General features: G+C 37.4%; 3 pseudogenes across 2 annotated transcripts; all 3 read right to left on the reverse strand.

Moving 5' to 3' along the window:
- Positions 1-2,718: 2,718 nt before the first annotated feature.
- LOC143529132 (kinesin-like protein KIN-UA) lies at positions 2,719-11,222 on the reverse strand (annotated as a pseudogene). The gene is made up of 19 exons (XR_013134600.1): positions 11,180-11,222; positions 10,732-10,832; positions 10,519-10,641; positions 10,240-10,425; positions 9,949-10,170; positions 9,732-9,888; positions 9,500-9,649; positions 7,894-7,982; positions 7,511-7,714; positions 7,034-7,153; positions 6,789-6,914; positions 6,580-6,711; positions 5,896-5,965; positions 5,714-5,806; positions 5,498-5,626; positions 5,297-5,422; positions 3,979-4,122; positions 3,737-3,865; positions 2,719-3,055 (listed from the first exon to the last, which is right to left on the reverse strand). The product of XR_013134600.1 is annotated as a kinesin-like protein KIN-UA (transcript).
- Positions 11,223-27,141: 15,919 nt separating this feature from the next.
- LOC143529127 (uncharacterized) lies at positions 27,142-30,013 on the reverse strand (annotated as a pseudogene). The gene is made up of 6 exons (XR_013134598.1): positions 30,007-30,013; positions 29,811-29,902; positions 28,886-29,380; positions 28,662-28,776; positions 27,793-28,397; positions 27,142-27,660 (listed from the first exon to the last, which is right to left on the reverse strand). The product of XR_013134598.1 is annotated as an uncharacterized LOC143529127 (transcript).
- Positions 30,014-39,445: 9,432 nt separating this feature from the next.
- On the reverse strand, positions 39,446-45,820 carry LOC143529133 (putative disease resistance RPP13-like protein 1; annotated as a pseudogene).
- Positions 45,821-72,089: the final 26,269 nt, after the last annotated feature.

Consider the following 72,089-nt stretch of genomic DNA (forward strand, 5'->3'; position numbering starts at 1 on the left):
TCTTGTACTACACTTGTGTGAATTAAGTTCTTTGCAACAAATGCATTATATGATTCAGTGAACATTGACAGCAATGCATGTGTATCACTGCTTTGACTATGTCCACCACTAGTGTGAGGAACATTCCCACTTGCCATAGAGGCAGAATCAGTGTCATCAATCAGCTGCACATTGAATCTTTGCTGGTTTCCTTGATTGCTTGTGCTACCACCAACAAATGATTTTTGAGTATCAGAATTAAGTTCAACAGGTTCTTCAATGATAGGAATCTGCTGTTGATTCTTGGTAGTCAAATTACCCATAGGTGCAATCAATGCATTTGAAACATTGAAGCAGGGTCTTTCCTCCTTAATCATTTCATTCTCTATCATCTCTATTTCAGCAGCTTGAAGAAAGCACACTACATCATCCACTTTTAGCTCATTGAAGTTGTGCTTTGTAAGGATGAACTTGCAAGCAGTGTACCATTCCTTTGGCATAGAGTTGAGCAGCTTTGTATTCAGATCAAATTCTGTCATAACATAGTCAGTGGTCCTGAGATCATTCACTATTCCCAAAAACCTTTCAAGGATAGACTTCAACCTTTCTCCATCTTTGTACTTAAATCTTTCTAGCTGCTGCTTCAGTCTCTGCTTCTTGATGTTTTTGAGCTCAACATTTCCTTCAAACATTTCAAGTATTGCATCATACATTGCCTTGGCATTAGGATGATGTGCAACCTTGGTGAGTATTTCCCAAGACAGACCTAGCTTCAACATAGCTAAAGCCTTGTCATCAACATTTCTCATTCTTTCTCTTACAGCAGCAGTTGCAGCTGCATTTGCCACTTCTGCAACTTCTCCTTGTGGACCATTCTTGATGGAGTTCCACATATCAACATCATTATAGCAAACGGCTGCTTCAAACAAGACCTTCCATTTTGTGAAATTTTCCTGTCCATACAATCTAGGAATCTTGCTAGTAGACACCTCTTGTTCCTCATAACCAGACATTTTTGTGAAAAACAAAAGTAATTTCTTTATAAAAACAGAGTTTCAAAAAAATATTCAGATCTGAAAATCGATTATACAGATCTGAGGTGTCTGATTTGATAAGAACAAGATTTAGATACAAAGATTAAAACTTTAAATAGAACAAGGAAGAGAAAACACCAAAAGATTGTAGATCTGGAAGAAAAATGAAGACCAGAGCTGCTGACGTCACTTTTCAATGTAACAGTGGTCTGCTTACGTCATTCTTCTTCAAATCTTCAATCAGCAACAATCTTTCCAAAATAGCAGAAATCAGCTCTGATACCACTTGTCTGGTCCCTTGATTTCAGCTGGATCTTACTTAATCATGTCATAACTCACACAAATAGATGTGTCGACAAGGGAGTTAATGACGGGTTGCTAAATTTAGAAAGATGACCGTTTGTTAAAGGCGGAATCAATAACAAACATACGGTTGCTTAATCAATATGCAAGGTAACCAACACAAACAAGATTCACTCAAAAGATTTCCATTCATATAATATTCATCATACACATTGGATAATCGATTTAGGGTTTCTTGAAGGAAGGTTTATCCGTACGTATCCTAGGACAGCCGTCACACACAATATTCTTTTCTTAATTAATGTGTCTGTCTGCCTTTTCTTATCCGTCTTTCGTCTTAGGCAGCGTGCCCTAAAACATTCTATTTATAGGCCTGCTACCCTAGGACAACTGTCATTCCTTCTAGAAACCCCAAACGTAAATACATATTCAAATTACATAATCAGATAATATTAAGTGTAAAACAAGTCTTCCGGGTAGGCTTTGCATTAATCTTTATTCTCCGAGTACGCTGTGTACTCTGCCATCCTTCATGACTTGGTAACATAGAAGTGTGCTCGGATCAGTTTCCGGGTAGACTTTACTTGAAGAGTATTTTAATAAGTAAAATACTCACCGAGTAGACTTCAATCTTCTTGACTTTGCCAGACTTTGCCCGACAAACTCTTACGAGCAACCTTGTTCTTCAGTGGTCCATTTCAACTCCTTGTTGTAACATAACTTATTAGCAAAGTGTACTCGGGAGTACTATTCCTTTGTTTGAGTTGAACCCGCTCGATATTACTTAAAGATATTCATTTCAATCATCAAGCATGTTCGGACCACTATTATTAATGAATACCTTGCTCGGTCTTCCAATCACTTGGCTTCATGGACTTGGTTAGCCAAAAGCTTGCTCGGAAGTGAACTTTACTTGGCTATGAAGAACAGACTTGCTTGATAAAGTGAACCTTGCCCGGATTTACATAAACTAGTGAACCTTGCCCGGTAATACACTAATTTGCAAACCCTGCTCGGATATCCACTAAAGAAGACTTCTTGAAGATAACCTTGCCCGATTGACAAAATATCGTACTCGGCTAAGTAAAAGCTTGCTCGAAGGTCTAAGGTGTGCCCGGATCCATACTTAGCGAATTCTGAGGAGGTTGAGAAGATTCCAATCTTCCATGTTCTTCATTTTGGTCAAATCTTACTCAACACTTTACCTTCTTGATAAACAACGTTTGATCGATAACTCCTCTTTTATAGCCGTTCTTTAGCAAGTGTTCTACTAGGTGGTTTTAAGATACTTATACTGAAAACAATTTCATTTTCAATAAAAATTATATCGAAATCTTAACAAACAGCTTAACGTAATAGCACGACATGTCTATATCTAGCCATTTTTACTTGCAAAATAAGATATAACAAAACGTTTACCAACTAATCACAAACGAAAAATGTGTGTTTATAAAACAAGTGTTTATTAATTACCATCCTATAAACAACACCAAACATGAAGCAACCCACAATAAGCCGGAATGCCCACACGAATGTTACAAAAAAACGATCGCATTGTTTAAATAAAGCTACATCAATTTAGATCTCTACTCTCAAGCACCGCAGTTCAGACGAAAATGTTTGACTAGAAGTCAAAGTACGACGAGCAAGGGCACGTATGTCTTCTCGGGAACAATCACGTGATATACGAACTAGCTCCCACAGTGCACCTCCACTCACCATATCTTTAGCATTCACTTCTGAAAACATAACCACAATACACTTTAGAACCGGTACATCCAAATATGATCCTAATGTTAAAAGGAAATTTGGTTTTAAATAATCCTAACTATTCACTATTGGCAAATAACAGTCCCAACTAACGACATGGTTGATGACGGTCCCATCTTTTAACATATTTATTCTCAGCGGTCCGCGACTAATAGAATCCTAACGCCGGTAGTTGCAGGTCGCCAGAAAACTCACATTTTTCACCAGAAAACTCAACCTAAATACCACCACCACCACCAAGTGAGTCACCACCAGCCGGCTCCGACGGTGGTTCAAGACTTCTAGGGTTCTGGCGACCTGAATACCTAGAGCTTTTACTAGAAAAATGTTCCTAAAGGTCTGATCTAAGGTTACTAAGGTTTGGGAAGAAAAGGTTTTGAGGATTCCGGCAAAAAATGTGATTTTTCTGGCCAAAAACGTTTTTCCGGCAACCTGCAACTAACGGTGTTAGGATTCTGTTAGTCGTAGACCGTTGGGAACAAATATGTTGAAAGATGGGACCGTCATCAGCTATGTCGTTAGTTGGGACTGTTAGTTTCCAATAGTTAATAGTTGGAATTATTTAAAACCAATTTACCAATGTAAGAAAGTGTAATTATTAAATGGTTTGTATATAGATACTTAAGATTTGAACAAAACGAAATACTAACCGTGTTGTGCTAAATGACAAAGTGCAAGCTCAATGTGGCGTCTAATTATTGATGCATCGTTGTTGGCATTTTGCACAATCCATGGAAGTGCTCCGTCTTCTATCAACAATGATCGATTGTTTTTGTTCCCTAAAAAAATAAATAAATAAATAAGTCTTGTTGTATAAATCACCAAGTTTCAAAGCTAGAAACAAAAGGAGCAAATTAAGATTCTTTTTTTTGTTTATACTCAAGATACTTGCCTTTGCTAAAAGTTCGGGACTCGCATTTTGCAAAATTTGCAACTCCTCGTGCAACTTGAGAAAGAACGTCTGGGTGTCGTGACCTAACCATCCCGAGCAAAGCCTTGATGCCGCCTTCAGATCGCAACCGACTTTGTAGTTTATCTGAAAATGGCAATCCAACACATCAACAATATCCTCCTTACCAACTTGTATGTTTTCATTAAATTCTATTTTTGTAGAATTGATAAGAAGTTTTAACTTTCAAAAAAAAATAATACATATTGTAACATGTGTCTTAATAAAAAACTTTTGGAAATGACGTGCAATGAACAATTCCTGAACCGTTCGGGGGGAAGTTCATTTATGTTTGTTTATTAAACAAACATGAACAAACATTTTGTTCATTCAATAAAACAAACGAACATTCACTCACATCGAGTTCATTCACTTATGTTCTTTAGTATACAGATTGATATTCACGTTTACTTTCAATCGATGTTTGCAAATTTATATATATCAACGTTCAGTTATATTTATTCGTTTATAATATTAACAAAAACAAACATGATCATGTTAACTTTCTTAACGAACATGAACATGAAAACCCTGTTGTGTAACTGGCAGTGTCCGATCATTTGTTAACCGAACGAGCATGAACATGCCTCATCATGTCCATTGATTCGATTCATTTACAGGCCTAATCATAACAAAGGCTTGTATCTTTTCTATGAAATGAAGCAGTTTATTTGTATAAACTGAAATTACAAAAATATTCCTCGCTGTAACTGAAGTACTTGTTGGTTGTGAGCTAAGCTTTTAATGCGGAAAAATATCGAATATCGGTGAAGGACCGATATTTGAGATATCGGTTATCGCGGTGGGATATCGGTAATTTTAATATCATGTAAAATTCATATAAATAGCCAGCCATTTAACACTAATAATTCAGTATACTCTGCTACCATTAACAAATTAACCTTTTTGCAACTTGCAAAACACTAACAATCGTAGCAAGTAGGAACCGATTAAGACTTAAAACACCAACATTGAACACTAAAAATTGATATCTAAGACTTAGAACACTGATATCAAGAATATCGGTGATTTATCGGTCAATTCACCGATATTATCGGTACCGATATTCTGGCGATATTTTACTAAGGGGGGCGGGTGATATATCGGTAATATATTGGTGATATCGACTGCATAGGTTGCGAGTCAAAATAATGAAAGTTCCTGATTAATATGGATCTGCTTAATTGGAAAATGAAGTGAAAAATAGGTTGGGATAATAAAGTATTTATATAAATACTGAATATAAATTATTTAGCATTACCATTTCCACATAGGTTGGCAATAGCTCCAGCTACCATTCGTAAAGTCTGCGGATCCTCAGCATCGGCTGCAGTCATTGCCAGCAAACTAATCCCATCTTGAGCCATAATTAATTCTTGATTAGCTTCTGCATCAACCAACCATAAATGTCACAAAAATAATCAGAATAAGTTGATCCTGTACATAAACAAAGCACACAGACCGTTCATTGCAAGATTCGCAATAGCACCGGCTGCTATTCTGCAAATCGTTTCATCAAAGCTTCTGCTTCTAAGGAGTGCCAGCAAGGATGACAGACCACCAGCTTCAACTATTCTTTCCTGATTAGTATCTGCATATTACATTTCAGAAATAATTAATCAAACCTACTTGAAATGGAAGATATTTGTTTGATAACAAGGTTTCAAGAAACAATGACCTTCAGCTGCCAAGTTGGCCACCACTTTAACTGCATGCAAACGTACGTTCGGATCTTCCGATTCTAGCAAAGACAAGATCTTTTGCAACCCAACTATTCAATTTGAGATAAAGGAAAAAAAAATTAATAACAATATAGCATAAGCCACTTTATAAATCATTAAAAGTCCAAATTTTGCATACCGTGTTCGTGAAGATTGGCTATTGATGCTCTCTCTCCATTACCTTGATTATCAAGTTGTGAGTTTCTTGGCTGAAACAACAAAAACATCTCAAATATTTACCTCTTTCTGTAATACAACTTTCTTTAAAAGGCCAAAAAATTTATAAAGAACAAAACATCACTGGGGGTCCATGCATTTTACATGGACCCAGTGAGAAACCAGAGGTCCAATTCCCCATATACAGATTACAAACCGAATCAAAACAAAGAACACATCACACGGTTTAAATTAACGAACTTGGTTTAAATATACGTGAATCAGGAGCACATGATGCGCGACGCAGCGTGCTGCAATCCATGATGTGACGATTACGCACTCTAAATGGCATATGCTACTTGTACCTTATGCACAAAACTACTAGTACACACAGAGTTAGTTAAAGACTTATTTTGGTTATACATAACCTTCTTTGGTGGTACTATAGCTTTTTTAAAGTTATGTTTTGATCTCTCTTACTTCTTTAAGATAACAGGTTAAAACATCATCTATAAATAAGTTTTTAGTATTTTTAATATATACGCCTCGCATAAGTGATGTGTGCACATCACGCATCGGCTTTTTGGATCAAAACGCATTGGAGCGTATTACACATTTTAAAACCAAGTTAACACAGATTTAATGCGCATAAAGATCAATTTTCTACCTGACCAGAACTGAAAGTCAGTTGTGACAATCTGCTTTGCAATAGCAAAACTTCTTCCTCGAATTTCTGTTTCTGACGAACCTCGTCATCTAGTAAATTTTGGAGCTTTATGACATCAGCATTTACTCCTGCCTAATCCATTAAGAGAAATATGTGATGTAATATGTATTCCGGTGAACAGAAATTTAAAATAAAACAAAAATTCAGACCTCGGTAGGATGCAGTTGTGAATTCTTAAGATTTTGCATCTCTTCTTCAACTTGTTTTCTCAAAGCTATTTCCTTCTGAAGCTTTATTTTTAATTCTTTAACATCATCATTGGTATGATCATTACCCTAATGATTAAAGGTACGGGAAAATATATAAAGTTGTAGAATAGTGAAATCATCAGATATGCATTGCTTTGAGATTTGAGATTTAATAACTAAAATATTCAGGATTGATAATTTGATACCTCTCCATGATTGCCATTTGTAAACCCATTGGTTCCATGTTTTGAATGGTTGTTCATCCACTTTTCTTCTAACTTTTTTATTGATTCCATGTAGTCCATCTGGCATTTCATTTTCTCCGTCTACGACAAAACATTATGGATTAGCATAAATGCCTGGAAACAAATGCTTATGTGGAAATAAAATGTTTACAGGTTTGATAAGGTAGCTTTTTTATAAACAATATATATAATTATTAAATGTCGAGTCAGATGCCAAGTGAGATATACATGTACACATCAGCATTTTTTTAAAATATCAGCAAAAATATAATATAACATATCACGCATTGCTACAACCAATAATAAAATGTAACTTGGTTTCACTTTTGAAAAATGTATAAACTTTGTTTCTATTTCATGCAGTTTGCGAAAATGACAACCATATTGAATGTATTGAAGTGAAAAAGTTAAATTACAAACACAAATCTGCAAACTAACCTCTAAAGCTTCTTTATAATTAACTTCAGCCTCGGATATACGTTGTTGTGCTTCTATCGCGGTCCTTTCAATTTCATCCTCAAATGCTTTCTGCTGTTTTTCATTTTCTGCAATCAGTTAGTCAATTTGTGTCTCAAGCCTTTTACACAAACTTTTGTAATCAAATTCCTCCTTGATTTTCAACATGTTCTCCACCTTCATAGCCTGTAATAGATTAAATGTAACAAAAATAACTATTTAAACCTCGTGCTTTATGATTTTACTACAAGGATTTTGGTCAATGTTTCAGCAACCGGTCAACTTTTGGCAGAATATAGTGACCATAAAACAGAGAACATTGTTTGTTAGTTTTTTTAGTTGAATGCTTTCAAAATGTTGCTCACCCTTTGTCCAAATAATATAGTACTTGCGGTTTCTGCACGATGCCGTGGAGACGGGCCAACAGTTACAATTAATGATGTTCTTGCAGTACCTGCAAATACATATGCTTGAATATAAGTTAAACATCTTCCATATATATTAAAAAAAACATCTAATGTCACATGTCCTTCTCTAACTCCTTTCAAGCATATGTGGCAACTTTCTAATCCCTCAAATTGCCATGTGACATTTAACTCCAAATTAAACCTTTGGGTTCTTCATATTTAATTAACTTTAACATCTACATATAAACCCTCCTTCAAAAACTTATTATGTGTGCTTCTAAAATCTAATATGATATTGAAAATGTTGATAAAATGAAGATTGATCAGACATTGAACAATAGAAAATTTGACATAATTAAACAATCACGTTTACTTCGTTTGCCTCTTTATATAAATTGAAATTTATTTGTTAAAAGGTTCTCATGAGAATTTTTGGTAGATTTAATAATTCTATCTGCAGATGACATCATTTTGTTAAATTAACAAGTTAAATGAAGAATTACAAATTTATGTATGACAAGAATCTCTACATATTGTAAGTATATTTTATTATCTGCCTTTGTAACGTACATTTTGCATAACATAAAGAACTAAATCTCTTTTTACGTGTGCACTCGTATATGTTAAGCATTGGTTTAGTACTGCAAAAACTTGTTTCCTAATTGATTATTTAAAAAATATGATTGCAACAACTGTTTTCTAATTAATATAATAAAACATTATGCAATTATCATTTATTAAGTCTCCATTAATTAAGAAAATGGAAACTGCTTAATTCAAACCGCTTTTAACTCTAAATTTGATTTACAAAATTGAAGTCATTGAAGCCACCTTTAACTTCAAATGAAAAATTAAACCTTCTTTTAGAGTTACAAAACATATTATAAATATTACTCTTCTTCTTCTTCATTACCTCATAAACCTAGGTGTGCTCTACTACATCATTGCTCTATCGCGTAAGAATCTTACTATATGTTTATGTACTAACCTATGTTTATGAATTGTCACAGTTTTGATGTTTATAGATGTTAAAAGATGAGAATGGTAGAATGGCTGGTTAGAAGCTCAACAAAAGAGCTCTGCTTTAATGGGCATTGATGTAAAGATGTCTTATGCAGCAGTGGTATGTACCATGTAAATTTGTTTACATTTTGTGTGTATGTGGTAAATCCCATATGAACATGCTTAGCTTAGCTACACTTTTTGGCTTTCTAATTCATCCAGTGACTGACAAATGGAAGCGAATAATCATCCAAAGCTACTTTAAGAGAAGGTTAGCATCCATCTTCCTACAAATTGATGATATGGGATAGCGGCATTTTTTTGGGTCGTAAATTTGCAGCTTAAATTGAAGTATGACCAATAATATGTTCTCTGTAATTATGTAATTTATGTACAACATATCTATGTGTAATTTTATCATATGAATTGAAAATGTTTGTAACTATTTATGATATTATACTTATTTTTGTTGTTTTTGTTTTATTACCGCCTCGTGTAGTGCACGGGATCTAACCTAGTGTAAAAAAAATTAAAAAAACTGATAATATTCTTAAGAACTGACCTCCAAATGAATCTTTAAGCAGCCTCGTCAACTTAGAATCTCTAACGGGTACATGAGGGCTATTCTCTGCAAGAGCGTTTATGCACTTTCCTAATGCACTTAGTGAAAGATTTATAGATTTGGCTTCCTCTAACGTGTGTCCCTCGCTTCCTGAAAGTAAAAGTTGTAACTATATAACATTGAAGGCCTACTACTTAATAAAAAAATATCATTGCAAATTATAACCACGCACCTGACTTGTGAACACGCTCAGAGCCTGCAAGATCTACAACAACTAATTTGCCTTTTCGAATAATAGGTGGCTTTGAGCTTTTGCTCATGTGAAGAGAATGGTAACTTTCACTTGTGATCTCGGATTCCATATCTGTAACAGATCTCTTGACGTGCACCTAAAACAAACGTTTTGTCAAGTTTTATGCAACTGGTAGAAACATGAAACTATTAACTACCATTAAAATAGCATGACTACGAGAAGACTCGGTGTTCAGTTTTGTGTTAGCAGCAACTCTATGAGCTTCTCCCAACCGCAATAACTCCATAAAATCATGGTGGGTTCGTATCTCTACAAGAGTTGCAGCTGGTACGGACACGTCACCAGTTTTTGGATCTTCAACAATTGAAATGTTATCGTTTATCGGATTTAAGAGATCTTGGACTGTCTCCATGTAAAGCTGCATATGATTCAGAAAATAATTTTATCTAGCTTCATTGTTTTATGATATGTGTAAGGCTATAGATACCTGCAAGTACGAGATCATGACAGAATCAGAATCCCGAGATATGTTAGCAAGTATATCCTCCATTGAACGGACCATGATTCCACGTGCTGATGTGTCTTCATCGCCCAATCGTCCTAGAGTAAAAGTCTTCCCCGTGCCAGTTTGACCATAGGCCATCACTGTCCCGTTGTAACCATCTAGAACACTCTGAAAATTGCATAAACATGTTAGTTGCATACAAAAGCTGCATGATAGAAAATAATAGAAGTAGAGAAAACTTCAAAGTATCATACTACCAACCTCCACTACAGGTTTTGCAACAACTTCGTAAACACGCTTCTGTGAAGCAGATTCAGTTAGCACTTCATCGAATTCATAAGTGTCCGAATCCCAATTGTTCTTTTGAAGTTTCAAGCGTTTGAACTGAGATAGAGTTAATAAAAAAAACAAAAACTGTGACCATGAATAAAAAAACTAAAATCTAATTGAAAAACTGTAATTCAAATTTCACACCTCTGGTTGCAACTCCACACAATCAGCAAAATCAGCATCTGCCACCATCTCCTCAGCATTTAGAGGTCTCAATCTGACAGCGACTCGAACGCGACCAGACACTGTCAAGATATTAGTTTTGAACTGTGTGATTTAGATTTCCAAGTTGGTTGTAATATAATAAAAGATTTGCAGATGTTTAATTGCTGGTAGTGGAGAAAACAAAATCAAGACTTAAAAAATGTTGTAGGTTAGAGGTGCAGGTGTAGTGAAGGCATCGGATGATTTTGAAATTATAAAAAAGAGTAGAGTGCACATATTCAAGTCCAACAACATTATGGATGCATTTTGGGATAATCATATACAACAGTACGTTAACTGTTAGAACCTACCTTACCATTTAACATGCTGAAACCCTAGCTAATAACATGTGCAAATAAGAGACTATCTATAAAAGAAATAAAGAGACCTGAATGAGTAAGAGCAGCACTCCGACGAACATTAGAATTAGAGGCTCTGAGATTCACTCGATCTTTGTTGGCTGGACCTCTACTACTTCGATACGAAGCCATCAGGTTTAATTAGCTTCGAATTGCCGGTAAATAAAATTATTACATGTGAGATTTTGTACTCAGTTTATATGTATCTTGCTTTTCAGTTCAAACAAACAAACAAACAAACAAACAAAAGGTATGGCCCCAGATGTATGTAATGTAATGTAATGTAATGTAATGTAATGTAATGTAAGTAAGGTGGGAGAAACAAAGAGATGATATTATTATTATTACTTTTTATTTTTATACACAAATTGTCTGTGTTTCATGTTTCTACTCTCCTACTTTTATTATATAACATTTCTCACGGACATTGCTTTACTTTGAAAATATTTTTTTTTTAAATACAAATGGGAGAATTACATAGATCCTTTTACTTCACGCGCCAAAATCCTTTCTCTTTATTTTCTTTTTTCACCCTTCATTTCTTATTACAATTTGTCAAATACAAATATATACATTTCGTTCAAAACCAAACCCATTTCAATCATTCTAAAACCAAAACTAAAAACACATAGATTCTAAATAAATTAGTATTTTTCTTCGTTTGACGATACAGATTTTTTTCTTCACGTAATAAAATTTATGATTGAAAATGTTTTAATTATTGTTAAGTTTTAGTTTATTTCATAATTTTATTTCCAATGTTTAAGGTTTGGTTTATTTATTAATGTTTAGTATTATATATATATATTATATAAATTGTATTAAGAAACGTGGTACATTCTTAGTTTCTGATCAGTATGCTTTAGTTTTGTTTGATACAAGCGTCAATAGAAGTTTTGTATCTGCTAACTTTTTACCTTTGGGAATATGCCGGTTAGTGAACTAATAGATCCTTATACTATAGAACTCGCTAACGGTAAGTCTATAATTGTTAACTAAATAGTTCGAATTGCCCCCTCATCCTAAACGACCAACCATTCCTTATCGATTTAATCCTAGTAGAATTAGGAAGTATGAACTGGCTATCTAAGTATAAGGCAGAAATCGTTTGTAAGGACAAAATATTAAAATTCCTCTTTCGGACAATGAAATGATCACAGTACAAGGAGAAAAATTTAGTACTATATTGCCTCTCGTATCTCATCTTAAAGTATTAAAATATTTTCGCCAAGGTTGTATAGCGTATTTGGCAAGTGTAACAATTAGGAACCTCGATGAAAAACGTATATAAGACATCTCAGTGGTACGAGAATATTCATATGTTTTTCCGAATGAATTGTTTGGATTACCACCGACCTGACAAGTTGAATTTCGTATTGACCTAATTCCAGGAGCAGCTCCTATCGCTAAGGCACCTTATCGACTTGCACCTTCTGAAGTGCAAGAATTATCCAATCAATTGCAACAATTAATGGATAGGGGTTGTATGCGTCCTAGCTATTCACCGTTGGGAGCACCGGTGTTGTTTGTGAAAAAGAAGGATGGAAGTTTTTGAATGTGTATTGATTATCGAGAATTAAACAAACTGACTATCAAGAATAGGTCTCCCCTTCCTCAAATTGATGATTTGTTTGACCAACTTCAGGAAGTGAAATAATTTTCCAAAATTAATCTTAGATCTGGTTATCACCAAGTGAAAATTCAGGAGGAAGATATTTCAAAAACAGCCTTTAGAACTCGGTACGATCATTATAAATTCTTAGTAATGCCTTTCGGGTTAACCAACTCACCGGCAGTATTTATGAATCTTATGAACCGAGTCTGCAAATCCTACCTTGATAAGTTCGTAACAGTTTTCATTGACGACATTTTAATATATTCAAAAAGTAAGGAGTAACATGAGAAGCACCTACGAGTAATTTTTGAGTTGTTAAGTCGGGAGAAACTGTATACAAAGTTGTCCAAGTTTGAATTTTGGCTACATGAAGTTCAATTTTCAAAACACGTCGTAAACCAAAAAGGAATTCAGGTAGATCCCAATTGTGACATCTGCCCCGATCCGACCCGACCCAGGTACCCGTTTCTCTGACCCGATCTCTTTCTTTTATGATTTAATATTTATACTTATATTTTACTTTTAATAATAATATATATTTTCCTTCCCGCCTCTTTCTCTCTTTTTCTTTCCGCCGTCCCGTCCCTCTTCTTCTCTCTTTCCGCCTTCTTTTCCCTCTTGTCGCCGTCCCGCCCTTAAGCCTTGAACCTCTGTCCTTTGTTCCTTCCCGCCTAAGGTTGTCTGCGCAGCTCCACGCGCCAGACTCTTTACAAGGAAGCCTGCGTGAAGACCACCTGTTACTGCGATACGCGAGACGAACTGTCCCCGCAGCGCGCTAAGGATTTTAGTTCTTCCCGCGGCGCGCTATGGATACTGTTCTTCCCGCGACGCGCTAAGGAATATAGTTCTTCTCGCGACGCGCTTAGAATTGAAGTTCTTCCCGCGGCGCGCTTAGAAATATAATTCTTCCCGCGACGCGTTAAGGTTGGTTCTGTCTGCCTTCGCGCTCGCGCACTTTTGCCTTCGCGCTCGATGCCTTCTCACGTTTAACCCTTTGAGTTTTCTTATGTTTAATCTAGCCGTTTGCTTTTGTGTTGTCTTATCTTTTGTGCTGTTGACCTAATCTGCTTTATGTCTGAAAAGTTACTTTCGGCGCAGCATGCGCACCAACCCCATTGGTTGGCAGAAAAAGTGACTGACATTATCTTTGGAGATCTGCTTTTTCCATGCTTGACCAGTACCTTTATCTGAACCGCTCATGCCTTTTACTGTTCCCTGTCAGCTTTATCTTGCCCCCTGCAGCTGCCATATCTTTTGATATCTTTTGCTTTTGGAATCTTTTACTTTTTGAGATCTTTTCCCCTTTTTCTAGGGATTGTGTTCCCTAGGGTTTCCTTATAAATAATAATGTTATTTTCTTAACACATCACACACAAACACTTAATTTAACCTCCTCCTTGCTCTCTCTGCCGCCTTCCTCTCTGCCTCCGTCTTCCTTTCTATTCTGCCCTGCTTTCCGGTAATATATAATAATTTACTTATTAATTATGCTAACTTATAATCAAGACTTAAATCAATTCATTAAAACAATAATCTTATTTATAGGTTAACTTGTGCTTGTTTAAAGTTGGTTCTTGCTTTATCTTTCACCGCACCGTTTATCAAGTGAGTAATCTCGTACCTAATCCCTTTTTGCTTTTAATGTTTTGGGATGTTCATGTGTTCATACAAACTTAGAGTCTTAAACTTGTTTATGAACTTTAGTCGCGCAGTATCCCATGTGTTGAGGACGTAGACTTGGCTGTTTATTTGTATGTGTGGATCATTAACCGTCTTGTCGGTCTATTCCGCAGTTCTCATGGTACCATTAGATGAACACGGGAGAACTATCGTTTATGATTTTCTCTTTTGTTTACACATGCACAGTTTGTCTTGTTTGTGAGCTCAATTGTGAGCACTGGCAGTCTATGAATCTTAGAGTTGGTCCCGATCAGATTACACCCTTGTTGAAAACCAGACATACACATGTTGCGCGCAGATTTATTGTTATCTATGTATTGTATTAAACTTGATTTCTCACCAACACGCAAGTGTTTGACATTTATTTTAACACATGTTCAGGTTTGCAGTAGCTGTTTTGGAGTTCGAGGACACGTAGGAAGTTCTTTATTTTGGACCTAGATTAAAATGTATCAAGACAAGTTATTGCTGTTCGAATATTTTGATTTATAATATATTGATTTATGATGCTTTATGTTATCTTGTGTTTACTCTGCGCGTGCGCGAATGAATGTATTTATTAAATATTGACACCCAATAGTGTCACGAGTAATAAAACAATATGTGGCGCCCCGATGTATAATCCGCCTTTGGTCGGGGTGTTACAGATTGGTATCAGAGCCACTCTTGTGCCGTTCGGGATGATGGGGCATGCCTCATCGAGGACGATGAGTCCAAAGGGGGGTTGTTTGTAACACCCTTGGCAAACACAACATCGTCTCACTCTTAGGCTATCCCACATCGGCCGTGGACAAGAGAGATCCTTGGTTTATAAGTAATGTCCTGCCTCTTAACATCACCAACGCGTTTTGGGCAACCAAAAACAAATCCGTGAGCTCTTTGTGGGCAGAGCGGACAATATTGGTGGTGCGAGGGGCCGGGGTGTTACAGTTGGTATCAGAGCTCGTTGACTTTAGGATAGGTGGTTAGACGTAACGGCCTAGAATACCTAAGAGTCCCTTCTCGCGCATGAGAGAAATCTCATGTTTGCACGCTTATTGTTAATTACTCGTTATTTATGAATATGCTCGCGCAGACGCAGTATATGATTTTATGTTTTATTCCGCGATATTTCGATTTTTGTTGAATTTCGATTTTTATTTTACTTACATATTCGTTTGTTGGATTTGAAAATCCGAAAAGTCATGGTGATACATGAATAGTTGATTTTCAATTTCCATTTACGATTATGTTCTGAGATTGGAGACTTGAAAAGTCATGGTGATACATGAATTGTCAACCTCCAATACTCATTTTCTTGTATATTTTATATTGAAGATTGAAAAGTCATGGTGATACATGAATCGTCAATCTCCAATACTCGTTTGCTCGTATATTTTAAATTGGGAATTCGGAAAGTCATGGTGATACATGAATTGTCGATTCTTGATTCGAATTTGTTACCTTTATTAAGTCTGCATCTAGGGTCATTTATTTTACTTTAACTTTTGACAGTAACTAACTCCGCGAAACCAAGCTTTTCGAGGTTATACTTTGCGCTATAACCAAGATATTAACTAAAATTAAAATTTTTATAGAATGCCTCCGCTATCTCGCCGATTTCAGAGAAGAGAAGCCTCGCGCATGCGTAGACAGCAACGTTCCCAGGAAATGGCCGCCGCAATAGCCCAAGCTTTGAGCCAAAACAATACCAACACCTCTGGTTACAACATTAAGTCCTTTAACGCGGGTAACCCTCCAAAGTTCACAGGTCTTGAAGGAGCCACCGTGATGCTCCAGTGGCTTGAGAAAATAGAAAACACTTTCCTCCACACCCAATGCCCCTCAGACAGACGAACCCTATATGCTTCCAGTGTCCTGGAATCTAGAGTGCTTACATGGTGGAATGGAGTAGCTCATGCGCGTGGCGCAGAAGCTGCTTCCAGCATACTCTGGGAGGAATTTAAGGATCTCTTGACGCGAGAATTCTGCCCTCCCAACGAAGTAAAGCGCCTGGAGGAAGAATTTTGGAACCTGAAGCAATACAGTGGAGAAGCGCGCGAGTACGCGACGCGCTTCCACGAGCTAAGCTTACTGGTCCCTCACCTTGTTACCCCTTCACGCCGAGCAATCGAGAAATTCCTTGGGGGTCTCCCCATGGAAATTCAAGATTTTGTATGGGCCAGAAACCCAGTAACCCTCCCTGACGCTATTGAGTTGGCCGCTGTGCTCAGCGACAACCATGTCAGAGCAGGAACCTTGTTCCTGCGGGGAACAGAAAAGACCAAACTCACCAAGACTGCCCCTGAACCAACAGAAACCAAACCTGAACCCTCAAACCGTAACAACCTCAAGCGCAGGCGCAAGGCCTATGCGCTTACCAACCCGCCCATTGTCCAGCAACCCATCTACCAACCCCCATTTTACGCGCCTAACCCTCTGTCAGCTTACCCAACACCTCCTGTAGTCCACAACTATGCCTTAACCAATCCAGCACTCCCTGCCCCGCCAACTAAGAAACCTTACACAGGAAACCACCCCTTTTGCCCAACCTGTAGACTCCACCACCCACCTCAAGTCCCATGTCGACTTTGTACCCGATGTGGCCGCGCTGGTCACCTTGCAGAAAACTGTAGAGTCCTTCCCGCCAATCCAATTGCGCCAACACCACCAGTCTACCCGCAGAACCCACAACCAACCTACCAAAACCCACGACCCAGATCGTGCTTTAACTGCGGTGATCCCAGTCATTTCCGGAACGCGTGCCCAAGACTACAAGTTCAGATTACGCAAGCGAATCCGGTGAACCAGATTTCAAACCAAGTAACGCGCGGACGAGCTTTTAACATAACCGCGCACCAAGCGCAAGCGAATAATGACGTAGTTAATGGTACATTTTTGCTTAACGGATTTTATGCTTCTGTACTTTTTGATACTGGCGCCGATCGAAGTTTTATCTCTCGCGCCTTCGAGCAGAAGCTTGCGCGACCGCGCAACGATTTAAAAGAGAATTTTTCAGTTGAATTGGCTAATGGCGAAACTGTTTTAATTAACTCGGTGATTAAAGATTGCACGCTTAACCTTAACGAAAACGATTTTCTAATCGACCTCATCCCCATGCCTCTTGGAAGTTTCGATGTTATTATTGGTATGGACTGGCTTACGCATAATCGCGCCGAAGTTATTTGCGCCAAGAAGATGGTTCGCATACCTCGAGAAAATGGTGATCTTCATATCTACGGCGAGAAACCCTCCCGCGGTCTTAAACTTATGTCTTGCGCCGAAGCCCGAAGGCTCATGCGGAAAAGGTGTATTGCATTCTTAGCCCATGTGGTTAAACCTGCTGAAGAAAAAAAGAAGCTTCGCGATATCCCTGTTGTGCGTGATTTCCCTGAAGTTTTTCCTGATGATCTTCCTGGTATCCCTCCCGCTCGTGAAGTCGAGTTTCGTGTTGATCTTGTCCCTGGTGCTTCCCCCGTAGCTAAATCTCCTTATCGTCTTGCACCCGCTGAGATGCAAGAATTGGCCAGCCAACTTCAAGAGTTGACTGCTAAAGGATTCATTCGCCCTAGCTCTTCGCCCTGGGGTGCTCCGGTGTTGTTCGTTAAAAAGAAAGATGGTTCGTTTCGCATGTGTATTGATTACCGCGAGTTGAACAAACTCACCATTAAGAACCGGTATCCCTTACCGCGTATTGACGACCTCTTTGATCAACTCCAAGGTGCCTCTTGTTTCTCCAAGATTGATCTCCGCTCTGGCTATCACCAGTTGCGCATCCGCGATGAAGATGTTCCGAAGACTGCTTTTCGAACTCGTTATGGCCATTTTGAATTCTTGGTCATGTCCTTCGGTTTAACCAACGCACCCGCCGTTTTCATGGATCTAATGAATCGGGTGTGTAGGCCTTTCTTGGATAAATTCGTGATTGTGTTTATCGATGACGTTCTGATTTATTCTAAGACCAAGGCCGAGCATGAGCAACATCTTCGATTGGTATTGCAAAAGCTTAGAGCCGAACAGCTCTATGCTAAGCTCTCCAAGTGTGAATTTTGGTCGGATGAAGTACAGTTCCTTGGCCATGTTGTTAACAAGATGGGTATCCATGTCGACCCATCCAAAATTGAAGCAATCAAGAACTGGATTACGCCATCCACTCCTACCGAAATCCGTTCCTTCTTGGGCTTAGCTGGTTACTACCGGCGATTTATTTCGAACTTCTCGAAGATCGCTTTGCCTTTAACAGCTCTAACGCACAAAGGTAAACCGTATATTTGGGGCTCGAAGCAAGAAGAAGCCTTTCTGACGCTCAAGCGTTTGTTGTGTGAAGCTCCTGTTCTTGCGCTACCTGAGGGTAATGAAGATTTTGTCGTGTATTGCGATGCATCCAACCAAGGTCTCGGTTGTGTTCTTATGCAACGAGGCAAGGTTATCGCTTACGCATCAAGGCAACTCAAGGTTCATGAAAAGAATTATACAACTCACGACCTCGAACTAGGCGCAGTTGTTTTTGCCTTGAAGATCTGGAGACACTACCTTTATGGTACTAAGTGTATCCTCTACACTGACCATAAAAGCCTTCAGCATATCTTTGATCAGAAGGAACTTAACATGAGGCAACGCCGATGGAATGAACTCATCAGCGATTACGATTGTGAGATCCGGTATCATCCTGGTAAGGCTAATGTGGTAGCCGATGCGCTCAGCCGAAGACCCTGCCAGCTTAACTGTATCTTGCCGCGCACCCAGCTTCACTTCGCGCCGATCCAAAGCAACCTTGAATCGCGTATTCGTGACGCGCAGCGCGCATCCATCAGTAATGGTAACCTTCGCGCCGAGTTAGCGTGTGGCGCGGAAGCACACTTTGTCCCTAATCTGAGTGGAATTCTCTGTTATCTTAATCGCATCTGGATTCCCTTTGATGAGAATCTTCGCGCTGATATCCTGAGTGAAGCGCACAAATCTCGGTAGTCTATTCATCCTGGCGCTGATAAGTTGTACAAGGATTTGCGCATTACTTATTGGTGGCCCGGTATGAAAAAGGATATTGCTGTGTTCGTAGCTAAATGTCTGACTTGTTCTAAAGTGAAAGCTGAACACCAACGCCCATCTGGTTTGCTCGAACAACCAGAAATTCCTACGTGGAAATGGGAATGTGTAGCGATGGACTTTATTACCAAGTTACATTTGACAACAAGCAAACATGATAGCATTTGGGTAATAGTGGATCGATTGACTAAGTCTGCTCACTTTCTGCCCATTCGTGAAAACTACCGTGTTGAGCAACTCGCGCAGCTTTATGTCAAGGAAATTGTCTGCCGCCATGGTACTCCTTTGAGCATCATATCCGATCGCGATGGCCGTTTTATATCTCGCTTTTGGAAATCTCTCCAATCTGCGCTAGGAACTCGCTTGGACATGAGTACGGCATATCATCCCCAGACTGACGGACAGTCTGAGCGAACTATTCAAACTCTTGAGGATATGCTCCGATCTAGTGTTCTTGATTTTGGAGGTAATTGGGATTCACACCTGCCTTTGATTGAGTTCTCTTATAATAACAGCTATCATTCCAGTATCGGTATGGCCCCATTTGAAGCACTTTACGGTCGTAAGTGCCGCTCCCCGATTTATTGGAGCGAAGTGGGAGAAACTCAAATCACAGGACCCGAACTTGTTCAAGAGACAACCGATAAAATCGCCAAGATCCGTGATCATCTGCTGACTGCCAGAAGCCGACAGAAGAGTTACGCAGATCGTAGGCGGAAGCCTCTCGAATTTCAAGTTGGTGATCTTGTTCTCCTCAAAGTGTCGCCCTGGAAGGGTGTTGTCCGCTTTGGGAAGAAAGGTAAGCTTGCTCCTCGATATGTTGGACCATTTAAGATTCTCGCGCGTGTAGGAAAAGTTGCCTACAGACTTGACCTGCCGCCCGCGCTCAGTAATGTGCATCCAACGTTCCATGTATCCAATCTCAAGAAGTGTTTAGCTGACGAGAACCTTCACATTCCACTTGATGAAGTTCAAGTTGATGAAACTATGCATTTCGTTGAGAAACCTGTTGAGATTATGGATCGCGAGGTAAAGCAAACCAAGCGCAGTCGTATCCCTATTGTTAAAGTTCGCTGGGAGTCCAAGCGCGGAGCCGAGTTTACATGGGAAAGGGAAGATCAAATGAAGATCAAGTACCCGCACCTGTTCTCTGCGCAACCTACTTCGAGATAAATTTCGGGACGAAATTTCTTAAAGTAGGGGAGACTGTGACATCTGCCCCGATCCGACCCGACCCAGGTACCCGTTTCTCTGACCCGATCTCTTTCTTTTATGATTTAATATTTATACTTATATTTTACTTTTAATAATAATATATATTTTCCTTCCCGCCTCTTTCTCTCTTTTTCTTTCCGCCGTCCCGTCCCTCTTCTTCTCTCTTTCCGCCTTCTTTTCCCTCTTGTCGCCGTCCCGCCCTTAAGCCTTGAACCTCTGTCCTTTGTTCCTTCCCGCCTAAGGTTGTCTGCGCAGCTCCACGCGCCAGACTCTTTACAAGGAAGCCTGCGTGAAGACCACCTGTTACTGCGATACGCGAGACGAACTGTCCCCGCAGCGCGCTAAGGATTTTAGTTCTTCCCGCGGCGCGCTATGGATACTGTTCTTCCCGCGACGCGCTAAGGAATATAGTTCTTCTCGCGACGCGCTTAGAATTGAAGTTCTTCCCGCGGCGCGCTTAGAAATATAATTCTTCCCGCGACGCGTTAAGGTTGGTTCTGTCTGCCTTCGCGCTCGCGCACTTTTGCCTTCGCGCTCGATGCCTTCTCACGTTTAACCCTTTGAGTTTTCTTCTGTTTAATCTAGCCGTTTGCTTTTGTGTTGTCTTATCTTTTGTGCTGTTGACCTAATCTGCTTTATGTCTGAAAAGTTACTTTCGGCGCAGCATGCGCACCAACCCCATTGGTTGGCAGAAAAAGTGACTGACATTATCTTTGGAGATCTGCTTTTTCCATGCTTGACCAGTACCTTTATCTGAACCGCCCATGCCTTTTACTGTTCCCTGTCAGCTTTATCTTGCCCCCTGCAGCTGCCATATCTTTTGATATCTTTTGCTTTTGGAATCTTTTACTTTTTGAGATCTTTTCCCCTTTTTCTAGGGATTGTGTTCCCTAGGGTTTCCCTATAAATAATAATGTTATTTTCTTAACACATCACACACAAACACTTAATTTAACCTCCTCCTTGCTCTCTCTGCCGCCTTCCTCTCTGCCTCCGTCTTCCTTTCTATTCTGCCCTGCTTTCCGGTAATATATAATAATTTACTTATTAATTATGCTAACTTATAATCAAGACTTAAATCAATTCATTAAAACAATAATCTTATTTATAGGTTAACTTGTGCTTGTTTAAAGTTGGTTCTTGCTTTATCTTTCACCGCACCGTTTATCAAGTGAGTAATCTCGTACCTAATCCCTTTTTGCTTTTAATGTTTTGGGATGTTCATGTGTTCATACAAACTTAGAGTCTTAAACTTGTTTATGAACTTTAGTCGCGCAGTATCCCATGTGTTGAGGACGTAGACTTGGCTGTTTATTTGTATGTGTGGATCATTAACCGTCTTGTCGGTCTATTCCGCAGTTCTCATGGTACCATTAGATGAACACGGGAGAACTATCGTTTATGATTTTCTCTTTTGTTTACACATGCACAGTTTGTCTTGTTTGTGAGCTCAATTGTGAGCACTGGCAGTCTATGAATCTTAGAGTTGGTCCCGATCAGATTACACCCTTGTTGAAAACCAGACATACAAATGTTGCGCGCAGATTTATTGTTATCTATGTATTGTATTAAACTTGATTTCTCACCAACACGCAAGTGTTTGACGTTTATTTTAACACATGTTCAGGTTTGCAGTAGCTGTTTTGGAGTTCGAGGACACGTAGGAAGTTCTTTATTTTGGACCTAGATTAAAATGTATCAAGACAAGTTATTGCTGTTCGAATATTTTGATTTATAATATATTGATTTATGATGCTTTATGTTATCTTGTGTTTACTCTGCGCGTGCGCGAATGAATGTATTTATTAAATATTGACACCCAATAGTGTCACGAGTAATGAAACAATATGTGGCGCCCCGATGTATAATCCGCCTTTGGTCGGGGTGTTACACCAATAAGATAGAAGCTATGAAAAATTGGAAAGCGCCTAAGTCATCAAAAGAATTCCGTCAATTTATGGGATTAGCTAGATATTACCGATGTTTCATTGAAAAGTTTTCCAATATTGCCAAAGCCTTAACCCTCCTAACTCAAAAAGACCAAAAGTACGATTGAGGAGAAGAACAAGAAATAGTCTTTCAACTATTAAAAAAACAATTGTGTCAAGCTCCAATATTAAGTCTTCCAAAAGGGACAAATGATTTGATAGTCTATTGTGGTGCATCTCGAAAAGTTTTAGGATGCGTACTGATGCAAAGAACACGATAATAACATATGCTTCCCGACAACTAAAAGTGCATGAAAATAACTATACCACTTATGAATTAAAATTGGGAGTATATATTTTTGCATTTAAATGGAGAAACTACTTATATGGTACCAAATGTACAATTTACACTGACCACAAAAGCCTACAACACATATTTGATCAAAAAGAGCTGAACATGAGGAAAAGAAGGTGGGTGGAATTTTTAAATGACTATAATTGTGAAATAAGATACCATCCAGGCAAGGCCAATATATAGTAGCCGATGCCTTGAGCCGAAAATATATAATTAAACCTTTGAGGATACGAGCACTTGAAATGATTGTCCAGAGTAGCTTTACCGAGCAAGTTCGTATCGCCCAAGATGAAGTCTTAAAAGAAGATCAGCTGGAAAAATAAAACTTACCCAGGAACGAAAAGAATTTCAAAAAGAAAACTAATGAGATACCTTACTTCAAAAACCGAATCTGGATTCCAACCCTTCGTAATCTTCGTGATATAATTATGGACGAAGCACACAAATCTAAATATTCTATTCATCCAGGTACTGACAAGATGTATAAAGATATTAAAGAATTTTATTGGTGGCCTGGTATGAAGAAGGATATAGCCACGTATGTAAGTAGATGTGTGACTTGTGTTCATGTTAAGGCTGAATATCAAAAACCTTTGGGAATGTTACGACAACCTCCAGTGGAAGTGGGAACAATTTACAATGGACTTCGTAACACACCTTCCCAAAACCTCCCGAGGACATAATGCAATTTGGGTAATCATGGACCGATTGACCAAATCTGCACACTTTCTTTCGATTCATAACAACTACAATACCGAAAAACTCACCCAAATCTATATCAATGAAATCGTATCCTAACATGGTGTGCCACTTTCAATTATTTCAGATCGAGATAGCCACTTTACTTCTCATTTTTGGCAAGTTGTGTAAGAAAGAAGCTTTGGAAACCCGAATAGATCTAAGCACAACCTAGCACCCTCAAACAGAAGGCCAATCCGAAAGAACCATTCATACATTAGAAGATTTGCTTTCGCGCTTGTGTATTAGACTTTAAAAGGAATTGGGATCAACACCTTATACTTATTGAATTCTCTTACAATAGTAGCTATCATAGTAGCATACAGGCGGCACCATACGAAGCATTATATGGGCGGAAATGTAGATCGACACTTTGTTGGATGGAAGTTGGAGACGCTCAAGTTACAAAATCCGTTTTGATCCAGGAAATGACAGATAAAATATATAAAATTAAACATAAACTGAAAGCCGCTCGAGATCGACAAAAGAGTCATGTCGATGTTCGTAGAAAACCGTTATCTTTTGAAGTTGGCGATAAACTATTTCTTAAAGTATCCTCATGGAAAGACGTTATAAGATTTGGTAAGACGGGCAAATTAGCTCCAAGATACATTGGACCTTATGAGATCATTTCCAAAATTGGCCCCGTAGCATATCGACTGAACTACCTTTGGAGCTGAGTACTATTCACGATGTTTTCCACGCATCAAACCTGAAAAGGTGTCTTACTAACGAAACGATAATAGTCCCACTTGAAGATGGACTCGGGGTTTCATGTATGACATGCAAAACGAGGCAAATAGGTGAAATGAGGGGCCCAATGGACCCCCTATATTGGCATCCGCAATTAGTGGGGTCCACCCCCTTAACATATCGTCTCATTTAAGCTACTAGACTTGATCATTTTCACAAAATATCTTGCAACCAACTCAAACACATCTGCCAAAAACCCTAAGGTAGTAAGTAATTTTGATGAGTTTTTGAGCTTGCTTAATCATGTTTTAAATCTAAGATTATGTTTTGATTAGTAAAAACCATCGTGCTCGTTTTTAAACAACGGTTACCAATATACAAAAGTAAAAGTAAAAGTGTATGTTGAATGAAAGCTCTAGAGAAACGGATTAGTAATCAACAAAATGGTATAGCAACGAAGGAGGTTCAAATATAGTTAAGTAAGGTGATGTGTAACATCCTGCCCCTCGTAATATTGTTTGTTTTGCCTCCTATAGATGGCCCATCCAAGAACTCACGGATTTGTTTTCGGTTGCCCCGACGAAAACTTCCTAGAAGGTCACACATCATAGTACTACTCCCACGTGAGCACATTTAACTGTGGAACTCTCTTCTCGTCCACTAGCATTAAGTTGAAAACGTGTTGGTGATTTAAGAGGCAGTACATTTATTTATGATCCAAGAATCTTTCTTGTCCACAGTGGATGTGAGATTCGCCTACGGTGTTACAATCACCCCTTATGGACTCATCGTCCTCAATGAGGTTTGCCCCACCATTCAATCTATGATTTGCCTAAGGTGTACCTCTCGACACTACCGGGGGACTCATTATCCTTGATGAGATTTTGCCCCACCATCCTGAACAACCCGGAAATGGCTTTGATACTACTAGTAACATCCCACCCCTTGTACCACCAATATTGTCCTCTTTGCCCCCAATGAAGACTTCTCAGGAGGTTACCCATCTAATTTTACTTCCACATAAGCAAGCTTAATTGTGGAGCTCTCTTCTCATCCACTAGCATTAAGCCAAAAACGCATTGGTGTTCTAAAAGAAGGGACATTTACTTATGAAACAAAAATCTCTCCTATCCACGGCTGATGTAGGATTCGCCTATGGTGTTACATGATGACGGTTTTTACATGTAAACATGACATTTTAAAGTAAGATTCAACTATGATAATGGTTGTTCGATGTTTTGTGTCGTTCATTTATTTTAAAGGTATATTAGTTTTTATGAACTTCAAACTATCATCTTTTGATCGATGTCACTTCCAACTAATGAATTGGCTGCTAACGGTTTCAACTTTTAAAGTATTTGTTCCCAACGGTCAGCGACTAACAAAATCTTAACGGCGTTACTTGCGGGTCGCCATAATAACGCTATTCATCATAATAGTCGCATTTTTTGCCAAAACACTCATTTTCCTGTCATATGAGTAGCATGCATAGTTAAAATATAAGAACTCTAATTATATGAATACAGATGATTCAAAGTTGTATTCATTAAATCCATCGATCACAACATGATTAGTATCCGAAGCGGCATAGAGAACATACTAAAAAAGTACAAATTAAAACAAAATACATACATTAAAGATTTGAATTTTAACCCACCAGTAACAGGCCATAGTTGAGACATCTATACAAAAAGAACCTCATGCACATAAATTGAATAACCACCTGTCAACTCTTAAGTAGTAGCATGTATTTGTATACTGCCAAAACTACTTAAAAAAATCACCTCCATTTGATCATCTTGCGTTCTTTGTGGCTTCTTCCTGCAATGATAAGAGACTAAATGTTAAGGTCCTTATGAAACATGTTTCGTGTCAAATACCAAAATGGTAACCACCGCCTACCTTTGAGCATTTGACCAAAGGCCACCATTGCCAGACTCCCGATGACCAAAACTAAAGCTCGAGCAACCTTGTTGGTAATCCGGTGAGTTCCTTGATGGCTGCCTTCCTTCAAATTGAATTCGACTAGAGTGTCGGTTAATCTTTTACAAATTTCATATTTTCTCCGCAACATGTAAATTCAAAGACTTGACAAATAATTTAAGTAAAGAGTTTTGTTACTTAAATGTCCTAAATGGCCTTTTATAATGATGAAATCAGGAAATAAGTATCCATACTTTTTATTTGCAATTTCATGGAATAGTTCTATATATATTCTTTTTGGGCAACAGTACAAGTTATGTGTAATAAGCTGAATACACCATTAACTGTAATTATGGTCATGGTTTTCACAGAGAAACTTCAAAAGGATAACACATGATCATTAAAAAACAGAGGTGACAATTTCAAATTTTCAACCCATTATATTTAACATGAAAATTTGAATGGCTACTGCACTCACAATGTTACTTTAAAATCACATAAAATTGTTTTTTTTATGTTTGAGTTTGACCTCATATGCAATAACTAATACGCGCCTTTAACCCATTTAATTTTTTCTAATAATTTTATTTTCTCTAATAACTTGCGCTCGTTAACTTTTAAAAGTTAAAAAAATACTCAGTTAAGATTAATTATTTTCTCAACTTCCTGATACGAAATTTTATTAAAAATGGAGTTGTATTCGCAAATAAAGCATTTTTTTAGCATCGTAAACTTTACCGAGTGCCGGTATGGTACACGATCCCAACCGATACCGACCAAACAACACAACACAGGTATAGGTGTCAGGACCGTTATTTGTATTTGTCTTTATGGTTTTTGCTCGATGTAAAACATGTGTCGATAGCCTTTAGACATATCGTGACCTTATTTTAAAGGTTACGCAAGAAAACTTTTGTGTAACCAAACCACTTTAAAGAAACCTTTTCAATTTTGCAATACACATCAGTATTTTATTCACTACCCATACCAAAGCGGAACTCGCAACTTTATGTTTGTAACTTTTATTTAATTAGGTCTGATGGTATTGTAAACACTATTTTATGTTTTATGTGAACACCGAATTCCCCGGTACAACAAGTTCCCACCGCAACGGCGCAACGCGGTAGGGAATTCCACTAGTTTGAAAGCATGTAATTTTGGATTATATTTTCTTGTAAACCGGTCAAAGGGATAAAAATATATCAATGAATATTGCATTAACGCGTTTCATGTTAGAACTAATGAAAAAAAAATAAACACCTTAGCCTTCTTTTCTCTAGCTTTGCGTAGCAGTTTTAACTCTTTGGCTCTTGCTTCCCTTTTAGCATCTTTATTCGCCTTCAATGCCGTTAAATAAATTCGAGTATTAGTAACCACGAGACAACATACCACTTTCATAACTATAATAATATATTAGTATATGACTCCGTATCACAGAAATTATAAGAAACCATAAACTGCAGAAGATACCTGCTTAGCATTCTGAGATTCTTCCATTTATTTTGTTAACGAGCCAGACACTTTGGCAGCTACCCAATCCCACTTATTCGGGTTCAACGCCATAAAACGTCTAAACGTATTCCTAACTTTTCTAGCAGCTGCAAGCCTATAAGCATTCCGCCCCCTTTCATCTATAACACAAGGATCAAAACCTTGTTCTAGAAGTTCTAGAACCTTCTCTGCATTTCCAGCTTTTGCTGCCTCATGTAACGGTAACAACATATGCGCTCTTTGCACATTTTCAACAACACCATCTTCAGAAAGGTTCTCAATTTCCAGGTTATTATTAATGGTTTCTTTACCAGATGTACCTTTTGAATCTTCTTTGATAACATGTGCTATTTCTTCATCTGGTTTAGTGGAGATTTGTGTCAGTATTTTATACAACAGTTGAGCTTCTTGGAATGTTGGTCTGCGAACGGTTATGGAATGTGTCTGACGATATTTTTCTGGCAACTAAAGCGTGGATTTTCACCATCAAATAGCAGTTTTCGGTTGTGTGAGGGAGCGTGAATGAAAATACCAGTAGATAGTTTAAAATAAGGCTTCCATGCAGCGAGTAGTTCTTGTATATCCTAATTGTTTAAGTGAGAGTTAGCTGACAACTTAAAGCAACCTCCCATAACAAAAATGAAACTAAAATACGATTTCATAATGCAGCCTTTTATATTATGATGCTAGCATGCATTCACAAAGTCATGTATTTCATCTTTGCTCTTTTACTTGTTCCGCTTTGACTAAAAGGTCAAAAAAATAATTTTCCAAATTTGGAATTCTTGAATCTTGATACTTTTGATTGTTAGAATCATAATAATATTAATAAGTTGGTTAATACATACCTTATTTAAGGCAGGTTCATTGTGTCGGCGAAGTGATGATCCTGCAGAATTTGCAGTTTTGCCACTAGAATCTTCTGATGATTGCTTTTTACCAGATTTTGCCCTTACCACATATCTGCATACATCAAAAGTAGTTTTTTAGCATTTTACAACATAAAAAAAAATTTTATTTTTAAACTAAAATGCACCTATAAAATAGAATATTAAAAAAACAAAGAACAAACCTATGAAATGTTTTGTGAGTGACAACGGTGTTTCCATCGAAGACACAACCAGCAAAATGACCACCACCAGCAAGCAAAACGACTCTCAAACATGTATTGTTTCTAGGCTCGATCATTGATCACATTGATAAGCTTCTCAATCACTTCCTTCACTGTCACAAAAGGCGTGTCATCATCCTTCATGGATCCCGATAAATTATGTTCATATACATTGTCACCTAAAAGCAAACAATTCCAGAATGAAACTGTTTCTCCATTTGGTGGACGTATTAAAATCTTCTGTTTTGCACTCACTAACAACCCTCTAGATATATCACTATGGTCACCAAGTTCTTTGTTATCTTTGTCTTCTGAACCTGATATAATGTCATGATCTTTAACTAAAGAATTGAAATTAAGTTCATCAAAATCATCCTCCTTGATAGTATCCTTTCCTGCAATGCCTAGCTTTATATGGGATAATATTCTGGTAAGTAAACTGTAAACAAACAATGACTAGATATATAAAAAATATTACATTAATATTTTGCAAACTAAAACTAAGGCTGCTTTGTGGGTTCAAGCTTGAGATTAAAATTAAATGAGGCAGCTTGGCTAGGCTCGAGATTGACGTTAAACGAGCCTAAATAATCGTTTCAAATCAAGTTATTTTAGCTAGCCTAGTTTTCAGTAACAAAGTTATACAACTAAAATTATTATTAATAGTCGATAAATATCAGCTTAATTATTATTTTGAGATAAGTGAAATTTATATTATGAATTCGTTTTGCAAGTTAAATCGAATGGAATAATCCAAATAATTAATAATTTGAATTCGAATCGAATAAAAAGTAAAGCTAGCAGTAAGTAATACAATACATAATAATAATAATAATAATAATAATAATAATAGATTAGGTTAATAAGGGAAGGGAAGAGAGTTTACATTGAATGGATGAAAATCGGAGGGAAGTTGGAAGATGGAATAGAATCTTCGTTCACGTTTCTTTGGTTCGGAATTACCCAACTCCATTCCTTCTACAAATCATATTTCATAACAAAAACAAACAATAGTATAATAAGTATGTTTGGTGGAATAATTAAATGGGCGTCTTTCATTTTATCTTTTCAACCATACGCACCAGTCATGTCGATTATCAGTTAAAACTAGTTCACTTATGTCGGTTACGGTTCAATTAACGGTTATCTTGGTTATTAGTTAAAATCAGTACTGTTATGTCGGTTGTGGTTCAGTTAACGGTTATGACGATTAAGTTGTTGACCCCTAATTAAAAATACCTTATTGCTCTTTTTACTAACACATTTTTACAATACATTGTCTATTTTAACATTGTAATGGTATATTAGATGATAGGCTATTTGTCGATCTAGACCTTTACTTTCCACTAAATTTCCTCTCCTCAATGAGAATCAAGGGGTCAGCAAAAAGTATGTGGCATAAAATTCATAATTTGAATCTTACTCTACTCAAAATCGAGCCAAACTAACTCAGCTTGTAAGAGCTAACTCCAATATCCAGAAAGTATGTGACATAAATTTAACTCAAAATTAAGTCGAGCTAACTCGGTTTGTAAGCAAGAGCTTGCGTCAAGCTAGTTCATTTAACTTTGAGCATAAGTCCAAGCTAAAGATGTCTTGACTCTGATCGGTTGTTAAACATCGCTACTAACATCTCATGATCATTAAACCTATAGATATCTTTCGACGACTCTAGTTTGTATGCTTAAAAAATAAAACCTCTTAATTTCTCCGATCATATAGTTTACATAAACTTAACCAAGATGGAACAAACCAATATGGTATTAATGAAGTTACATACTCTAAAACGCTTAAATTATTTAAACAACAATTGTTTATTTGTTAATATTCCTAGAAAATCTTATGGGAATAAAGTAAAGGATAATTAAGTTGGCTTAATTCACTTTGTCCTGAAAACATGTATCTAAACTACTAACTTTATAAAACTATACAAAATAAGAAAAACACAAACTAAAATTAAGAAAGTAACAGAAAGATGTAAAAGAGTAAACAAATGACAAAGTAGTAAGTATTATGCTAAATGAAGTGTAGTTTGTTACCTTTCAGTTTTAAACTTTTGACTATGCGAAGAAGCACGGATCTAAACCTAGATAGGCTAGATCGATGTTTCCACATGATACTGATCAAATAACTACTAATGCAACGGTACAAGTTCAACTCCGCAAGTCCGATGACAGAAACCTGCAAAACAGACCACCGTGAGCTCGTTACGGGAAGGACAAGAGGGGGCGGTCTTCCCGTAACCACCCTCTGGCGTGAGAATAAGTACAGTTCTAGAGAGAGAAAATACTTTAAGTGATTGATGTAATATGTGAAGTGTGAATGAATACCTTGTGGTGATGAAGAAGGTATTTATAGCCGACGGTTAGAGGGGATATTATTGGTACAACTGTCCTCTTTTAGAGGATGCTCTTTGTAACAAATTGGACACGTGTCCGCATATGGTAGGGCGAGGCAATTGGCCATGTGCACGGTTATAACAACCTTGCCAGTTGTCCTCCCTTAATTGGCTGTTACATCACGTGCTCTCCAAGAGAGAGTCTTCTCGTAAATCTTCTAGAAAGGAGTTAGGCCATGAACAAATTAACGTCGGTTATTGTTTATACATATTAATCTTGCTTAAATTCTGCTCATTTTAGTTTGTTTGTCATTTTTACAAGTTCTCATGGTTAAGGGTTCTTTGAGTCTAGCCTCTGTTTAACCATAAATAGTTCTATACTGTAAACCGAACTTTGTTTACTAGTTTTTGTTAAATACTTGTTTTAAACATGCTTTATGTTAGATTTAAGTTTCTAAAATCATTTTACAAGTTTCTTTAATATTTGGGCATGTGGAAACCATCAAGAAACTTATTGTGAGATGGAAACCGAACCAAACCGAAATTTCGTTTAAAGACTTTTTTGTTAACTTTTTGGTTGTTAAACTTAAGCGTCATCATTTATAAATTATTATACAAGTCTTTGATATTTGGGCATGTGAAAACCATCTAGGAACTTATTGTGAGATGGAAACCGAACCAAAACGAACTAAACCGATTTTCACTCGCTTAAGACACATAAGTGTGTTTTTAGCTATCAAGGTTTGTATATTTCTTTAAAATAGTTTACAAACTGATTTTAATTATTTTCTTAAGTACTTGGAAATGTTAGATCCAACTTGATCTCATAACAAAGTTTGGACCGACAAAATCGAACACTCGCTTAACGTGCGTTGTTAGTTCTAAAACAATAAAACTACATACTTGGTTAAGTCTTAACAAGTTTTATTGAGTTATCTCATAACATTCATTATTTTGGAAAGTTGACTTTGGGTTTGACCAATTATCAAGACCCGAACCAGCAACTCGAACACTCGTTAAAGACCCGTTTTAGTATCTTTATCCCAAAGGAACTTGCATCTTTGCATTTTTCTCACCTTATTACTTAACATAGGTTAAGTAAATATTAAGGTTAGATACTTTAACCCGGTTTCGAGCAAACTTACATTTTTAAAGGGTTACTATTATAAATTCTTAAATAGTTACATTTTAAACCTTGAACTTTAATTGTTTACCTTTTCGCAACAATTATTTTATTTAAAAGTTTCCTAACCCAACCTTACTAATTCAAGGCTTTTAATTTTATTTAGGCTTTGCTCGTTAGACTCGTCCTTCCGTTTTCCCGTCTTTTACCGACCAAGTTTTATACTTGAATGTGAGTAGTTTCATTTCCCCGTTTTCCATATTTCGTTTTGGGGGTGATATTGCATACTTATTTCAATCTAAATGTTTTATACTTGAGTCATAAACCACAAACTTTATTGTATACTTTACTTAAATAAATTTCAAGTTTATTTTTAATTTTGGGACAAAATTTCCGAAAAGTTGGGGATACTGTAACACTCATCAATTTCGAGTTCTATTTGTATTCGTTTGTATATTCGTTTATCACTTAAACCGACCCGATTTATATCCCGAACATTTCAAATATATAAAATATTGGATTTTATGTTACTAAATCCTTCCCACATGTTCAATTTGAAAAACCACTTTTACGGATTCGAAAACGCCTTTAAAGCGAACAAATTGCATCAAAAACGAACTTCCGGTACGCGTAACAAACCACGCAAGACGAGCTGACCAACCCCACCCCTAGGGGGCTCCGCGCTGCGTGGCCACCAAGGGGCAGGGGGTCACGCGTGGCGGCCTCAGGTCTGCAAGTATATTTAATTTGTTGTTGTGTGTGGTTTATATCACTTTACCCAATCCGAATTTTCTACCCATTATACCTCTTGCTTTTCCTATCAACCTTATCCCCTATTATCAAGACCTTTTCCTTCATTCATCCTTGCTCTCACTTCATATTTACTCCAAATTCTCTCTCAATTCGTAAGATTCAAAGGTTGTTCTTCATATTCTTAGCAGTTGACTTCTCAAGTCAAACCAACCATAATCTTTCATTCTAACTTGTTCATATGTCTTACTAACACTTGATTATGGTGGTACAACATATATATAATATAATAACCCTTGTTACCTTTGGTAGTTACTTCTCCGATTCCGGTCGGTGAGGTTTCGGACCTTGTAAGGCAAGGCTTCATGGAGGACTTCGTGTCCTTGATATATATATATATATATATATATATATATATATATATATATAACTTGTTTATACATATTAATCTTGCTTAAATTTTGCTCATTTTAGTTTGTTTGTCGTATTTACAACTTCTCATGGTTATGGGTTCTAAGAGTCTAGGCTCGGTTTAACCGTAAATAACTCTAGACCGTAAACCGAACTTTTTTTACTAGTTTTTGCTAAATACTTGTTTTAAACATGCTTTATGTTAGATTTAAGTTTTTAAAATCATTATACAAGGTTCTTTAATATTTGGGCATGTGGAAACCATCAAGGAACTTATTGTGAGATGGAAACCGAACCAAACCAAACTTTCGTTTAAAGACTTTGTTGTTAACTTTTTGGTTGTAAAACTTAAGCATCATCATTTATAAATTATTACACAAGTCTTTGATATTTGGGCATGTGAAAACCATCTAGGAATTTATTGTGAGATGGAAACCGAACCAAACTGAACTAAACCGATTTTCACTCGCTTAAGACACACAAGTGTGTTTTTAACTATCAAGACTTGTATATTTATTTAAAAAATGATTTTAATTATTTTCTTAAGTACTTGGAAATGTTGGATCCAACTTGATCTCATAACAAAGTTTGGACCGACAAAATCGAACACTCGCTTAACGTGCGTTGTTAGTTCTAAAACAATAAAACTACATACTTGGTTAAGTCTTAACAAGTTTTATTGAGTTATCTCATAACATTCATTATTTTGGAAAGTTGACTTTGGGTTTGACCAATTATCAAGACCCGAACCAGCAACTCGAACACTCGTTAAAGACCCGTTTTAGTATCTTTATCCCAAAGGAACTTGCATCTTTGCATTTTTCTCACCTTATTACTTAACATAGGTTAAGTAAATATTAAGGTTAGATACTTTAACCCGGTTTCGAGTAAACTTACATTTTTAAAGGGTTACTATTATAAATTCTTAAATAGTTACATTTTAAACCTTGAACTTTAATTGTTTACCTTTTCACAACAATTATTTTATTTAAAAGTTTCCTAACCCAACCTTACTAATTCAAGGCTTTTACTTTTATATAGGATTTGCTCGTTAGACTCGTCCTTCCGTTTTCCCGTCTTTTACCGACCAAGTTTTATACTTCAATGTGAGTAGTTTCATTTCCCCGTTTTCCATATTTCGTTTTGGGGGTGATATTGCATACTTATTTCAATCTAAATGTTTTATACTTGAGTCGTAAACCACAAACTTTATTGTATACTTTACTTAAATAAATGCTCGATTTGGTGTTTTATGTTTACATGCCTATGTGCTTATGTGTTTACCGGTGTTGGTTGGTTGATTCATAAATCCGTGAACTATCTAGTATTCTCTTATAGCACGGTGCCGTTAATGTATTCTTATTAACAACCTCATGAAATCCGAATCTATTTGGTATTCTCTTATAGACGGTGCCGTTAATGTATTCTTATTAACAACCTCATATAAAAATCCTAAACCATATGGTATTCTCTTATGGCAGGTGTCGCTAATGTGTTAGCGATCTCATTATTATCCAAATTGTTGCTTTTATTTATTGTTTTGTATACAAGATTGTGGCATTTCTTATTATATACATATTGTTTAAAAACCATGAAATTGCTCACCAACCTTTGTGTTGACAAACTTTATTTTATGCAATGTTATATGTTTGACTTTTGTTGACTTGAGGACTTGACGAAAAACGTTACCAAGACTATTAGGATATTAGTAAAACGAACAATATAATTGTTTACTTATATTCAATTTGTTTGTATGAACGAGATGTGTTGTTTATTGATTTTATGAAATAAAATGAGTTGATTAAATATTGTCACTTTAATAGTGTCTTGTGTATTTGTCAAATCACGTTGCACCCCGGCATGTTCCGCCGCCTTTGGTCGGGGTGTGACAATTACCAGAAAACACCACCGGAAATTCCACAACCCGCTTAAAACCACCAGCGCCTTAATCACCGACCACTACGTCACCGGAAAAACTACCGTCATCCTGCCTTGTCCAACCGCTACTTTTCTTTAATTGCCAGAAATCACCGCCGCCCATCACACAATTCAATAATCCTGATTTGTTGAAAGTGAAACCGGAAACCACCACAAACTTTCAATAAATTGCAAGAAACCCACCACAAATCACCACCGTTCATTCAATTGATAATCAATACCAAAAAATTCGATTGCTCTGATACCAATTGTTGGCCCGATTTGATCTTTGCACAAGGAATTGATATGCATAATAGATGAACCGAGATATGAACAAACAAAAATTATTGATTGAACTTAAGTCTTGATTGAATGAATTAACGTTCTGATGTTGCCCCTATTTATACATCAAACATACATGATGATTGGTGATTTAGGGTTGCAACCATTCATAACACCGTAGGTACATATAAGACACATGTTTAACATTTGCAAACTTTACATATGTACATTATAACTCCTAGACTTTACAGACTTGTTTAAACATAACTTAAAAGTACTTTCAACTAATCACACTACGACCATTGCACTTCTTGATGAGGAGTGACTAATGCTACATTCAGTATGTTCATTTTCTTCTTATTTGATGAAGACGAGGAACTTTATGGTAGGGAGTAAGTTCGGAGACGGAACATCTAACCCTATGAACTTATAGACTTATGCACAATAGTTGTTGACATTTCCAGCTTTGCACATCCATACCTTCAACTGATTAATATAAGACAAACCCAACAAAATTAATAGATGTTGCAACTTGTACTAAAATTATACTTTTAACACATACCTAACAACACCTAGTGAGTGCACCCTATAGGAGCTTGAAACGTACATCTATCAATAATTTCTTGTGTTCTCTCAACCATCTATAGGCAAAATCTTGGCCCAAACAAATTCTTTTGTTATGCGTGGATTTCGACATCAAAACAACGAATCATGTTACAATTGTAGAATAAGAGTGTGAAGTGAACAAGTTTTAACAACTATAACTGTTAATCAAGCTGCTCAAACTACATCTCATGTTAACTTAAGAAGAAATACAAACTGTAGAAGTGCATAAGTTAACTGGAACTAGAGATGGAAAATACAGAAAGAATTAAGACGAGAAACTAGACTATGGCTCATAAGAGTATTCTTGGCCTAGGCTTTGATTCTCCATTGCTTATAACATGTGGTTAACTTGTTGGTCTTCTTCTAATTCTCAAACTGGGCAACTTGGTTAGGCCAATTTTGGTGTTATCTTCCAACCGGGCTTGGACCAGTGGTGTCCATAACAGGATGTACATTTTATGATAATAATCTACATACATTTGCTTTGGTCAAATGATAAATACACCCTTCACATTCAAGTTTCACATGCACTAATGATATAACTTGAAGGCTAACTGTTAAAACTCTTAAACTTATTTATATATTTATTTAGGATGTAGAGTTACTAGAATTGCATTTTTTATGTATAATATCCAATAACTATAATGAAACATTTAGATTTTAAATGGTGATATAAAAGACTTTTGTTGACACACAAGTTATTTATAGTTTTGATAACAATTTAGACGAAAAGAGCTCCATTTCTAGTCTTTCTTCACTAGCAATATTTTCAAATTCTTCAACATTTGTGACATCTCTTTTGTTTTTCATGTTTGATTTAACAAGAATGACAAAAATAAGTAAACGAAAAACCCTATAGGATGATGTGGATCTTGTAATATGAGCTATCAAATTATTATCAGAATAGGAATCAATTTCTGAGCCACGTTAAGCATGTTTGATATCAAGAACCAACTTATACTTGATGTGACAATTTCAAGTCATTTACATGTATGAGGGTTGATGCGTGCTATGTCTAACTGGTTAAGTGAGTTAGATGTTAGACAAAGTATTAATTAACAAGCAAACCAGAAAAAGCATAAGCCCCCTCTAATGTGAGTACGATACAATCTGATCCAAGAGTTAGCATATATAGTTCTACTTGGACCACATATGCATAGTGGAAAACGAGTTCGGAGAAGGATCAACGTAAAAAGAGCATAACTTGGGCTACTAGTGGAGTTATGAGCCTGTAAGTAGTAAACATAAAGGCGTTAACGAGCTGGATCAAATGCAAAACAGCCATAGGCAGTTTGCCCTTTTGTTAGAACCGAATTTTTATCATGTAGAGGTCGGTTTCAACACTAAATAGTTCTCCTGGAGTTAGTGAATTTTATTTTTAGTGGTAAAAAAAGTGTGAATATTGATTTCGTCAACTCAAAAGTCGACTTAATATAAAGACTAGTGGCATGTCCAGTTTAATAAATCTGGTCAAAGAAGAAAACACTTGACCAATGCATGATTTAAATAAGACAATGTAGTAACACATAATTTTACAACCAGGGGTGGTCAGAAGGCAGGGCAAGAAGGGCGACGGCCCAGCTCAATCCCTCCATGGGTCCGTGAATTTTAAAAACAAGTGTATATGTTTTTACTTGACCCTCGAAACTATCTTTGATATGGCTGTCAAAGTGAAGATAAAAGAGAAAGAGTAGATGTTTTAAAGAAAAATGAATTTTTTGGTGACCTTACCTAGTTCTCTGAGTTTAGAAGATGGTGTATTGATAAGAGAAAGAGAAGTGAACAAGAAGCTAGATAAAGTAATTAATGAAAGGTAGAGGTGGTGCAATCCTCTTTTACTATTTTGTAGTCATTCTATTCAAATGGATTTTTTGTTATTATTATTTAACTTTCTTTTTTTCTTCTTTTTTTCTAAACAATTTAATTTTTTTTTACCTGTTATACCCTATGCAAGTTAGACTAAAATCTACAACTATTTGGTCAACAATTTGGTTGAACTTCATACAACTTTTTAAACTATTTGGTTGAGTAGTTTGATTTTTTTTTATATTTTTTTGAACATTAAGTACTATTTTTTAAATGAAGTTAAACCCTTCTACATCATAAGCTTTCTTTTATATAATTATTACTATAATATATTCTTTAGACAATAATAAAAAAAAAACTTATCACACTCTTAACATCTTATTCTAATTGCTTATAACTTCTTAGAATTCGGGTTTTTATTTATATAGTTTTACCATCATTTTTAAATACACAATATTAAAAAATTTGGGGGAGAAACCTTTTTTAGAGACCTAGTTCCGTTCTCACCTCATGTCTTGGATTTTTGTGGCATTGGGACGGCCCTGTTTACAAGTAAAGAAAATAAAATTTATAAGGATCTGAATTTGCAACAAATTCACAAATATATATTTTTGAATAAAAAATGAACAAAATTCGGTTTGTCAAAATTGACATACATCCACTTAACCCTTTAAGTTACATAAAATAATTTTAGATAATTAAAGTTGCTAAAAGTTTACTATTTGAATCTGATGTATTATCTATATACAAGTTTGAGTTTGAAGATTATTTTTATACTTGATTAAATTTAGTATTTGAATTGTGAACAGTTCTTAGTGTTGGTATTTAATTAATTGTTATTTATCATTAAATACCCTACAGAGGGTGATTTTGTTTTGTTGATTATTTATAAATATTAGATTGTCAATAAACCTTTAAGGTTTTCGAAGTTTTATAAATTTTAATTAAGTTGGCTGTCATTTGACTGCTTTCTTTGATCTGCGTCATAATGTATTAATTCATGTCGTTTGTTTGTATATCGATCACTAAGTTATAAGATGCATGTAAGGTTGGTTCTTCCTTTTTAAATAGACTATTTACTAGAAATTGATATGCCTGATACCCTTTGATGATTGTAATGAATAAGGCCAGGTCAATATAGAAATAAATTAGTCAAAGGGGTAAAATACCGTAATAAATTTTAATAGAATAAGTTAAAATGTGTAAATATGTTATTTTACTGGTTAAAATTCTTATAATTATATATAATATTTTGAAGGTGGTTTGGCTATGATATTAAGGAAATTTATATGAATATACACGAAATTCTACCCAAAACGTACAAGATTGAGAAGGCGTTTATATTAAAACAAATATATAATTTTTACATATTGAAATAAGAAATTAGAAGGTATTTAATAAACAAGTACCTTTAGTCTTCTATGTGGATGCAGGGAATATGAGAGATGAGGGGCCAGTAGTGAGAGCCTCTTCCACTACATCTTTCTACTAGACTTGGGCATTGAGAGATGTACAAACTCAAAAGTGAAGGTAACAATGTCTTTGGTAGATGTATCATCTTTGGGCATCCATAAATGCCAAGATGTTGAAGGGAAGTAAGGTGTTGGATTCCCACTGAAAGTGTTTCTAGATCATCAAATTTTACCAAGCTAATTTGCGTGAGAGAAGAAGGGAAAAGGTCGGACAATTGACTGAAATTACTCACGCGGGGTTCTTCCCTTAACATTAAGTCAACAAGGGAACTGGGAAAACGAAAATTATATGCGCCCCACTCCGAGTTGGGCTTCTTCAACCCTCCTATTACAAGGGTAACCAAATTTGGAGGCCAGAACCCAAAGGAAAAGGAGTCATCCATACTTGGGCAATTTGTAATTACTAGTTTTTTTTAACAAAGTGAGATTCGAAAGAAGAGGAAATGATTCTAGACTTTCACAATATTGTATCGACAAAAGGATGAGATTTGATAGCTGAAGGTGTGGAAATGACTTAATACTTGGACAATATTTTATACTCAGTTGGGTTAGGTGAACAAAGTTACTCAACTGAATTATTGATTTCAAATTTCTCCAACCATAAATATTCACATATTCAAGCATTGGCATACTCGTGTTGTTGATCTTTTCCACTAGTTTATTACAGTGGGATATGTCAAGTGCCTTGAGCTTCTGGCCTCCTCCTCGTGTTGTTGGGAAGGATACATGTGTAATTGAATTACAACAACTGATCCTCAAACTCTCAATGTTAATGTTGTTTGGGCAACATAAACGCTTCATACTGTCACAACCTTTTACCTCCAACATCTTAAGAGATGATAAGAGGTTGTTTGCAACACCATTCTCCTCTTTTTCTCCTAAACTCACTAGATTAGCACATTCATCTACCATTAATTCCTTTAAATTTACAAGAACCTTACCTGCCTCTGCTTCTGATTCCCACAAGTATCTTATTTCATTGCACTCCTCAATTCTTACACGTTCAACTACTCCAAGATACTGCATAATGCCTCTCCAAACCTCATCAGTAAGCCCTGAAGTAGATTTTATTTCCACGTCTATGATGGATGAAACTGCTTGAACAAGACTTCTCAACACAACATCACCACATCTATTTATTTGTAAAACCCTTAGTGAAGGTGCTCCAATAAATGGAATATCAATTAAATTGGGGCAATTTTTTATATAAAGCTCTCGAAGGCTTGGAAACACTACATCTAAACTCTCGCTATTAGATGACCATACTTCCCAACCCGACATATCTTCGAATCGGAGAATTTCAAGTGAAGCAAACCCAACATCAACCCCCATAAAATCCAAACCTATGACTTTAACCTCATTCATACCTTGGATAAACAATGTCTTAAGTGAAGGAAGCTGCCCAAGTGGTGGTAGAGATGTACATTTTCTACAGCCAAGTATTGACACATGAACTAGCTCACGAAAAGAGGGATCCCCAACCCATTTTGAAAACTCGGTTCCACCATATGACACTATTGTAAGTTGTTTTAGCCTATCATCATTAGGCTTGAGCTCATTGAGAACCTCCTTTTCAAGTATGCCCCTTCAAGAACCATCATACATATCAACCCATTGCAACTCTAATTTAGTAATCCTTTTCAATGATAAGTTTGCTTCCCTTGCATGCATTGCACTTTGCACTTTGTGCAACCCTTCAATGGAAATTTCACCATGGAGATTCTTTAATCCTTTAAGCTCGGTTATTGAAAAACCATCGTCTCCTCCAATGATGATCTTTGTGAGAGTCTGTATGCTCCTCAACTCACCAATACCCAAGGGAATCTTCTCTAAAAGCGGAGTATCCCAAATGTCAAAATGTCGCAACTTCTTAAGCTTTAAGAAGCTTTTTGGCAACTTGGTTAGCATTCGACAACCAAAAATAATCAATGTTTGTAAATTATAAAGATTTCCAACATTCTCAGATAACTCTTTGATTTTAGTTCGAGATAAATTAAGATAACTTAGGAGCTTCAAATTATCAATAAACTCTGGTACCTCACTTATCTCAAAATGACTCAAACAAAGAACCCTTAATTGTCTCAACTCAGGAAGTAAGTTAACCAAAATCTTATTGGACAAGTAAGAGTACCCCAAACTATGATCAACCTCGACATAAACTGCTAACAGTCTTCTCAAGCTTTTGGCTCTTTTAAAAGCCTCAAACTTATGGTAACCTACATAATCCTCACGAATGAATGACATATAATGGTGTTTCACCAAACCATCCTCAACAATCTTTATCTGTTTGTCAAACCTTAAAAAATAATCTCCAGCAACAAATGTGGCCATTACGTGCATGTTGAAAAAAATGATCTTGATAACAATTTTTCAAAATATTCATGGCCTAATTGTTCTGGTGATTTGTTTGGAGATGATTGGTTTAAATAACCTTCTGCCATCCATTATAAAACCAATTCCTCCTTGTCAAACAAAAAGCCCTTAGGGAATAAAGAGCAGTATGCAAACAGGCGCTTTAAATCAGCAGAAAGATCATGGTAGCTTAGCCTAAGGGCTGGAACAATCTCATCACCATTTTCTAAATCCCATATCTCACTATTTAACACACCATCCCAATCTTCTCTATCTATTTTTGTCCTTAATAGCCTTCCAATTGCCTTTAAAGCCAAAGGCAAACCACCACACTTTTTCACAATACCCTCACCATGTCGTTTAAGTGTTGTGTGTGAGTTGAAGTTATCTACATATAATGCATGTAGAGCGAATAAAGACAAAGCGTCTTCATGCGACAAACTCTCAAGATGGTCTATATGATTAAAACCTATCTTTTTGAGTAATTGTTGCTTGCATGTTGTCATGAGGACCCTACTCCCAGGAGCCCCAAAATGAAACGGGCGTACTAGGTTTTCCCAATAGTCATAGTTTTCAATCCAGACATCATCGAGTACTCTTAGAAATCGTCTATTCTTAAGTTGCTCTGTAAGAGCAACTTGTAGCTGATTTATGTCATTAAATTGTGTGTTTACTCCGGCCACATATTGAAAGATGACTTCACTTATCTTAAATATATCAATCTCATCAGAAACACAAACCCATGCATTGAGTTCAAAGTGACCCTTCACTTGTGTATCATTGTACAAGATTCTAGCTAGAGTAGTCTTCCCTACCCTACCCAATCCAACTATAGGTACGATAATAAAGTTCTCTTTTGATGGCTCATCATGCAACAACTTATTGATTAATTTCTTTTTCTCACCTTCGCGTCCAACCACAATAGATTCTAGCAAAGAGGTTTCGCTTCTTCTACTAGTATTTTTTGGCCTTTTATCCTTTTTAATCAAACCTAGATGCCGTGTTCGTTTTTCTATATTTTGTAACTCCTTATTAATGCTATCTAACTTGGGAAGCTGTTGGATTTTATGGACATTTCGGGTCAAGTCAACGCGACCGACCCGAACGTGACTCGGACTGAGTTACACTGGGGGTGACGAGATAAAGGTCTATTTAAATGTTAATTAGGCCCGACACTATTAATTAGATGGACTTGATAATGGACTAGGCTTTGTTTTGTTAATTGGGCTTAAGCCCAATTGGTTAACTTGGATAAACCCTAATAATAATAGTATATATATATTAAGATATTATTATTTTAAGGATAACCAAAAAGAAAAACAAAGCAACCCTAGCTGCCATTAAAACTGGCGCCGTTTTCCGGCCACCGGTTTTCCGGCGAGAATTATCCGGCCACTGTAAGCACCAAACAGCCACTATTCATCGTCCTTTAATCACCACAAACACCACCGTAGCTCCTTATAGCTCCGGCGATGTCAAGAAACCGCTCACACGTTTTTCCGGCGACCTGGTTCGTCTTCTCCGGCGAGTCACGTTTTTCCGGCGAACTCTGTTTCGGTGATTTAAGGTTGCTGCTGCTTGCTGTCAAGGTTCACCGCTGTCCGCCGTGTCTTGTAGCTGTTGGATATGAGTTCAATACTTTCTGCCGCCGTCCATTTCATCTACCGGAATCCGCCGCCGCCGCCTTCCGCCGCCGCCGCCGGATCTTCATCGGGTGTCAACTGTGTCATCTAGTTCTTCTTGTTAACCCCTCGGTGTCTTCCCGGTTCTTGTAACCGAGGTATATCGACAAACACCCTATGGTTGTTTACTTTATGTTAATCGTACTCGTATCGTTTGTAATCAGATCCGGGTTCGGGTTTCGGTTTTTGGTTCGTTTTAACTCGTTAATATCCGCTGCGTTTTGTTGTTCGTTTACATACATATATTAATATTGATTAATATTTATCGAAACGAAACTTATAACTGAAACGGGTTCAAAATAGTTTAACCGTTTAGTCTCGAACCACCGTTGAAACCCAACAGAAGCAATCTAAGACTCAGTGAGAAACTTATGCAGCAAGTTGGGAGTATCTTTCTTACCTTGGTGGTTGGTGCTCCTGATTCTTGGGTCAGCTCACCATGCATTGCTTCGGTAGCCACGTCATCAAGTACGTCATCGATATCATAAGCCAAATGTTGGAGATCATTCAGCCATTGTTTAACAGATTCATCCTTTATTTACTTGTCAGAAGCATCATTAAGCACAGCTTGGATCTGGGACAATTCTCTCCCCAAATTCTTCAGCTCAGAGTGAATTCCCTGAGCGCGAGCATATCTCTTGAAGGCTTCATCGGCTAGCTTCACAAAAATGACTTTGATGAGTTCAGCAACAGGTTCTGCCATTGTGTGTAGCAATTGACTTATGTTGGGAACTCGGTTTAGGTGTGCACATAAACCACGATTGCAACCATTTATTGTAGTGATTTTGGGATTTTTTGGTCAAAGTTCTGGCCGGCAGCTATTCTAGAAGTAGTAGGTAGTTAAATAATTGTGTATTTGAAACTATCAATAGTTGTCTAATGGATTCCAGCAAAATACAGTTAAGTATTTACGATTCAACTCTTTAGAAATAATTTTTTAGTAGACAGTTGGTAAACAAAATTATCTAAAAGGGTATAATATGATGTCTTCCTCTATTAGTCAACTCTTTGTTAATTAATTTTCCTTCAAATATGCATCTATTTTATTATGAGACTATATGACACTAACGCATGTGAAAGCCTATCATGACCTAGTTGCGAACCACCAATTGTATTAAGGTGTGCATGACTTTGTTTGGTGCGGTTTTGAGCCCCAGCCGAAACCGAAAGTTTTTGTTATGAAATTTCTAAATGTGTCGGTTTTACTTAATCAGTTATTCGCAATGGTTGATTAACCAAACCTTTACTTTCTTTTTCAACCCACTTAACTAGACAAAAAAAAAGGTTACAATTTTTCTTTAAGAAAACCCATTTGTGTTAAGAGAGTTAGATCACTAAGCAAATTGAAACTCATCAGTACCACCGTCTACAGTGTTGGACGTAATTTCGGATTCCAAGTCACAAGTTAGTGAACATGAGAGACCAATAATGACAAGTCGGTCATAGTTGGTTATGTATCTGAATTTTCATGTACTTATAATAGGTAATGTATTGGCTAACAAGTTATTAGAGTAGTCAATATAAACCAAGACATGGTTAGGCATTAAAGAACATATGAGATGCAACCAAGTTAAGGTTCATCTAGACTCTAGAGACACGCACGAGATGTAACGAGTTAGGGTTCATCCAGATGCAACTAAGTTAGAGTTCATCAAGAGTCAACCAAGTTAGGGTTTGCGATACTGTAATCAGTCTTTTGACTTATATTTTTTGATTATTATAAACGAGAGTCGGTCTTTATATTTCTTTTTTATTTATCGACTGGAACTTGATACACCATCCCGGTAGCGACGGTACTGAGCCGGCCAATTTACTCTTTCACGGATTTGTGAACCTTTTTAGGGTTCGTACACTTATTTTGAAATTTAATTTCAGTGAAATGTGTGTAGGATTCCATCCAAACCGAGACTTTGGATCTCCCTTTAGGAGCCCATATGCAAATTGGATAGAAACAAATAAATCGGGTGTCTCAGAAACATGTAGCTTGATCGGTTGTGTAGCAGAATACAACTTCGATGAAAGACCTCGACACAATGACTCGGTTGTTAGATTCGAAGCACGAAAAGTCCATTTACTTGAGCTACTTTTGTTTGATTCCAATTAGAGTCCTACGTGAAAACAACCTAGCATTTCGGTTGACCTGAAAAAGTGATGATTTTTTTTCTTGAACAGATTATGTAAAAAAATGATGGTTAGAAAAGCTAACCAATCATCACAAAAACAAAGTACATGAAAACAAGTGGGTTTTGAATCCACTCGGTACAAGAGAGTTTAAAATTTTTATTTCTTTTAAGAATCGATAAACACGAGAAGTGTAGGATAGAATCATAAATTAATGGGACTTCATACTTTTGGCTTTAGATATTGCTTTGTTCCGAGTCTTCCAGAAAACTCACCAAGAAGAAAAATATATGATTCCTTCACCATTAATTTCTTCTTTTTTATTAAGTGATGCTGATCTAGCCAAACGTGGATTTCATTCGGGATCATTAAGCGCAGGTAGGCTAATTGTAACCATGCAAGAACAGACTTCCAAGTTCCAGATGAGACTTCAAAATGGTTAAATAAATAATAAGCAGTTTCTGGTTCTCTTGAGGCACATTAAGAACGGGACATCCAAATCTTTATTTGATAGGTTTATCCTAGCAGCTAACTTATACAAGAGTAGCCAAAAAAATAATATTTACTTTGAAGCACCTTTTTTACCGTTGAATTCCTAATCTATTTGATCACAAACTAGTTTTGATCTTTAAATTCCCATTTGCACGAATCATTTTACTTTGACCAACAATGTTGATCGAGCATATCTCGAAGGGATAAAAATTGAGCCCTCCATAACCCCACATCTAAGAGGGCGTCTCCAATCCTACATCCAAGTTTGCGCTTGTTTTCTTATAAGGTAATTTTTTATTGTTTTCTAGAGCAAGCAATCTTGGATAGGTTGTATGTATCATTTCCAATCGATGAAGCCCGAAATTAGTTGAGTCTCCCACGCTCGCCGACTTCTTCATTGCTGAAATACGGACCAAGTTTCTATCGTTTAAGAAATTGATACTTTTCACAATTCAATTCCACACACATTTGCTTTTTCGGCCTTCTCTGTAACGAAAACATCAAAACTATTGCCATTGTCAAAATAGATGGAATAAATGATTTAGCATTGAGAACTAGGTCTCATTTGAATATTTGATCCATCTTCTTCTTATTTTCATTCACACCTAGAACTTTGCCCTTATCCCCTCAAGAACCGTGTTAACTTTCTTTGGTGACTAAAAACGAGAAAGATAGTAATTTGAAACCTAACCTTGTACCAAAGTCAGTAAAGTCACTATTCCACCGATGAATAAAAGGTTCGAATTCCAATAAGCCGATTTTTGTTTAAAATTTTGGATTATATTTGATATTCTTTCTCCAACCGGAATGCCTATGTAGCATAAAGGAAAAGCTCTCTGAATACATCCTATGTAGTCCACCGTAGTTTGAACCTCATTTGCTTTAACACCAACTCAAACCTAATTCAGCTACAAACCTAAAATGAAAAAGAACCAATTAAGAGCACCGAGGATATTTTAAATATTTTCCCCATATCACTTTCCAAGGACCACCACGTCATCAGCATAGAAAAGGTGGGATTGTTGAGTTTAAACGGTGGTTCGGAACAAAAACGGACAAACTTTTAACCCATTTTAGTTAATAATTTCGTTTAACAATTATTAATCAATATTAATATACAAAGATATGAACGAACTATAAAAACGCAGCGGATAGATTAAAGATTAACACGAAACAAAAACCGAAACCCAAAACCCGGATCCGATTACAACGTTACACGAGCACGATAAAATATAATAAACAACCATAGTTAAGTTTATCGATATACCTCGGTTATACACAAACCGGGAAGACACCGAGAGCTTAACGAAAAGAGCTAGAAGATACGACACAATCAAATGAATCCAAGCAAATCCGGCAACGGCGGCGGCGGTGGAGGATTCCGGCGATAATCTGCTGCGGCAGCTCAAATATTCCAGAAACACAGCTCCGACAGCTGCCGAGTACAAACAGGTGGCCGAAAAAGTGTTTGGATGGCTGAGATGGTTATCCGGTGGCCGGAAAACAACCGCCGGAAAAGCGGGTTTATCGGAGAACAACCGCAGATGGATAGAAAGAGGCAGGGAGCAACACTAGAGGTTAATAATGGACTGTAGTGGTGGTATGAAACTTCTAATAGCCGGAGAAGATGATTTGGACGAAATTCCGGTGGCCGGAATTGGTCGCCGGAAAACCGACTGCCGGAATGCGGCGCCAGAATGGAGGTGGCTGTTAGGGTTTGTTGTTTTTAAGGTGTTCCCTTATAATAATAACATCTTATACTATATATAGTAATATTATTAGGGTTTAATCAAATTAAACCAATTGGGCTTGAGCCCAATTAAATAAACAAAGCCTTTATCCATCATCCGGTCCATCTAATTGATTGTGTCGGGCCCAATTAACATTTAAGTGGGTTTATATTTCGTTACCCTCGGTGTAACCCATACCGGGTCATATTCGGGTCGGTCCGCGTTGACTTGACCCGAACCGACCATTAAATCCAACAGTCTCCCACTTGGACGGATTTGGGTCAAGCATCAAAACGCTAACAACTAGAGGCGTTCTAGCTACACATAGCTGTCCCCAATTAAATATGACATTTTTAAATCCATAACCAAAGTATCTTGGAATACCTTATTGCAAGATAATGAATTTATAGTAATCGTTGTCATCTATCCTTTCTGTATAAGACACCAATTGAACAATGAGACATGGATCAAATCAATCTCATACAGTGTTCAATCATTGTAGTTCTCGATATGGAGTTAAAGTGGTCCAATCAAACACACAGTATGTTTGGGTGAGGCCTCACACTTTACTAGTTTGAATCAACGAGGGCGCCAATATGTCTAACTGTTACATTTTAATGTAAGAGTACAGAATCACATCTTGACTACATACAACTCCCACTGAACTCCAGAACATTCCCAATCAATGCCTTTATGGCTGGCAGTTACGCAACAACGGTTAACATGATCAAAGAATATTCCTCGGTAAACGAAAGTTCTAATATGTATCTCAGGTCTAAGGATACTAAATGAGCATACTATTATCAAATCATCTTATGATCAAGATCCATGAAGATTATTTGATGCGAGTTACATCCAACGTCATTCATAATGAGGTCTATGAGTTTGGAAGTCAACTGCTTGAGTCCAAAGTCAGAATAGTCTTATTTCAGAATCGTTCCCATGAGTCTGATCGACTACAGATAATTTAGAATACAATATTCACGGATTAAACGTATTAAAATGAACACAGTTGTATTATTCAACGTTTGCATTTAACCATTAAATCAAAAGTGAACAGAGAAGTACAACTGATTAAACGTTCATACATCCAAATACTAAATCAAAATAAGTCACTAGCAAGTCTAAGCCCGATAGCATCTCTATGCTGATCATGCTTGTCCTGAGTCATCGGCTTAGTGAATGGGTCGGCTAGATTTTGATCTGTGTCTACTTTGCTTATCATGATGTCACCTCGTTCCAAAATTTCTCGAATAAGATGGAACTTCCTTAGAATGTGCTTGGTTCTGTGATGAGACCTTGGCTCTTTGGCTTGAGTAATAGCACCTGTGTTACCACAGAATATCTCGATTGGTTTGCGAATACTCGGAACCACATCGAGATCGGTGATGAACTTCTTCATCCAAGCAGCCTCTTTAGCAGCATCTGATGCAACTATATATTCTTCTTGGAGCTCTTCCAATAAATAGCTCCTCCATTGAGAGTGAAAACGAAACCTGATTGTGAGCGAGAATCATCTCGGTCAGTCTGGAAGCTAGAATCAGTGTAACACCTTACAGTGAGCTCCACTTCCACTCCCCCAAACACCAAGAACATGTCTTTGGTCCTATTCAAGTACCTTAGAATGTTCTTCACAGCAGTCCAATGGGCAATGCCAGGACTCTGTTGAAAACGACTGGTCATGCTCAAGGCATACGATACGTCAGGTCTAGCACACAACATAGCATACATGATAGAGCCAACCGCAGAAGCATATGGAACTGCTTGCATATGTTTAGATTCAATGTCCGTTGCCGGAGATTGCGATTTGCTCAACACGGTTCCCTTAGTCATTGGAACAGCTCCTTTCTTGGAGTTTTCCATTGAGAAGCGTGCCATTACTTTGTCTATGTAAGTACTTTGACTTAGCCCTAGAATCCACTTAGATCTATCTTTATAGATCTTTATTCTCAGAATATACGCGGCTTCTCCAAGATCTTTCATTGTAAAACAAGATTCCAACCAGTGCTTAACTTCCTTAAGCATAGGAATGTTGTTTCCAATGATTAGTATATCATCCACATACAAGATTAGGAATGATATAGTGCTCCAACTAGCCTTTTTGTAAACACAAGGTTCATCTTCATTTTTGACAAAACCAAACTCTTTGATTTTCTCATCAAAGTGAAGATTCCAACTACGAGATGCTTGCTTAAGTCCATAAATGGACTTGTTCAATTTGCAAACCCTATTAGGATATATTGGATCGACAAAACCTTCAGGCTGAACCATATAGACATCTTCAGAAAGATGTCCATTAAGGAAAGCGGTTTTGACATCCATTTTCCATATCTCATAGTCATAGTATGCAGCAATGGCAAGTAATATCCTTATTGATTTAGTCATAGCAACGGGCGAGAAGGTTTCATCATAGTCAACACCTTGAGTTTGAGTAAAACCTTTCGAAACTAGCCGTGCCTTATAGATTTGCACATTTCCATGCATGTCGGTTTTTCTCTTGAAAATCCATTTGCTCCCTACTGCCCGACTATCGGGGGGTAGCTCAACCAAATTCCAAACTTGGTTATCATGCATGGATTGCATCTCGGCGTTCATGGCATCTTTCCATTTCTTAGATTCCGGATCCAAGATAGCAGATTTTTAGTTAGTAGGCTCGTCGCCAGACTCGGCTACTAATAATACTTCGGGACCATCTAGATGCCATAGGTATTGATATGTGCTGCGCGTGGCTTGTATAAAATATGATAGATTGGATATTTAGCTTTTGCCCAAGATCGTGTTTTAAATTTATAAAAGTGATTTCTACAAAGACTAAACACACACAAATTAGGCAAGTGTACCTATCGTATATGTATAATAGTATTGGTAAGAACCAAGTATCGATCCGTGGACACAAATGTTTCTAATGATAAATCGTTGTTTTACTTTAATCGAAGGTTTTAGTCATTTTGGGGTTAATTTTTGAACTTTTAATAAAATATAAATACTTATATATAATATATAGGTGACCAAGACAAGAAATTCTAACGAGTTGTTCAATTATGCGAAGGTTACCATCTAAGATCAAGAATCCACTCCATTTTAACATTGATAATTAATTTTAGACATGTGATAAACTTGCCGTAGCAATATATGATAGATAGCTCCTTAAATCTTAAGTGATCATCTTTGGCACTAAGGAGATAGTATGCGCATTTTAAAGTCCACCCTTTCCTAATCTCATACCATCTCAATGATGTCAATTTAAGTTGGCAAGTAGTTTCGTAAAGTAGAAAGATTAGGATTGACTTCGATTTCTCAAATACCAATTCTAACAACTTCGGGTGGTTGTAGTTCATCACAGGACCTCCCATTGTTTGATTTATGTAGGTTATAATTACACATTCCGTTAATATATGGTTTCTTTAACTAATTTGATATCCTAAGCAAAGCCATTTTCGGATTACCAAGGGTTAGAAAAATACACCATAACTTATATCTCATCATTTCTAAGTACAATATAACGATCCATGTTTCGATAATGTATCAAAGTATTTCTATCTTTCAAGAACATGAATCGATCATGAATGACTGCCATTGAAATTGACAACCACCAACTTTGAATTAGTGATTTAAGAAGGTGAAACATTTCTCATCAAAAGATAATTGTAATATAACCATGTACTTTACTAGACTACATCACATGTCTTGATTAATTATCAAGTAAAACAAAGCTTTTTCATAGATTTTAGATGGTAAAAGGAGTTTAGCTCATAATGAGCATAATGATAAACATTAAGATGATTGATAATAACAAATACATGATTAAACTTGGAACAATCTAACCAAATGTAGATGAATCTTTCTTCTTAATGATGGTAATGATGGTTGATGATGATGATTAGTGGTGATGACCTCCAAACCTTCAAACTCTTCACTAGATCTTCAAAGTGAGGGTTAGTGTGTGTTTTTATAAGTGAAAACCAGAGAGAATTCCTTTCAAGGCACACCAAATGAGTGCCACATGAGCCATTATTTATAGGTAATCTGGATGGTGAGGCACGGCCCCGTGCTTGATGAGCACGCCCCCGTGCATTTTTATGACATGTGCCAGATTTGTTTTGTCTTTTCTGTGAGATGGCAACGACCCTGTGGTTGGTAGGCATGACCCCGTGTTTTATAGTGACATGTGCTCAATTCTTTTTTGTCTTTTCTGTATTCTCGTCACGGCCCCGTGCTTGATGAGCACGACCCCGTGCTTTTGATTCCAGATTTTGTCTTTTCTTGTTTTAGAAGCATGGGGGCGTGTTTCTTGAGGCATGGGGGCGTGTTTCTTTGTTTTCTTGTGTTTTCTTCTGTTTTTCTTTGTCTTTTTGCTTGTTTCTTCGTTTGGGGCTTGGTTTCACCTGAAATTATGTTTTATTATGATAAGTAGTCTTTTATGCTATTTTTTTAGATAGAAATTGCAGTTTTTAGAGATTATTTGATGCCGAAAAGATGTATATTTCTTTGTACATCAAACATCCCCACACTTGAACATTGCTTGTCCTCAAGCAATCTTCTTATAAATATCCTCTAAAAACAGCAAATCTAGATTATAGCTATTCCTTAAGTGAGCTCCAAGAAGATGAAACAAAATAACCAATCTTTATGTTAGTGATAAATAAGAAAGAACTTTTGTTTTTATGAGCTTCCATTTATGCAAAACGTCACGTTCTTGCAATGTTCACTCACACTCGGTTTTATATCTGATCATACTTGTGATGTATGTATGTGAACACTCTTTAGCCAAAATGCAAACTGTGATAAATTAGCTTGTAACAAGTTCAAATCTCCACCTTTTGAAGGGTTGCATATATCAGAAGGTAAAAAGGGGTTTTGGTTTAGTGTGAGTAGGAATTGGTATTTTGTGGCGGTTGAAGGGTTAATTGTAAATACAACTTCCACTGATTGTCGGGAGTTTTTGAGATGTCTTCAATGGTTAGCTCCTTTAAACCGAGTTGTTTTTATTTTTTTATTTTTTTTATATACCTAATGACTCTTTTAAGGTCAGATCGTCAAGACCAGTTTTATCGAGGATGTGGATCAATTCTTCCTCAATCCTGTTCTGAATATAACTTCCAACTCTAACGGATCGTTCGGCTTTGAGCCTAATAGCCTCCACCCTCATTAGTTCGGTATATTCATGCTGAGACTGAGTTTTACTTTTCTATATCTTCCTTCGTGGTACCAGTTTCCGCAACCTAAGCATCGTTCATATCTTTTTGCTCTTCTCTTCATTGCGTTTTTGGAGATTCCACATAATGGTGGCCTTTGTTCGTTTTGGCGCCACTTTTTTCTCACCTCATTGCTAATGAGAAAGATTCTCTCCCTAAGTTCTGGAGGCAACCTAGGTTTTGCGAAGTGTATGCAGCAAAGGAAATTGAAATCGAAAGAATGCATTTCCAGTTCTTTAGGGTCTACCGGTAAAAGACCAGTGTTGTATTTTACCGGTGAAAATGGATAAAGTGATCAGGTTTTGTAATTTGATAATGGGTTTGATGGAATATTACCTTCTTCCTTATACAACGCTTCGTGCGGTCTTGAAATGAATAATTGTGACAAGTTCTAAATCACACGAAACATATGACTCACTCAAAGCTTCCGAAAAAATATTTATATGGCATGAGGTTTATCTCACAATAACGGAGGAATTGGGTATTAACTCCATATTTTGCATAAACTTATCCTCAATATTACAAAACTTCTTCTTACTTTTTCACTTTTATGTAATGATTGGTTATTTGCAAAAAATTTTCTTGGATTTCTCTTTAGGTTTTAGAATAATATTTGTTTGCTGCAAAAAATATTTATTGTTTTAGAGAATTTTTATAATTAATTGGACAAACAATTGGGCAAGTAATTCCCCTCCCCACACTTGAATCTCACATTGTCCTCAATGTGACAAGATTCGTGAAAATATAAAAAATCTAATTGAGTATTATGGGTTAAAATGGAGAGTTACTTCCCTACGGGTTAATGAAATTTCGACAGAGCATCCCCTGTTTTTCGTTCGTTTTCCTGTTCTTGTACCTGTATATATAAAACTGCAAACATCCACAAAAAACCAAGCATAAACTGCTGAAAATTGGGTATGGAATCATCCATCCCTTGCCCTATCGGGCCAAATTAGTACCTAGCATAATGTCTTTGGCACCCACGGCCATAAAAATATCCAAACCAACATAAAAACAAAAAAAACAAGTACGACAGAAAGTAAATTGTTCAAAACACACATAATAAGTTCATAAAATACTACCAACCCGTGCCCGCGCCCGACCTGCCAGTGCCGCCAGTCATCAGTTACCCGTGTCCGGGTCAAATGGTCCCCACTGCCTGTCCATGCAATAGCCCAAACGATCAATCTCTTGCCTCGTCTCCGCATATTCGGCTGCTCGCTGTGCATCTGAAGCAGCCATCTGCTCTATAATCCTGTTAAATGAGGCGGTAGTGTTAGCTGAGAATTGATCAATAAGTCCATATATACCCTCTAAAGAATATCGGCTATCGTGTGACGAACTGGGGCCGGCCCCTGATGAAGATGGGCCTCCTCTCTGGTGGTAAGTTCGGCGGCGTTGTTGTCGTCTGGGCGGTGATTGTCGTCTCTCATGCACATCCTGTATCATCATCTCTGACGGGTCTTCTGGGTCCCAAACTTGGTTGTTCTTATCACAAAATCTCCACACACCTGGGCTGATTTGCTGAATCATCTGCATGCTTTCACAGTAATCAAGGTTGAGAGCTATCGAGTCTGGGCTTGGAGTTCCTTCTGTGTCTGCACCATAGGCCCTGTAGAGGTTGTAGATCCAGGGACCACCGAAGATCAGGGAATTTCCTCGGGCAGTAGCATTTGACATGAAAAGTTTGCGAAATAGCATAGTGATATTGCATGGTATTCGTTTTTCATGCAGTACAATGCCCAAAGATCCTTTAGGTTGACAACCCCTTCACTCTGACCTCGAGCTATGACGGTATGACTCAGCAAACGGTGGATGTACCTCATCAACGGGTCACGCCGTGCTGTGCTTTTAGAAATGCTTGGTCTATACGTTGTTGTTCCATAACTCAACTGTTCCCAAGCTTCTTCCCTTATGGCACCTACTTCAGCTTCATCATCATCACCTTCATCTGTAAATGTTGTTTTCGCCTCGAACCAGATATCGGTGTCAGTTTCCTCGGCCGTGTAAATACCCAAATCAACTCCCAGTTGGGTGACAGAGTTGTATGCTAAACATCCCCACATCGGAACTCGATTGCCTTGTTATCCCACATGTCAAACTTTTTCTTCTTCATGTTGAACGAGGCCAGTAATTCTTTTGTAAGTTCCATCACTGAATCCCCTGTCTGGTTAAAAACCCGTCTCCAAGGTCCCTTCACAATGTTCTGATAACGGTCCCATTGGTTTACGTGTCTTAGGGTGTCTTCACATGCACGGAAGTGGGCTTCTGGATATCTGTTGTTGAGATACGTTAATCTTTCGTTTGCCAATCGGTCCTTTGTCTCGTGGTTTCCGAAGAATAGGCATGCATGAACTTCTTCTCCATACTCGGCCATCTGCAATTTATACTCAAATTAGTCAAAAATCGTGAAAATTTGCACTTTTGCTGAAACAGAGAGCAAAGCACGGCGGCGTGCTTTCAGAAGCACGGCCCCGTGCTGCTGCTTCTGGTTCAGTTTCCTTTGATGTTTGACTTTTTGGTTCACCACGACTCGTGTTTTTTTGGGCACGACTCATGTTTTTAATATCGGTTTCTAACTTACTCAGACTCGAACACTCGTTTCTAACCGATTATATCAATTGGGTTTAATGGTGTGTCGGGTATTTTTTTCTAACACCCAAAACCCGAATTTTTTCTTTCAATTAAACCCTAACCATCAAACATTCAACAATCTATTCATCATATGCAAGCAAATTAACCCATATCCTCATCGGGTTTTGACCCGATTTGGTCGATTTGAGCGATTTTAGGGTTAAACTAAACCTAAAATGACGAATTTGGACAATGCAATTGTTAAATTAACATACCTTAGGTTTAGAATCGAAGATTTGATGAAGAAATTAGCAAAATATTTGAAGGTCGGCGGTTTTCGGTTTAGAATGCAGTGATATTAGGGTTGGAGGTTGGAGAAAGTTATTTTATTAAGTTAAAAACTCGTAACTGCTCTATGACCAAAAACACGGCCCCGTGCTTTTGGAGCACGGTACCGTGCTGCTTAGTGCAGACAATACTGTTTTGTTTATTTGTCGAGCTGGTTTGTTTTAACTGGGTTTTATTTTCTGGTTAGTTTTAACATGGTAATTAAAAATCCTAGATTTCATTAAAAACATAAAACTAAAGACATAATTAAAGATATATGAAATGAAAAGTGCAACAACAATTCTCGGGTCCTAAAACATAATACTAGCTGGAACAACTTAAACACGAAACGAAGTCAGAACTTCAACGGCCACCACTCCCGAACAAGTCCTGGATGTGTCGTGGTGCTCGTTTGGCTTCCAAAAGTTCGTCAAGATTTTTGTTGAGCGTAACAATTTCTCGGTTGAGAAAGTTAAGTTTGAAAGTCACATCTTTGTGGTGGCCATCCACAACATGGAAATTCTCGAACCTAAGCAGGCCGACTTTGTTAATTAACTCGATTACTCAAGCCTCGGTTTGCATGTTGCTCTCAACTTGATATCTTACGATGCATTGGAGTCTCATGATTTCTTCCTCAAGGAAGGAAGATCCATGTTGTTTCCCCTTCTTCACTAGCCTCCATTCAACCCGTTTTCCTTCCATTTTGGTAGTTTGTGTTTGGTGTGAATGGAATAGTGAATTTATGCATGCATTATATAGAGACTGGAAAGTTGAACACGGCCCCGTGCTTTAAAAAGCACGGCCTCGTGCTGCTAGAGGAATAAATGTTTCTGAGTCAGAGAATTGTGTTGAGTCAGCGCGTATCATGCTGAAGATTCTAGGGTGACCACGGCGCCGTGCTTAGGAAAGCACGGCTTGTGCTTTTTGTCACAGTGAATTTCCTTTTAGTTTTCAACATGATTCATGATCCGGAATTTTTAGAATGACGTTTATTGTGATAATTTGGAAGTTTGGTCATCTAAAAATTACTTTTCATTAAATAAAGATCCTATAACAATTACGGGATAAGCCCGGGTCTCCTAAGAAAATAAAATATTCGGGTTAAGCTCGAAGTCCTAACACATTGCGCTTAATGCACTTGTTTACACATAAAAACAAAAAGTTAAGTTTCCTAGAGTTCCCCGAAAGGCTCTCCCCCTCCAAATGGTCCTGGTGGTGGAAAATACGTGAAACCGAGAACTTGAAACTGGAGTTGTTCGTTGATTTCTCGGAGTTCCATTTTCATGTGTTCCACAGATTTGGTGATTTGCACGAGACGCATCTCAGCAAGGAGATTCATTTCGGTGAGTTCTTTCACAAGTTCTTGAAGTTTCAAGAGAAGCTCGGTTTTGGAAACATGGCGGGCATCGTTTCTCGAATGTCGGGAGACGGGGATTGCTTTACTCATCTCAGTCGGCATGCTGAATTTTCAAAGGTTTTTGGTTTGGTTTTGGTTTTGTGCAAGACATGCAATGACACAAGGTGCCTTTTATAACCAAACAGGAAACCGAGCACGGTACCGTGCTTTTGGAAGCACGCCCCCGTGTTTTCTCTTTGACAATTCTGTTACAAGCCAGTCTGACTGAGATTTTTGCAGCGAAGATGCCGGCCCGCATTTTTAGGCACGGGACCGTGCTTTTGAAAGCACGCCCCCGTGGTTTTTATAAATTATATATATATATATATATATATATTTGATGATATATTTACAGGGCCTGGTTTTATGAAGGTCTTGGCCAGACCTTGTTTCCTTAATTTCTTATTTAAGAAGTTTGGAGGGTTAATACCTGCAGAACCTCTTTAAGTGGACCGTCGATGTATGGTTTTAATCGATGTACATTCACTTTGAACCTCTGGCTGTTTGAATTTGAAATTTCAATTGTTCCATAGTCAAAAACTGATTCAACTACGTATGGACCTGTCCACCGGGATTTCAGTTTTTCTGGGAAAAGACGTAAACGAGCGTTGTATAACAGTACACGATCGCCAGTTTGAAATTTTTGTTTCCTTTTAAATGTGCGTCGTGTATCCGCTTAGTCTTTTCCTTGTAGGACCAGGAATTTTCGTAGGCCAGTGTTCTCAGTTCCTCGAGCTCACGAATTTGATCTTCCCGGTTTGCTCCGGCGGACGTTAGATCAAAATTCACTACTCTGAGGGCCCAGTAGGCTTTGTGTTTTAATTCTACTGGTAGATGACATGCCTTCCCGTAAACGAGATTGAAGGGTGTCATTCCTATGGGAGTTTTGTAAGCCGTCCTGAGGGCCCACAATGCGTCATCTAACTTTTCTGCCCAATTTTTGCGATTCATCCCCACGCTTATTTCCAAAATTCTCTTAATTCCTCGATTCGAGACCTCTACCTGCCCACTGGTCTGAGGGTGATATGGTGTTGTCAGTCGGTGATGGACCTCATACCGTTCTAAGACCTTGTTCATCAGCGTGTTACAGAAGTGGGTACCTCTGTCACTGATTAGGGCTTTCGGAGTACCGAATCTTGAAAATAACATTTTCAGAAATCGTACGACTACTCGAGCATCGTTGGTGGGAAGAGCTTGTGCTTCTACCCATTTAGACACGTAGTCGACTGCTACAAGGATGTATTTATTTCCTAATGAGTTAGGAAATGGCCCTATGAAATCTATTCCCCATACATCAAAGATTTCACAAATTTGAATGCCTTTTTGAGCCATCTCATTTTTTGATGAGATGTTCCCGGCTCTTTGACAAGCATCGCATGCTTGGATCAAAGTATGCGTATCTTTGTATATAGTGGGCCAGAAAAATCCTGCATCAAACACTTTCCTGACCGTGGTGGCGGTACCATGGTGTCCACCTGTTGGTCCTTCATGGCAGTGTTTGAGGATTTCTAAGGCCTCCTTGCCTGCTACGCACCTACGAATGACTTGATCCGCACCTATTCTAAATACGTATGGATCTTCCCAGAAGTAAAACTTAAGATCAGAGAAGAATTTCCTCCACTGTTGGTGGCTAAGCCCTTTTCTAAGGATCCCGCAAGCTAAATAGTTTGCGAAGTCAGCATACCAAGGACTTTCATCTTTTTCTTCTTTGACTCCTTGAATGTGCATGAGGATCTCATGTGGGAAATTATCGTTGATAATTTCTTCGTGAAGTTCTTCGGTAGTTGGACATTCTAGACGTGAAAGATGGTCTGCGGCTACATTTTCTGCTCCCTTCCTGTCCTTAACCTCTATGTCAAATTCTTGGAGTAGTAGGATTCATCGGATGAGTCTGGGTTTGGCATCTTGTTTGTTGAATAGGTACCGTATTACGGCATGATCGGTGTAAACTATGGTTTTGGAAAGAACTAGGTATGATCTAAATTTTTCAAAGGCAAATACTACTGCTAGTAGCTCTTTTTATGTTGTGGTGTAATTTTCTTGTGCATCGTTTAGAGTTTTACTGGCATAGTAAATTGGGTGAAAGTGTTTTTCTTTGCGTTGTCCGAGTACGGCTCCAACTGCAAAGTCACTTGCATCGCACATGATTTCCAATGGAAGGGTCCAATCGGGTGTGGTCATGATTGGTGCGTTGACAAGTTTGTCTTTTAGTGTATTGAATGACTCAGCACACTCCTCAGAGAATATGAATGGTGCGTCTTTCTCCAGAACTTTAGTCACAGGTCTTGAGATTTTTGAGAAGTCTTTTATGAAGCGGCGTAGAAACCTGCGTGACCTAGAAAACTTCTAATGGCTTTGACTGAAGTTGGTGGCGGAAGTTTGGATATGGTTTCTATTTTGGCCCTATCAACTTCTATTTTGACCAAGAACAATGCCTTCCTTTACCATAAAGTGTCATTTTTCCCAGTTGAGCACTAGATTTACTTCTTCACACCTAGCTAACATTTTTTCTAGGTTTTTCAGACAATGATCGAATGAGTCTCCAAAGACTGAGAAGTCGTCCATGAAAACTTCCATAGAGTTTTCGATCATTTCATGAAAGATGGCCACCATGCAGCGTTGGAAGGTGGCTGGAGCATTACATAGTCCAAATGGCATTCTTCGGTAGGCGAAGGTTCCGTATGGACATGTAAAAGTAGTTTTCTCCTGATCTTCAGGAGCAATGGGAATCTGAAAGTATCCGGAAAATCCATCAAGAAAACAGTAGAACATTTTTCTTGATAATCGTTCAAGCATTTGGTCTATGAAAGGAAGTGGAAAATGATCTTTTTTTGTGGCATCATTAAGTTTCCGGTAATCAATGCAAACTTGCCAGCCTGTGATGGTTCTCATTGGTATTAGTTCGTCCTTCTCGTTCATTACGACCGTCATTCCTCCCTTCTTGGGTACTACTTGGACGGGACTAACCCAAGGTGAATCCGAGATCGGGTAGATTAATCTGGCATCAAGCAGCTTGATTACTTCCTTCTTCACCACATCTTGCATGTTTGGATTGAGACGTCTTTGATGTTGGACCACGGGTTTGTATTCTTCCTCTATGAGGATTTTGTGAGTATAAAAATAAAGACTGATGCCCTTGATATCCATGATCTTCCATGCGATAGCCTTCTTATGGTGTTTGAGAACCTTAAGAAGTTCGTCTTTATCTTCTTTAGAAAGGTGAGATGAAATACTTACTGGGAGTTGAGAATCTTTTTCTAGAAAGGCGTATTCTAGATGTTTTGGTAGTTCTTTTAATTCTAAGGCTGGTGGTTCTTCGATTGATGGTTTTGATTTTTCATTGTTTTCAATGATTTCGCATATCGTTTCTGATTCTTCGTGGTAGTTGTTATTGAAATTTTCGTTTTCTAAAATGGGTTTGTTGAGTGTTTTGTCTAAAACTTGTGTTTCTAAGGGAGTGTTAATGGAGGAATCTCGCATATAGCAACTTACGATGGAGTCTATGATGACAACACAATATAAGGTGTCATCGTGCTGTTGCGGATATTGCATAGATTTTCCTATGTCAAAAGTGATTGCCTCGTCATTGACCCTGAGAGTGAGTTTACCGGTGCAAACATCAATGATAGCCTTTGCGGTGGCTAAAAAAGGTCTTCCTAAAATTAGAGGTACACTTTTGTCTTCCTCCATGTCTAGAATCACAAAGTCTACTGGGAAAACAAACTTATCAATTTTGACAAGCATGTTTTCAACAATGTCCCGAGGATATTTAATGGATCGGTCAGCTAACTGAATGCTCATGCGGGTGGGCTTTGGTTCTCCTATCCCTAGTTTTGCAAAAACCGCATAAGGCATTAAATTAATACTAGCTCCTAGGTCAGCCAGGGCATTGCTAACAGATAAATTTACTATTAGACAAGGGATAGTAAAGCTCCCTGGATCGGTCATTTTTGTCGGTAGCTTTCTTTGGAGGACAGCTGAACATTATTCACTTAGGGTGACATGCGAGAGCTCCTCCAGCTTTCTTTTGTTTGTCAGCACTTCTTTGAGAAACTTGGCATATTTTGGCATCTGAGCAATAGCCTCGACAAAAGGGATGTTGATATGGAGTTGTTTAAAGAGTTCTAGAAACTTCCCATACTGGGCTTCCAATCGCTCCTGCTTCAGTCTTCCAGGGTATGGAACAGGCGAAACATAGGTTCGAACTGGCTCCTTATGCTTTACTATGCTTGTTGGGGTCAGCCTTTCCTGTGTTTCGTCAGGAGACTTTTTCTCCATAACTGGTTCTGAAGTTGGTGAGACAACAGTGGTTGTACCGCTCCTGAGTGTAACGACATTAGCTGTTGCATTCGGGTTTGTGATTGTGTTGCTTGGAAGAGTTCCAGGTGGTCTTTCGGATAATTGTCGGGCAATTTGTCCGATTTGGGTTTCTAGGTTATGAAGTGATGCTTGTTGGCTTTTGAGATCGGCTTCATGCTTTAATAATACTCCGCTGATATCAACAGCTCTTGAGTCGGCTTTCTTTTCTGCTTTTGGTCATTAATTGGATTAGCATTTCTTCGATCTTAGAGTAGCTTGGGTTTTGATGGCTACTAGAAACTTGATCTTGAAATTGAGGTTTAGGCTGGAAGGGTTGATTCATTGGTCTTTTTTCGAATCCGGGTAAAGGTTGAGTGTTACTTCCGTCTTTCCAGCTGAAATTCGGGTGGTTTCTCCACCCTGGATTGTAGTTATTGCTGAAAGCGTTGTCTATCGAGTGATGAAATCGACTTCTTCCATGGCCATAATGACTTGTTTACAGTCACTTGTCTTATGATTTCTTCCACAAGTGTCACAGGTGAGTCTGGTTTTTGATAGCTCGGCTTGAAGTTGTTCGAATTTTTTAGAAATAGCTTCAAGCTGTGTGCTTTGACAAGAGTGTTGGAATCAACTTGGTGTGTTCCTTTATGGGTAGGTGTAGATCTTGGTGGGTTGTAAGCGAAACTCTTCTTTGTGGCCTTTTCCAGGGCTTCAAATGCTTCGTTAGGTGATTTGGATCCCAGGTCTCCACCAGCGATCTGGTCGATGGCCTGTTTGTTTTGACTGGATTGTGCGTCAAAGAAAGTTTGAACTTGTAACCACACGCTCAGTCCATGATGTGGGAATCTTCTTAGAAGACTTTTGTATCTTTCCCATGCTGCGTGTAACGACTCATCATCATCGGTCCGGAATCCGGTAATGCTGGCTCGATATTTGGCAGTTTTATCGGGCGGAAAATATTTGAGGAGAAACTGTTCAACCATCTGGTCCCAAGTGGTGATGGAACCGGAGGAAAGAGATTCTATCCATTCTAGGGCTTGACCCCTTAGAGAGAAAGGAAAGAGTTTAAGCTTGATTTGATCTTCTGAACAATTTTGGATTTTAAAAGTTCCGCAGATTCGTAAGAATCTAGATATGTGAGAAAGAGGGTCTTCGTCGAGGAGACCATGAAATTAAACTAAATTTTCCACCATATGAATGGTGCTAGATTTGATTTCGAAATTTTCGGTAATTTCGGGTGGAGCCACTCCATTGCCGTAGCCTTCGAGAGATGGCTTGGCATACTGGCTCATGTTCGGCTCATTGTTCTGGGCCACCATCATTTCTTCGGTTTGATTTTCTCCTGATGTGGTGGCGTCTACTGATTCATCTTTGATTGCATCGGCGGTTTTTGTAGTCCGTTTACGAGTTCGTTGACGAAAGAGTCGTTCCGGTTCAGAAATTGGAGAAACAAGCTCAGGCTCAAAAGTAGAGGACATACATGGGACTAAATCAAAATTAAACACTAAAGTAAAAGTTAGCTAAAGTTAGTCTAAGTTAATCTAATATTAAACTACGAGTTATGCTATGCTATTTTTAAACTAAACTAAGGTCTAAATTAATTAAGCTAAAGTAAGGTAAGGTAAATAAATGTAAAAAGTTAGGCTAGCCTTAAAATTATAATTTTTTTATTTAGTATTTAAAAAAATTAGAGATAAAATGAAGTAGAAGTTAAAATTTTGTACAATTATAGACAATGATTAAATTAAAACTTGGATCGTTCTTAGAAATGTACCGTGTCCCCAGCAACGGCGCCTAAAACTTGATGTGTGCTGCGCGTGGCTTGTATAAAATATGATAGATTGGATATTTAGCTTTTGCACAAGATCGTGTTTTAAATTATAAAAGTGATTTCTACAAAGACTAAACACACACAAAATAGGCAAGTGTACCTATCGTATATGTAGAATAGTATTGGTAAGAACCAAGTATCGATCCGTGGACACAAATGTTTCTAATGATAAATCGTAGTTTTACTTTAATCGAAGGTTTTAGTCATTTTGGGGTTAATTTTTGAACTTTTAATAAAATATAAATACTTATATATAATATATAGGTGACCAAGACAAGAGATTCTAACGAGTTGTTCAATTATGCGAAGGTTACCATCTAAGATCAAGAATCCACTCCATTTTAACATTGATAATTAATATTTGGACATGTGATAAACTTTCCGTAGAAATATATGATAGATAGCTCCTTAAACCTTAAGTGATCATCTTTGGCACTAAGGAGATAGTATGCGCATTTTAAAGTCCACCCTTTCCTAATGTCATACCATCTCAATGATGTCAATTTAAGTTGGCAAGTAGTTTCGTAAAGTAGAAAGATTAGGATTGACTTCGATTTCTCAAATACCAATTCTAACAACTTCGGGTTGTTGTAGTTCATCACACAACCTCCCATTGGTTGATTTATGTAGGTTATAATTACATATTCCGTTAACATATGGTTTGTTTAACTAATTTGATATCCTAAGCAAAGCCATTTTCGGATTACCAAGGGTTAGAAAAATACACCATAACTTATATCTCATCATTTCTAAGTACAATATAAGGATCCATGTTTCGATAATGTATCAAAGTATTTCTATCTTTCAAGAACATGAATCGATCATGAACGATTGATGTGCGAAAAGCTATATGTAAATATTAATAACTAATTCTCGCAATTCAACACAAAGTCTTAAATTTATAAAACCAAACAATCCTAACTACGCTTCACACAAACGACAAGTGTACCGGTCGCGTAGAAGCACAGTCTAATGGAAGTCCGGATGTCGAACACAAAGACACGTGAGAACGGCTCAGATAATTCACCCTAATCTAAGTCCTGCCTAAATAATATATTTATTTATCTCAATTATTTAAAATAACTAAACTTAACTTAACTTAACTAACGATGAAACTTAATGGAACTAACGATAATAATAAAACGAATCACCTAGGTAAGATGACTTAACGGGTATAGGATGGCGCAGGTTCTAACAAGTGTTTGAAACCGGCTTCTAAAGATGAACTAAGATAGATGGAATCAAGGAAACTGGGTCCCTACGGTCAGTTTTACCAGAAAATCCTAACAACGTCTATTTAGCTTTTAATTTACGGTTGCTTATTTACGTACCATAATGATTTATTACTTGATCCGTATCAAAATCACAATCCTCACTAAGGCTCGAGCTAATTACAAACCTAGAAAGAGAGGGGTAATTCAATAATAAGGATAATATAACTCAACTTACAAACTAACCTAGTCGATAGCTAGAAAACCGCACGTGGTCTCGCAACGGGTAACTAAATCAACTAAAGCAGAGAGATACACTAATCCCTAAGGTTTTGGTACAACTTAAAGGGGATGATCCTACTGACCAATGATTCAAGAAACACAAACCCTAATGGCACGCGTCTACCACAATCAATCAACACACTTAGTATAAACCGAACTAGTAATTAACGACTACACGAAACAAATTCATGCAATAATCAACTACTCGGGGCTCATGCAACCTAAAATACATCTAATGGCAGCAAGGTTCATGGAATAATATCACAAATTATGAACTTTACAATAACTAAACAATCAAACACGAAATCAGCACCCGAAAAGTGATAAATCAACCGTTAAACGTCAAACCTAGGCGATTCAAACAAATTTAGCCAAGCATAATGAGTGAACAGCAGATAAAATAGATAAATATGATAAACATGTTTATTAGAATCTGATTACAACTTGTTTGAACGTCTAAAACTCAAAAACGAACTCACAATCGTTAAAATACTCAAAACCGACTACCGGATGATGAAATAACGAACCAGCTGCTCCTCCTCCTTGGTAATTCGTTTTGAACAGATATTTGGTGGCTGGGAGGGTGTCCAATTCGTTTTTAGGGTTTTAGGTTATTAAATATATCATTAAACTTGATAAGCAAGCCAAACTAAGGCCAAACAAGCCCATATAAGACAAAATAATCATGTTGATGCATTTGGGTAGCCATGGAACACCCCTAGGGCCCTGACCTTGAAGAATCAGGTGCCGCGCGGCGTGGTCATGCCCTTTGGGTCTTCGTTTATCGACTACTGACTCGTTTAAACTTCGTTTGTGCGTACCAGCTTCATCCGAGCTTCGTTTTAGCTGATTCTTTCTCCATTTAACTCGTTTTCTCGCTCTCTTCAACATGAGATCTATTAAATACACAAACATGTAAATTCATGCAATAACAACTTATATTCGTTAACGTTTAAGCACACAATAACATAAAAACTATTAGGAAAACATGTGTGTTTTAAACCACATCAAACATCCCCACACTTAAACATTTTTTGTCACTGAAAAAGAAATCTACACAGGATCATAACCAAGTGGAAAACAATAAACTCCCAGATTATTTAACATTACTAAAGCACAAGAAACAACTCGACATATTGACCGTGATTGCCGGTATTATTGTCCACTTAAACCCAACCACTAACCAATCAAGCCCCTAATTGCATTTAGCGTTTTAAGTCCAAAAATCAAGGCTACACCTACCCCATCTCAGACAAAGAGATCTAAAAGAACTAGAGTCGAAGCAAACTGGTTCGACAAATCACCATAAGCCAAGGACTCGTTGATGGTACTAATTAGATGCACTCGGTGAAATTTGATGGATGGATGGTCCTGTGGAGGTCAACGAGCTATTCCTAAATATTATTGGACTTTGTCCTATAAATTCCTAATTTGATATTTATTGACTAAGAACCTTCGGGCCCCAATAGTGTATCCTTAGAGTCACTATCCCGTTGGTAACACATAAACTCTAAGTCCCGTCTAGTATGTGCATCTTTGGCCTCTTTTACTAACTTTGAGAATGCTTCTTTGGCATTTTACAATACATAACTTTCTCACAATCATTTGCTTTTTTTTTGAACAACTTTTCGAAATACTCATAACTTTCATAACATACTTTTTTTTTTCGTTTTTTTTCTCTTTATTTTTTTATTTTTTTGTTTTTCTATATCACCCTAAATTATATAACTATTTTCTAAGCTCGTAAAAAGATGGACATGTGGTTGTGTGCTGGTTTGAGTGCATCTAAGTCTTACCATCTCAAAGTTTTTAGATTATGGTAATCCTCCCAAAGCATCGAAATTCGGTTTCACCATTTTTCAAATTATTATATATATAAAATCTAATAAAGAGGACTATCAAAGCTAGTTGGGCCTACCGCCACATCCCAAATCAGATATGCAAACCATCTCTTCTTTTATTATAATATTATATTTTTCAAAAGTTCTGAGAGTTCGTTAACACAAAGGTGATAATATCATTTCCTGCTTAACGTAGAAGAAAAACAATTTTCAATGGACATTTTTCTTTAAAACTTTTTTTTTTAAATATTAACTCCCAAGATTTTCAATGTTCTTTTATTTTTCTTGAAAATGAAAACGTCAGTTCCCCATCCCCATACTTAAATTTCACATTGTCCTTAATGTGAGACAAGCAAAAGACAAAACTAAACATAAAGAAAAATAAAGTGGAACAGACTCCCCTGGGTTATGTGATCATGAAAGTGTGCGGTGAATCATGTTCCTCGCATCCTATTCGAACGCAATCTTAAAACTCCAGTGCTCTCTATCAAGCTATCACTCACGAACGAAAGCGGCAATCCTTAAGCAAATTGCATCCCCACACTTGTTTAAAACTCTAGCTCATCAACCGTCATCAACCAACCAAGGAATAACCTGCAAGTAAGAAAAGAAGCAACTGGAGTATTGAAGAAACAAAACCAAAACTAAAATAAAATGAAACATATTACCGGGTTGCCTCCCGGAAAGCGCTAAGTTTACACAAAAAGTCTTCAGCCAGACTTGCTCCCGAAACGTCAATCAGGAGGCTTCTCCTTATCCGCTTCCCATCAATACTCCTCAACATTCTCCTCTTACAACTGGTTGTGAAGAAACCAACTGCACCGCTCTCATGGGCCCAAACATACAACGTGAACTTGGCCCACCAACTCGTAGACTCCCCCAAAAATGATTCCTTGAAGTGAAATGGGAGTGACGAACTCTTCTGCACACCATGATCTCTGAGCCTAGATATCCTCCTTATTCTTTTAACCAACTTTTTAAACCTCGACATGTCCCGAATGGAGATTGAGTACGGTTCATGTTTTGGTTTTTCACAATCCAAGTGCAATGGTGGGAAGACTGAATCACCAACCACCTCATGGCTCTTCTCACAAGGCTTCTTCTTGATCCCCATACTTGGTTCGTTATACAATAAATCTTCGAGCAACTTCAAATCACCAAGTGGGTCAAACTCTCCATCCATCACTGTAAAATCCACCAACTCGTCACCAAACTCACCCCTAAACTCGTCCTCCCATGAAGGAACATACTCCTCTGACTGCTTTTCCATCCCCAACTTCTCAAATTCGATAATCGACTCACTAAGTTGTGACTGACTTATTAAACCAAGCCAAATTCCATATAAAGCTTGTTGGGTCGGAAATGGGGTATTTGGATTTTTATCGTGGATGATGCGCAACCAATCAAACATTACCTCATCCGAATCTGGTATTTGTTCAATGAATTCACCAGATGAGTTTTCATAGCCAAGAAGATTCCCCCTTAAATCAAACATCAAATGTAACCGGGGTTTCACTCGATTGTTCTCTTTGCAATCTAGAATCCTCTTTATCTCCATCTGCCAAATACTGTAACGTTGTTGTTCTTTGAAGCCATTCCCGCAAGTCTCCATTACTGCACACTTAAACAGAAACGGATCACGGGCACCAGATAGTAGTGGACGAAAAATAATTAAAATTAAAATTAATCTAAAATTAAACTATTTAAAAGAAAACTAAAATAAACTATATTAATCTATAAAAATCTACAAAACTATAAAAAGCAAGTCCCCAACTCGGGTCATTCTCCAATCGCCTCAGACTGTGTCCCCGGCAACGGCGCCAAAAACTTGATGTGCGAAAAGCTATATATAAATATTAATAACTAAGTCTCGCAATTCAACACTAATTCTTAATTTTATAAAACCAAACAATCCTAACTACGCTTCACACAAACGACAAGTGTACTGGTCGCGTAGCAGCACAGGCTAATGGAAGTCCGGACGTCGAACACAAAGACACGTGAGAACGGCTCAGATAATTAACCCTAATCTAAGTCCTGCCTAAATAATATATTTATTTATCTTAATTATTTAAAATAACTAAACTTAACTAACTTAACTTAACTTAACTAACGATGAAACTTAATGGAACTAACGATAATAAGAAAACGAATCACCGAGGTAAGATGACTTAACGGGTATAGGATAGCGCAGGTGCTAACAAGTGTTTGAAACCGGCTTCTAAAGATGAACTAAGATAGATGGAATCAAGGCAACTGGGTCCCTACGGTCAGTTTTACCAAAAAATCCTAACAACTTCTATTTAGCTTTTAATTTACGGTTGCTTATTTACGTACCCAAATGATTTATTACTTGGTACGTATCAAAATCACAATCCTCACTAAGGCTCGAGCTAATTACAAACCTAGGAAGAGAGGGGTAATTCAATAATAAGGATAATACAACTCAACTTACAAACTAACCTAGTCGATAGCTAGAAAACCGCACGTGGTCTCGCAACGGGTAACTAAATCAACTAAAGCAGAGAGATAAGCTAACCCCTAAGGTTTTGGTCCAAATCAAAGGGGATGATCCTACTGACCTAAATGATTCAAGAAACACAAACCCTAATGGCACGCGTCTACCACAATCAATCAACACACTTAGTATAAACCGAACTAGCAATTAACGACTACAAGAAACAAATTCATGCAATAATCAACTACTCGGGGCTTATGCAACCTAAAATACATCTAATGGCAGCAAGGTTCATGGAATAATATCATAAATTATGAACTTTACAATAACTAAACAATCAAACACGAAATCAGCACCCGAAAAGTGATAAATCAACCGTTAAACTTCAAACCTAGGCGATTCAAACAAATTTAGCCAAGCATAATGACTGAACAGCAGATAAAATAGATAAATATGATAAACATGTTTATTAGAATCTGATTACAACTTGTTTGAACGTCTAAAACTCAAAAACGAACTCACAATCGTTAAAATACTCAAAACCGACAACCGGATGATGAAATAACGAACCAGCTGCTCCTCCTCCTTGGTAATTCATTTTGAACAGATCTTTGGTGGCTGGGAGGGTGTCCAATTCGTTTTTAGGGTTTTAGGTTATTAAATATATCATTAAACTTGATAAGCAAGCCAAACTAGGTCCAAACAAGCCCATATAAGACAAAATAATCATGTTGATGCATTTGGGCAGCCATGGAACACCCTAGGGCCCTGAGATACGTGACCATGAAGAATCAGGTGCCGCGTGGGGTGGTCATGCCCTTTGGGTCTTCGTTTATTGACTACTGACTCGTTTAAACTTCGTTTGTGCGTACCGGCTTCATCTTCGTTGGTAAATCGTTTTCTCGCTCTCTTCAACATGAGATCTATTAAATACACAAAAATGTAAATTCACGCAAGAACAACTTATATTCTTTAACGTTTAAGCACAAAATAACATAAAAACTATTAGGAAAACATGTGTGTTTTACACCTCATCAACGATTGCCAATGAAATTGACAACCACCAACTTTGAATTAGTGATTTAAGATGGTGAAACATTTCTCATCAAAAGATAATTGTAATATAACCATGTACTTTACTAGACTACATCACATGTCTTGATTAATTATCAAGTAAAACAAAGCTTCTTCATAGATTTTAGATGGTAAAAGGAGTTTAGCTCATAATGAGCATAATGATAAACATTAAGATGATTGATAATAACAAATACATGATTAAACTTGGAACAATCTAACCAAATGTAGATGAATCTTTCTTCTTAATGATGGTAATGATGGTTGATGATGATGATTAGTGGTGATGACCTCCAAACCTTCAAACTCTTCACTAGATCTTCAAAGTGAGTGTTAGTGTGTGTTTTTATAAGTGAAAACCGGAGAGAATTCTTTTCAAGGCACACCAAATGAGTGCAACACGAGCCACAATTTATAGGCAATCTGGATGGTGAGGCACAGCCACGTGCTTGATGAGCACGCCCCCGTGCATTTTTATGACATGTGCCAGATTTGTTTTGTCTTTTCTGTGAGGTGGCAACGACCCCGTGGTTAGTAGGCACGGCCCCGTGTTTTATAGTGACATGTGCTCAATTCTTTTTTGTCTTTTCTGTATTCTCATCCACGGCCCCGTGCATGATGAGCACCGTGCTTTTGATTCCAGATTTTGTCTTTTCTTGTTTTAGAAGCATGGGGACGTGTTTCTTGAGGCATGGGGGCGTGTTTCTTTGTTTTCTTCTATTTTTCTTCGTCTTTTTGCTTGTTTCTTCGTTTGGGGCTTGGTTTTACCTGAAATTATGTTTTATTATTATAAGTAGTCTTTTATGCTATGTTATTAGATAGAAATTGCAGTTTTTAGAGATTATTTGATGCCGAAAAGATGTATATTTCTATGTACATCAGGTATCTAGAATTTGGTACGGGAGTCCTACTACTTCTGCGAACGCTCGTGTTCACGTCTGATGTATCAGCAACAACAACTTGTTAATCAGACGCTCCAACTTCCTCAGCGGTTGCTTGTGGTTCTTGAATTTCTTCAAGATCGACAATGTTATCTCCAGTTCCTCGATTGAGAAATTTCTTCTCAAGGAAGTGGCCTTTCCCCTTGATAGAAATCGTATTTGTATCAGGATGAAAGAAGTAATAACCGCTTTTGTTATAGCATCCGACGAAAATAACTTTTACGCCGCGGGGATCAAGTTTGTCATCAGACTCACTTGTGATATAAGCATCACATCCCCATACTCTAAGATAAGACAATTTGGGCTTCTTTCCCTTATGCCTTATGAGTTTTGTCTATCTTCTTAGTTGAAGCTAGATTGACAATGCGGGCAGCGGTCATAAGGGCATAACCCCAAAAGGAGTGAGGCAAGTTAGTTCTACACATCATCGATCGAACCATGTTTAGCAAAGTTTGATTTCTCCTCTCGCTCACGCTATTAAGTTGGGGTGTGCCAGGTGGAGTGAGCTGTGAAACAATTCCATGCTCTTTTAGATGAGTGATGAACTCTGAGCTGAGATACTCTCCACCTCGATCCGATCGAAGTATCTTAATGGTTTTATCAAGTTGTTTTTCCACTTCGTTTTGAAACTCTTTGAACTTTTCAAAAGTTTCG

Source organism: Bidens hawaiensis, unplaced genomic scaffold, assembly GCF_021521415.1.
Source record: "Bidens hawaiensis isolate Kalapana, Puna unplaced genomic scaffold, B.hawaiensis_p1.1 tig00008501_1, whole genome shotgun sequence".
Lineage (NCBI taxonomy): Eukaryota > Viridiplantae > Streptophyta > Magnoliopsida > Asterales > Asteraceae > Bidens > Bidens hawaiensis.